Below are 72,089 nucleotides of genomic sequence, written 5' to 3' on the forward strand. Positions count from 1 at the left end.
GATGGCTATGTGAACAGTCTCATATGACTGACCACACTGTGCATAGTATGATAATTCTGGGGCCTTCTTAAGTCAATACATGTTCCTTAAAATGCAATACACATCAGACAGTACACCAGCTTGTTTGTCCTCTTTATCATTTTCCTTACATGTGACCAGTGCACTGTGCATGAACAATGATCATTCAAGGCCAGTAAAGGCTCATAAATGATGTATTACCTTTTTTTGTGAGGTACACATATGTGTGACCATCATGGGGTATAAACCAAACACGCTGTGTGTGCACCCTGTCACATGATGACATGTAAGTGTGCTCCCCTGCAACATACATGGTGGGTGCCCTCCACAGTTTCGAGTGAGTAAATACCTAGCAGGCCAATGACAATGCTACCCGCACAGTGTCGGGTGGGTCCCACAGCACCTATGGACCTCCCCTGCACTGCATACACATCACGGGGACACGCCGGGAGGCGTCACCAGGCGCTTTACAAACCCCTTTAATGGTATTTTAAGCTATTGTAATGGCCCTGTGAACAGTCCCCTGAGGCAAGTTATGTTTATTTATCTGAATTAGCCCGTATGATGCCATACTAACCAATATACATGTCTTGGCCTTCCAGAAGAAAAACTATTTAAAGATGTGTGCAAAAGCCACACAGTACAAGATCATGGCATATAGGAACTTATAGGTAGGTCCACTAACTTCAATCCCCAGGTGATCGAGAAGATCTGCCTCCCTTCTGACAACATTGACCAATCTGTGCTACAGTTGGTGTATCGTCCACTGGACATTGAAGATCCAACTCATTTGGAAGTGCACCTTCTCCCAACACTCTTGATTCTCATGTGTAGGGTAGCCTTGGCTCACCCTGCCTCCCCTGCCAATCATGTTTGGCAGGTACTGCACCAACAGCAGCAGAAGGCTCCTAAACTCATATCCCCACAGGTTCTTCGATGTTGCCCTGCCTGACATCTCATTACCCACACTTGCCACCCTAAACTCAAAAAACACAAAAACGATTTCTTCTCCCTACTCCTAACATTACTAACACCTAAATGGGCAAACAACCGACAATACAATGGACAAAACTTTCCAAAATACAATAACAAAACAAAGATGACAGTTTACGTACACAACAGGGACAGTAGAGACACCAACACGGCCATATAACACACCAAATCACAAGAGCTAATGACAAACACATCCACCAGCCAGCACAGATAAAAAGTCTGTACGTGAAAGTGAGAGAAACTTCTCACTTCCTGGTTTGCTGCATGTCTGAGCCACTCCATCATTTCCGGGCTGGATGCATCACCTTTCCTACTACAGCATCACATTTCCATATAAAGCATTACATTGCCTACTAACGCGCCACCGTTACTACTAAAGCAGCACCTCACTACTAAAAAGTCTTGTTTTCAGAAGCGTCTCCTTCCCTACCAAAGCGTCACCTTTAATACTAAAACGTCTCATTTCCTAAAACTTCACCTTTCATACTGAAGCATCACCTTTCCCCCTAAAGCATCTAGTTTCCTAAAGGGTCACCTTTTCTTTGAAAGCATCTCATTCAATACTAAAGTGTCACTTTTCCTTCTAAAGTGTTGCGTTTCCTTTTGAACATCCTCTTTACTACTAAAGAGTCACATTTCCTAAAGCATCACTTTTACTACTATAGCGTCACCTTTACTAATAAAGTGTATAATGTCCTAAGGGGTCACATTTCCTACTAAAGCATTACCTTTCCTACTAAAGCGACACCTTTACTACTAAATATAGTTGTTTCCTAAAGTGTCACATTTCGTACTAACTGTCATGCTTCCTACTAAAGCACCATTTCTGTCCGGTGCATCTTCAGAAAAATGGACAATGTTTTTTTTCCATTGATGCAACTAGCCCTTTGTGTGTGATACAGTGCATTTATTGTGGTGAAAGCTCCCAGGGATCACTTTTCATGCTCAAAATAACATTGCTGACATACTTGTAGACTTGGGATGTGTCACATGTATGTTAAAAGTGCGCATATCTGTGAGTCCTTGCATTCATGATGCCAACACTAGGACAGATAATATATGGCAGGGAAATACACAGCTATATTGACAAATGTGCATATCTTGACATAGTCAAACTGCAGTGCAGTTTCTAATATGTTTGCCTTGATGTAGGTATTTTGGAAGTAGGAATTTTTGGCCTGCCATAGCAAACAGCAGTGTCCCGGGGAGGGCACCCGGGACACTGCAGTAGGCAGCCCTGGGGGGTGGTGGTCCTCACGGCCATGGAGGGAATTAGGAGGGGGGCCGCATGCCCCCCCTCCAAATGTGATTGAAGCCCCAGGGAGGTGGAGGTCCCTGGGGCTCAGGGGTCCCTAACAGACCCCGCATTTGCATTTTAGTGCCCCGGGGAGGTGGCAGTCCCTTGGGAGTGTGGGGGGGGGGGCTCAAGCACCCCACAAAGGTTTTTGTAAAAAAAACCCTGGGGTGGCGGTCTCCGGGGCAACAGGGGCCCTGTGCCCCCACGAATAAATATTAAAAGCACCGGGTGGAAGTTCCTGGGGCTTGGGGGGCCTTGGAGGCCCCCCACATAAAAAAAAGCCCCGGGGTGGCGGTCCCTGTTGCTGCAGGAGGACCGAGTGCCCTCCTGCACATAATTTCAAGCAAGTCCCGTGGGATGTCGGTATATTTGCTGGAAATGTCCCCAGACCTGGCCCACACGGGGGTCTCAATTAAATGAATTGCGGGAGCTTACGCTTCATTAAAAAAAAATGCTTCATGAGTCCAGCGTGAATTTCAACGTTTTTTTTAATGCTTTTTTTGGCCCTGGGGGTCAGTGTGATTCTACCATGCCCCCTTTTCTTTTTTTTCACCTTTGTTTTACTGTTTTCTTGTGATTCGGTTCTTCCGAGTCACAAGATGGCTGCCAGCACTTCCTGGTTTTGAGTGTTGACAGCCAAATAGAATAAAGCTCGTGTTCGGGAGGGTTCACGAACCCTCCTCGGCCATAGATATCAAAACTTTTATTTTTTGATTTTCTCAGCAACTATTGAACGGATTTACACCATTTAATGAAAAGGTCGCTTTCTGAACCAAACACTACCGTTTTGCCGATTTTGGGGATATTGTGTTCAGATGTTCGGGCTGTAGCCTTGCTGTAGCCTTTCTATTGGAAATTGATTTTTTGACTGTTATCTTTTGAATTTCTCAGCAACTACTGAACGAATTTACACCATTTAAAAAAAAGGTCGCTTTCTGAACCAAGCACTACCTTCTTGCCAGATTTGGCGTAATTCCTGTCTCAACATTTTCTATGGAAGATAACATGGGGAAAACCAGTTTTGGGACACCCCCTTTTTTCTCATCCCCTGCTTGACGAATCACCCCCAAACTTTCAGGATAGAAGCTGACCTGGATAGACTATTTTTTTAGAATTTCTCGAAGATTCGTCCAACAACTCCAAAGTTATTAGTAAATAAAAAATGCTTTTCCTATTGCATTTGCACACTTGCTATGTCCGGACCTGCCCCCTCCCTGCACTACTATGCAAACACATCCCCTGGCGTGTTTTAAGTTGGGGGATTAATTCCCCTTGAGTCCTGATGGTGCCTGGGGGCAAACTAACCCACCAGATACCTCCAGTAAGTGCCATAGAGCTGCGTTGCAGAGAGGTGTAAAAGGGGCGTGGCCTCTGAACACCTCTCTGCAACGCAGCTCCCTGGAGCATACTTGAAATCAGGTTTCCCTGCTCTCGCTTCCAAAATCCAAAGCAAGTGTGCTATGACAGGGCGGGAGATGCACTTCTCCCGCCCTGCCATAGCAAACAGCAGTGTCCTGGGGTGGGCACCCAGAACACTGCAGTAGCCAGCCCTGGGGGGTGGTGGTCCTCAGGGCCATGGAGGGAATTAGGAGGGGGGCCGCATGGCCCCCCTCCCAATGTGGAAGAAGCCCCAGGGAGGTGGAAGTCCCAGGGGCTCAGGGGTTCCTAACAGACCCCGCATTTGCATTTTTGTGCCCCGGGGAGGTGGCAGCCCCTTGGGAGTGTGGGGGCGCTTGAGCACCCCACACAGGTTTTTGTAAAAAGCCCTGGGGTGGTGGTCTCCAGGGCAGCAGGGGGCCGTTTGCCCCCACAAATAATTAATAAAAGCACTGGGTGGCAGTTCCTGTGGCTTGGGGGGCCTTGGAGGCCCCCCACATAAAAAAAGCCCCGTGGTGGCGGTCCCTGTTGCTGCAGGAGGACCGAGTGCCCTCCTGCACATAATTTCAAGCACGCCCCGTGGGATGGTGGTATATTTGCTGGAAATGGCCCACCCGGCGGTCTCAATTAAATGAAGTGCTGGAGCTTGCGCTTCATTTTAAAAAAATGTTGGTGGGATTCACAAGTCCAGAGTGAATTTCGAAGTTTTTTTAATGCTTTTTTTGGCCGTGAGCAGGCCTAGGGGGTCAGGGTGTTTCTACCATGTCCCCTTTTATTTTTTTCACCTTTGTTTTAGTGTTTTCTTGTGACTCGGTTCTTCCGAGTCAGAAGATGGCTGCCAGCACTTCCTGGTTTTGAGTGTTGACAGCCAAATAGAATAAAGCTCGTGTTCGGGAAGGTTCACGAATCCTTCTCGGCCATAGATATCGAAACTTTTATTTTTTTATTTTCTCAGCAACTATTGAACGGACTTAAACCATTTAATGAAAAGGTCACTTTCTGAACCAAACACTAACTTTTTGCCAAATTTGGGGATATTCCGTTCAGCAGTTCTGGCTGTAGCCTTGCCTAAAGTTTTCTATGGGAAATTGATTTTTTGAATGTTATTTTTTTAATTTCTCAGCAACTACTGAACGGATTTACACCATTTTAAAAAAAAGGTTGCTTTCTGAACCAAGCACTACCTTCTTGCCAGATTTGGCGTAATTCCTGTCTCAACATTTTCTATGGAAGATAACATGGGGAAAACCAGTTTTGGGACACCCCCTTTTTTCTCATCCCCCGCTTGACGAATCACCGCCAAACTTTCAGGATAGAAGCTGACCTGGATAGACTTTTTTTGGAGAATTTCTCGAAGATTTGTGAAACGACTCCAAAGTTATTAGTAAATCAAAAATGCTTTTCCTATGGAAACTAGGTTCTAACTATAACTACCTACTGGTTACCGCCATTAGGTAATATATGTTTTCTGCAGTTCACCCATACCACCGCTGGCTTGTTGACAGGTGCTGCTACCTCGTGGAGGCGAAACCGCGTCCAATGTAACAAACAAAACCTTGCAATCGCAAAGTGAGTAACACACTCAGGAGTCCATGCAAATGTTTTTATTTTATTGTATACCCATTGCTGACAAATGCTTTTCGCCATGACAGCCTTTGATAATGTCAGCGTACACTACAAAACCATTTGTTTTTAAAAGTACACATTCCACAAGAAAAACAATTTGACCATCTTGGAATAGTTATTCTTATAAAGATCTCTATTGTTCATGAATGATTAAGCCTTAGCATGGGCCTTCGTATATTTCATCAAATACAAATTATTACAGTACTGTTGAAGATCATGATAATTGGGCACTTCACTTTACATCATTGTACTTTGCATGGCTGACATAACATCCACAATAGGTGTACATGTACTTCACATGCTTATTCTGTATATTTAAGGTGGTAAAACCCTGTATGGGCTGAACTGGCTTCCACCATATCAGCCGATATAATTCCTGTATAGGGACCTACTGGTGGAATTACAAAGTGTCTGTTATTGCACTGACTCCCACAATTTGACTGTTTAGGCTGGACATACTATTTAATTAAGCCCTGTGTGGGCGACGCTCAGTAGTTCTTATATGCTGAAATTCCGGAACATATCTACTCCTTTTTTAAACAAGACAAAAGTTACCACTATTTTTTTGTATTGTGAAAATTCTGCAGGGATCTATTCTAAAGTGCGCATGCTTAGTATTTTGACCAATTGCCATTTGATATTTCAGGTTAGTAAGACTTCTTAACAATGATTATAAGATCTTTTCATCAATTTTGGCTGCTCGTTTGGGAATTAAGATTGGGGATATCATACATCAGGATCAAAAGGGATTTATAAGAGGCCGACAACTGTACGACTTAACATACGATCTAGTCGGAGCTATAGATACTGCCTCAACTTTTGCTCTTACAATCATGACTCTCGATGCAACAAAAGCATTCGATAGAGTAAACTGTTCTTACTTAAATGCTGCTATGGTAAAGTTTAAAATAGGTCCTAAATTCCGTAGAACGGTAGGCTTACTATATAAAACCCCGAAGGCAAGTTTGTTAATTAACGGCACACGCACAAATCCATTCCAAATTACAAGAGGAACAAGACAGGGGTGTCCTCTTTCCCCCCTACTATTTAACATTTATCTAGAACCATTTGCTCACTCCATAAGAGAAGAACCCAATATTCCCCCCTTTTCGTTCTCTGGGTGGGAAAAGAAAGTCGGGCTGTATGCCGATGACATCCTTATTTACACTACAGACCCGACACAGGCTTTCCCTATTGTCATCAAAAGCGCGGAGGAATTTGGGAAGCACTCAGGTTATGAAATAAACGCAGGGAAGACAGAGATAATGGTCTGGAACATCACCAATCTTCAGCTCCCTTTAAGAACCTCAATGCGCTACTTGGGCATAAGAATCACCAAAGACCCTGATCTTCTGGCCCAGAATAATCTAGATCGCATCTCACGCAAAGCTAAATCATTAATGAAGTCTTGGTCTTTTTTACCTCTCACCATCTACTGGAGAACCAGCCTAATAAAAATGTCCATTCTCCACAAATACACATTTCCCTTCAACACAATTCCTTTATTATTCGACACAAACCAATTAATAAAATGCCAACAAAATATACATTCATTTGTTTGGTGCTATAAGTCAACCAGGCTGGCGTGGAAGAAACTGAGAAGGAGAAGGGAAAAAGGAGGTCTTGCTTTGCCAGACCTGGAGTACTACGCTTGGGCCTTCCACCTGACCCACTCCAGGATGCTACTAAAGTCCCCACTAGACAACTCGAATGGCCATATGTTCAAAGCTATGCTATTGGGCTCAGACCTTCCACTGGACGGATTCCTATTCAAATTTGGGCATCAGAGGTTTTTCAAAAAAGTCAGACTAAAGACACTATATTGTCCCATAAAAGAATGGTCTCAAATCAAATCCAAGGCGGAGATTGCATACTTTTCCAACTATGCGCCGATCTGGGACTTCCCTGGGCTCTCACTGCATTACACTCAGACGGGTAAAACAGTCTTACAAGAAGCAGGAATCATACAATGGGGAGAATTAGTAGTAGATGGCTCTCTTATCGAATGGGAAATATTCTCAGACAGGGTAACCTCACCGGTATCTTGGTTCGTTTATAGACAGCTTTCTAGTTGGTTGCGCTCTCAAACAATTAAAAAGATCAAATTTGGAGGAGACAGCTCCTTAGAAAGGAATCTAATCGAAAAAACATAGAAAGGTAAGGAGGTTGCCTCACATTATTGGAGCATCATGGAAGAAAGGGAGGGTGAGTTTAATCTTTCGACAAAGCTATGGGGGGGGGAGAGGGAGAACCCCAGGCAGAAGTGAAATGGATAGAGTCCTTTACACTCCTCTATAAGATCATAAAACCAGCTTGGCTGAGGCGAAACCAACTATTTACATTACATCGGGCGTATTATTCCCCTAAAAGACTTTCCAAGTTTCAACCGGGGAAGTGCTGCGGTAAATGTTCTTTGCTAGCTGCCTCAGATCTGCATATGTTCTGGGAATGCCCGAATGTTACGACCTTTTTGCAAGAAGTCAAGACATCACTTGAGTCAATCCTTAAAATCTCCATCCCTTTTTCTTGGTCGCTAGTAATATTTGGACTGAGTGATAACATCAAAGGATTAGAAAGAGAGTTCCTATACTACGCCATACTACTAGCAAGAAGACAAATCTGCAAAAACTGGGTCAACATCAATCCACCAACCCATGCAGAGTGGTTGTCCTCACTTTACATGACGTCAAAAGTAGATTTGGCCAGAACATGCAGTCCCCGTACAGTGAGATTTTGGAATTTCCCAATTGAGTGGAGTCGGAACAGTTAGGACCCCGGGGTTTTTTGTTGTTGGTTTTTTGGGGGTTTTTTCCCTGGGTCCGATGATTAAGCCTGAGTCTTCATGTCCAATGGGAGGCACCCCAAGCCATAGTAATATTGGACTATCAGCCCATACTGGGCTTGTACTGGAGGCAGCTCGTGTGGGGTTCTATTTCTCAGCTTCGACACCAGACCAGCCTTTCAGGAAAATTTGACGGTACCTTAAAGGCACAGAGGCTACTGGGTCTTGCGGTTGGAAAGCCCCTGGATCAATTAAGTGGCTAATGAGGACAAAAAAAAAGAAAAAAAAAGTTTAAAAAAAAGACTTCCAAGAAGGCCACAATAAAATTGTTCCAAAAGGATTGAAACAAATTCAATTATCTAACAAAAAGTGCCACTTTAACCAAATATTGTGTATTAATCCCTAACCTCCTATCTATTGTTGCAAAAAAATCAGAAAAATACTTTTTTCAGATGAAACTCATTCATGATAAAAAGGAAATGATAGCGAGCAAACAAACAAATGGAATACAGGTTTGATTCCTTAACCTATATGAACCCATATTTCTTCCTCACTGTTCAACCCATAAGGGGCGAGAGTCCTCAGCTCTATAACATATTTAGATTCAGGTTGGCGTAGACTCCTCACCCTATCTCCTCCTCTTTTGGGAATGGAGACTTTGATCAACACAGTAGAAACTTAAGAGATTGCTGTTACTGTTGTGGAAAGACGCCACATTTATTGCTACTGGATAACTGCTATCTGTTTAGTAATTGCCCACATATGCCCTAACACTCTCTTTTTTGCTTGATGTACTCTGCCACCAACATATCTTAGGTTACATGGGCAGAGTAGGCAATAGATAACAAAGTTTGTATTAAAGTTAAGCAACAAAGTAATGGGTTTTCTGGTCTCTTTACCCTGGACTGGATAGTCCTTGATTTTAACACTTATCCTGCACGTTTTACATTGCATGCATGGGGAAAAAAACTGTTACTCCCCATTTTTCCTGTGATTTTGTTGTGGAAATGGCTGTGTACAAGTAGATTGTTCAATGATGTATTCTTCCTGTCAGTCAAACTTGGATATGGAGAAACTAGATGGTTGATATCTTCGTCTATTTGTAGAATATTCAAATGTCTTACTAAAATCTTGCGATTCTCAGTGGAATCTGTTGAAAATGTGAGGATTAGCCAAGTTACTTCATCCTCATCTTTTCTAGTTCTTTGCATCAGCATCTGATGCCTGTCCTGTTGATCAACTGTGTCAATGGCTGTTTGTAATATCTTTTTCGGATACCTTCTTACTCGGAACTTAGATAATGCCTCATTTTTTTGATTCTTCGTAGCTGTCACAGGTGGAGCTGTTGCACTTAATGTGCAGCATTTCTCCGTAAGGGATGCTATTGATTAAGCAGTGTTGGTGTTGGCTAGCGAAGTGCAAGGTTGCTTTGCCTGCTGTAGGTTTTAGTCAACAGTTATTCACCATCTACATAAATGAAGAGATCTTAAAATGCAACTTTGAAATTACTGATGTTGCTGGTGAATTGTAGATTGTAATTTTTAGCATTTAGGACGTTGATATCTTCTTCCTCAGACAATGAAAATATCATCAATATATTGGGCCCATACTGCCACTTTATTGGTCCACCGTTCATTGGTCTCAGCCCAGGCCACGTGGTTCTCCCAGCAACCTATGGAAAGATTTGCATAACCGGTGGTGAAACAGCACTACTCCTTAAAAAACCATAGAAATGAATTGAAACAAAAGAAGGTTACAGGGACATTATAGGTAGAAATTCAAAATTAAAAATTCTTAGAAATTCACGGAGAAAACCAAATGGTTCAGTTTTAGTTAGACTCAGGTTTCACTCGTATAAAACCAGTGAAATTCAGTGGTTATAATTAACTGAGGTAACTGTAACTTGTGTGCCCCGCAATGCACTGCTTATGACCTCACATTTTACATCAGCCATGGATACCCCTTAACACCCATGGACCATGCACCTAACCTCAGCATAATCCTGGACTCCATGCTCTCTATAAACCACCAAATCAATGCCTCCTGTTTCCACATGCTTCATCTGCTTCAGAAGATTTTCAAGTGGATCCCCACTGAGTCCAGGAAAATGGTCACGTATGCACTTATCAGCAGCAGACTGGACTATGGCAACACACTCTATGCCGTACCACCAAAAACTCCTAAATAAACTATAAAACACCTCAGCCAGACTCATCCTGAACATCTCTTGCCACAGCCTCATCACCGGTCACTTGAGAGAACTCTACTAGCTCCCAATCAACAAAAGAATTTCTTTCAAACTCTGCACACAAGCATAAAAAGCCCTCGTCAATGCTAGACCTGCATACCTTAGCTGCCGCCTTTCCTTCTACACACCCACCAGATATCTCTGTTCTGCATAACTGGACCTGGCCACCATCCCATGGATCTGCAAGACCACAGCTAGAGGAAGATCCTTCGCCTATCTCGCTGAGAAGACCTGGAACTTCCTGCCTCTACATTTCAAGCACTCACTGTCTCTGCCTCAATTCAGGAAGGACCTTAATACCTGGCTCTTCAAATAAACCGCTGATCTTCCCCCCCACTCAGCACCTTGAGTCCGCTAATGTGTGAAATGTCAAGTTTTACAAGAACCCTGATTGATGAAGAGTGAATGTAAAGATGTATATATATGTATGCATTTTTTTCAGCCACGCTAACTACGTGGATCCCCTTCAGAGTTACACAGTAGCCATGCTGGGCCCCACAAAGGATCTGCAGATTGCTTGAGAAAATTTCACATTACCCCTTAGGATACATATTTAACACTCATATTTTTTTTAAAACACTCACAGTCACTGAATGATGTCATCAGTGATGTCGTTTGAGATTTCATGAGTGATGTGATCAGGGATGTCACTGACCATGTCATGAGTGATAGAATATTTGATGCCATATGCAGTGCATTGCTGGGGTGTAAGTTATAGTTAGCTCAGCTAACTATATAAGCTTAATGTCTCTGGTTTTATAGGAGTAACATGTGGTGAATGTTTTTTATTCTGTTTTATATATGTATAAACACTGCAAACCTTGGTTTTTGAAGTAAATTTCTAGTCATTTAAATGTTATTTCTTAATTGTAATGTACCCTGTAACCTTTGGTTCTGTGAGTGGGTGCATGAGTGGGTTTGTCAGGTGGTGTCAAAGCATCTGCGAGAGGGTGTATGAATGTCTGTGTGGGTTCATGAATATATATGAGATCGCTAAGTAGATCTGTGAGTGGATGTATGAGTGAATCTGTGAGTGGGTATGTGGGTGTCTGAATGGCTCTGTGAGTGTGAGTATCAGTGTCTGAGTGAGTCTCTTAGTGTGTGAGTGGCTGTCAAATTTTCTTTATGGGTGTCTCAGCATCTGTGTCAGTGACTGACCCATAACGGAAGAGCAGCAGCCAAATTATCAGAAAATTCTACCGTTTTGCATTATTATTATTATTATTATTATATTTCTTATATAGCGCCAGAATCGACCCCCGAAGGGGTATCTCCGCGCTTGACTTGGTAACCCGTCCTGGTTTTTCCCTGTGAGATAGCCCCTACAGGGCATCCCCAAGGTGAAAGCCAGGCATCCCGCCGCGGGGGGCCGTTGTGGAGATTAAGCAAGCTTAATGCCCAGAGTTGCAGAGTGTGAACCCATGATTAGGTCAGGCACCGAAGCGAGAATTATCGAGTCCGTGGACATTTGAGCTCAACACCCTGCCGCGTCGGGAATTGAACCCTGGTCCCGGGTCTGACCTCTGCTTCAGGGTCTGCCTGCTCTAACCAGTGAGCCACACTTCTCCATCCAGTGAGCCACACTTCTCCATAACATAACATAACATATCTACATAAGTGGAGTACTTTCTAGTGGTTAATTACTCAGTGGTAGCTACTTGGGTAAATATCCAGTATGTATTCTGCACTACAACTGTGTAATGCAGCTCGAAATAATGTTACAAATGATGCAATGTGATTGTTCTTCATGCAGCTATATCCAGAAATGTGTGCTAACATATGTTGAGAATACAGAGGTAAATCTGCAGAATACAAGGGTCATACTTCTTAACTAAATAAAGTAATGGCATTTTTGTTTGGTGGAAATGTCCTCATATTGCTCATTATCACAACGTGTCACCAAAATCAGTGAGAAAAGCACTGGGGACCTTTTTGGAAAGATATACATCTTCCTGGCAAAATGCGGAAAGCCCTTTGCATAGTACTAAGGTGGAGGGGCAGGGCTAAATGGGTGGAGCTCGCGAGTGATTTGCAAATTTGGATACTTGTGGTAATTCAAAGGGAGAAGCATGGACTCTGCTCTGATCAAGAAAGGACAAGAAAGAACTCACTCATCACAGTCACTATAGATTGCACTCCAATAGGTCTGTCATGCAATCACCCCTATGAAGGATGTCAGATCATTTAAATATGGAATACCCAAGAAAACACACTTGCTTTGCTTTCGTCAAGCCCACGAGTCACAATCATTTGTCCTTTGCAGAAGTAGTGCTTCAACTAAGGTACCTGCTATATTTACATTTGTAAGTGCTTCCTGTTGAGGTTTAATTTCTGTAAAATGTGCATCAGGCTCAGAAAGGAAACTCATCTGTCTGTTTTTTTTAACCAATTGTGCACACTTTTGCACAAAATGTCTATCCAGCTCAAGTACTTTCTACTGATTATTTAGTAAGTTGTATCTTGTGCATGAATGTGCAGTGTGTATTCTATACTATAACTACGTAATGGACCATGAGAAAAGGTCTCCTGTGATGTTGTGTGCATTTGGCAAAGTGACTGTTCGTGCAGAAATCTGTTATAATATGAATCATCTTACAGAGAGGACAACAAGACTACAAAGAAGTGAATCTCCATCAGACAAGGGAACATCCTCTTAACTATGTGCCATATGTATCATCATCCAGTTTTGCGATTCTGAAATAGCGATTTTCGATATTTCTGAATCGCAAATTGGGATGCATGTAGAAAATCGCAATTTTTTTGCGAATCCTTAGTATTCCTTAATTGCGATTAGCAAATTGTGAATTGCAATTAAGGAATAATTTAGCATTTGCACCCCTGAAATAAGCATGGGCGCACATGTGACGCACATACATGCCCTAATGGCATGTATGTGTGTCACATGGTACTTTGAAAAATTCAAAAATGTGCATTTTTCAAGGAATTTGCAAATTACCACCAACTTGAAGTTGGTGGTAATTTGCAATTCCTTAAGGACAATTTGCATTTTGTTTGGCTTCATACATTGCATTTAAGGAATCACAAAATTTGCGATTCCTTAAATGCAATTGCAAAATAAGGAATCACAATTTTTGCAATTCCTTGTTTTGCTCCAGCTTTTCTTTGATACATTCCATTTAGCAAATTTGCATTCGCAAACGGCGAAATTCTGCGAATTCCAGCGTTTGCGAATGCGAATTTGCTTGATACATATGGCCCTGTGTGAGGTAACTGCTTCTTTGTTTGGTGGAGATGTCGTCTTATTCATCAGCATCAGGAACATACCACAAAAATTGGTGGAATCCGCCTTAGGTGCTTTTGGTGAGCTGACCAGGATCCTGGTTTAAGATGGCCAGACCATTGCATGCAAGATTTCTTTACTGTGATTGTGAGGTGTGTACAGTAATATATTGCTTTTCTTAACAGTATTTAACTTTCAAAAAACATTTCTGAGGCATGCACCTGTCGCGACCAGTTGTGGTGGACTAAAGACTCTGGCAGGGTTTTGACAGAACTGAAACAGATATATTGACACTTTTAACGTTTTGTTTAATGTAAGTGAAATACTAATAAAGCCATACAATTCGCGTAATGTAAAGAAAAACACTTTAAAGGTCATTTGAATACTTTTTAGGGAGTCTCAACGTCTTCGTACACCATACCAGAACATTTTTCCAGATCTGCACTGGTAACGCAACTTTGGCGTAATTATTGCAGTAGTAATGCACATATGTAGACACTTTTAAAGTTGTTTTTGAATTAGGAGGTTTAAAAATACATAAATAAAAGGAGTATCATTATAGTGCAAATACATTTTAAAGTTCTTTTAATGTATTTTGTGGAGTCATGTTGGTACATCGATGTAAGTGCGATGGTCTTGTGTATCCCATGTGTCACAGAAACAAATGGACTTGATTGGCTAAACACCTTTGCATGAATAAATAATAGAAGAAGCCCCACTCATGTTTCTTATCATTTTGGGAGTGTGTATGTGTTTTTCACAGCGCTCTTGTATTTTTAAATTCTGTTTCTTAGGTGTTTTTCATTTACAAATATGGCATCTGCTGCCCTACCACCTGGAGACATTGACGGCAATTCCACCCTTGAAAATGAGCCATGACCACCTAAAAGCAGAGCATCATGTGGGAATTCTTCAGCATCCTAGGTGGAGAGAAACAAGTGAATGCCCAAAAGGTGACTCTTTTGAGGGTCCGAGTGAAAATACATTCTACTCGGATGTCATGAGAACTGATAGAAGGAGAAACACATGAGACAACCCACCATCTTCTTCGGACGGTGCTGAACCAGGCACCACATCTGGTTCGGTTCTCACAACTGCTCCTCCAGCCAGTGTCAATTAACTTGTGGCTGTGGGACAATTTTGTTTGAAATGCCGCACAATACTAACTATGGGGGAGCAACCTATTGCAACACTGATTTCATCAATAAACACTCACACTTGTTAGTGTTATAAAAAAACAAAATGTTATTGCAAGTGTTGTGCTTTATCTTGCAAAAGCATTATGTTTTTCTTTCTGTTCTTAATATAGAACAACATCCCAAAATATCGCAAATTATTTATAAAAACACAAAAAATGTTTTTAAAAATGTACAAAAAGGAAATGTTTCTTGTTAAAATTACCTCTTCTGGTTTACAAAACAATATTTGCATTTTATTTACATATTTGTTACATGGTGAATACATCTTGTTATCTGTGTTGGTGTGTGTGAGTTAGTGTATAGATGATTGACTTAGTATGTGAGTAACTATATGGGTAAAGAAAAGTGTGATGGAGTGGCTGTATGTGTGACTGGGTGGATACGTGAGTCATTTATGGGTCAGGAAGTGAGTGCGTGAGTAGTTGTATGAGTGAGTGAGTGGGGGTGAGTATCTGTAAAGGTGAGTGAATGGATCTGTGAGGGTTTACAATTTACATGGCTCTATCATTGTCTGTGTGTGTGAATGAATGCATGTGTGAGTGAGTGTTTGGATGTGTGAAAGAATGTTTAAGTGTCTGTATGGGAGAGTGACTGGGTGTATGAGTGGCTCCATGAGTGAATAACTGGTTGTCTTGGTGACTATATAGGTGAATGGGTACATGTATGAGTAAGTGAGTGGGTGTCTGAGTACTGTACTGGTGACTGAGTGAGGATGTGGGTGGCTGTATGAATGAGTGAGAGAGTGCATGTCTGGCTCCATGGGTGAGTGAGCAGTGGCAGCTGGCCGAATTTGAAATTAGCAGGGCATAAAATCAAATTTCAAATTTAGCCATGCGAACAAGCTCGATGTTTCTTAGGGTGGGATTGGTTGTTTCACTCCACAAGAACATTTGTAACAATTGGTATATCTTGCTGAAATTTCCCCCACACTATTGCTATGATAAAAGGACTAAAAATGCAGGTCCAATTTTTGGTTTGCCAAACAATGCACGCAGTGCTATTTACTTCACTAGCACTAGCACAAATGAGGGTGCTTTTAAACACATTAGCTCAAGTTGAGCACTACATAAAAATGTTTTCCTAATTTGAAAAGTGCACATTTTCAGGTATCGTATTTCAAGGATCTCTCATATGTTCTAAAGACCATCAGCACATATGAGAACATCTGGAAACAATTGAGCTCAGGATGCGCGCTGTACAAAAAAAGAAGTAAATACATTGCTCAATGTCACCGAGTTGTGTTCTTGGCTCACTGAACTAATGCTGTGTTAGTCGACTCCTACCACAAACAGCATAGCAATCTGACCACATACGTTAGTTAAAATATAGAATTAGCTGTAATATCCCTCTAAAATGTTGTAAATATCGACTCAACAAATAATCCTGTGCACCACATAAATGAAACAATGCCCATCAGGGAGCTCCGTTTGGAATCCCGCAAAGAATGTGACTCACTAATTGTGTTCACACAAAAAATAACAGCAAGTATTCTGGGAAACTTACCTTTAAAAGCTTGATGAAATGCTATTTAGTGTACTGAGATACAAAGGTTATCAAAGAGCACATGGAACATTTCAGTTTGAAAGAAAAATGTGTGTCCCAGCACTCTGAGAATTTTGTTTTTCTGTAGTTTATATAGTCCAAAGGTGTGGAACCCTTTACATGAGCACTAGTTTTACTATACAAGGACAAATTCACTTTTTCTTATAAGCATAGGTAGACAAAGTGATTTGCCCAGTATCACAGAATGTTGAGCGAAGCTGAGATTCAAACACAGTTTCACAGTTATAAAGTCAGCAGCGCTGGCCATTAGGCCACATCCTCTCAAGTTTACAACTGAAACTCACAGTGTAGTTCTGAAATTAATGCAAAATATGCTGCATATAAATGTCGGAAAGTTTAATATAAAAAGCAATGAGCGCGTTCACATTTCCATTACTGCCTTGAAAAGGGAATTAATAATCCCGTGCTTGGAGAGACCTTAAAGAGGCCACTGGCTAAAGTGTTCAATAAAGCATTTATTAAAGCAGCATGCAAGGTTAAAGAAAGATCACATAAACCATTTTATCTTTGAAATATGGAGTAAATAGGATGCCAGTTGTAAGTTGAGTGTGAATTAATAAGTGGAACTAAGCGCATTGAGGATCTTTTGAAATTAAACTTGACATATTAAAAAAAGACTGAATAATCTGTGCCATCAGTGCGACTTTCAGTTAGAGCATCACTTGAAAAATGCAAATGAAATATCCGTGGATTGAAAGTGCAATGCTTTAAATAGCCAAATGAGACAAACGAGATAGTTAAAAATGGCAATGATATCAAGGCTATAAATCGTAAAAAAAATATTCTTAGAAATACTTGCTCTGAAGCATCTTTGGTAACTCCACCCTTTCTCAACTTACTTCATTGCTTGTTGACCCCACCCTGCCACTACTCATTAAAGGATGGGTTTGCTTACAGCCTGTGGCTGGCACCCAGCCTCAGGAAACACAGTCCTAGAAGCCCAGAGCTGTGCAAAAACCTTGCGCTGTTGCACATAATTAGAGGGTGGTCTCCTAAGGCCCTCCAAAAATAGCAGGCAAGGACTGGCACTAGATCAGCCCACCTGCTGAAATTAAAACACATAAATAAACCTGAGTACACTTAGCATATGACATTCCCTTCATGTGTCTCAATGGACAGTGCTAGTCTGTCTGTTGTGACTCTCATGACGTTGAAGAATCGGTCGGATGAGAGAAAGAAAAGGCAGCCAGGCACTGACAGTGTCACCCAGTGCAGAGTTAGATTTATCAGCAATTTGAAAGTTAAGTGGATGGTAATTACTTTGAGCAATTACTATTTTGCTCTAAGCAATTACCATCTGCATATCTTACAAAGCTGCCAGCTGTGTGGGACGAGCCCCAGCACTCTCAAACAGGAGCTGGTGCTGCAAATGGGTGGATGTCTGTGTGTATGTATTGGTGAGTGTGCTGATATGTGAATGACTGTATGAGTAAGTGATTGGGTGTATGAGAGGTTGTATGAGTAAGTGAGAAGGTAGATGAGTGGCTGTATGTGTGAGTGAGTGGGTGTGTGAGTGGCTGTATGGGTGCGTGAGGATGTGTATCAGTGGCTGTATGGGTAAAGGAGTGCTTGTGTGACTGGCGATATGGATAAGTGAGAGGATCAGTGAGTGGGTGAGTGAGTGTGTAAGTAACGGAATAGGTGTGTAAGTGGTTGCATGTGTGAGTGAGTGGGTAAATGAGTGACTATATGGGTGAGTGAGAGGGTGCCTGAGTGGCTGTATGGGTAATTGAGTGTGTGTGTGTGTGAGTAGCTCTATGGGTGAGTGAGTGACTATATAAGTGGCTGTATGGGTGAGTGAGTGAGTGGATGTCTGAGTGGCTATTTGACTGAGAGAGTGATTGTGTGAGCAGCCATATGAGTGAGTGGGTGTGTGAGTGCCTGTATGAGTGAGTGAGAGCATGTATGAGTGGCTTAATGGATAAGTGAGTGGACGCATGATTGCCTGTATTGGTTATTGAGTGGGTGTGTGAGTGAAAGTATGGGCTGGTGAGTGGGTGTGTAAGTCATTGCTTAAGTGAGTGAGAGGGTGTATGAGTGGCTGCATATGTGAGTAAGTGTGTGTGGGAGTAGCTCAATATGTGAGTGAGTAGCTGGTTGGGTGGTTATATAAGTGAGTAAGTAGGGGCGTGAGTGATTGTATGGGTGAATGAGTAGGTGTCGGACTGACTATGTGACTGAGTGAGTGGGTTTGTTAGTGGTTGTATGACTAGGTGACAGGGTGTATGAGTAGCTTCTTGGGGGAGTGAGTATTTAAGAAAGTACATGTATCAATGAGTGAGTGCATCTGTGAGTGACTGTGTAGGTGAGTGAGTGGCTGTGTGAGTGGTGTATGAGTAGGTAAAAGGGTGCATGAGGGGCTATATGGGTGAGTGAATGGCTATGTAAATGGCTGTTTGAGTGAGTGAGTGGGTGTGCAAAAGTTGGACGAGTGAATAAAAGAGTGCCTAAATGGCTGTGTTGGTGTGTGAGAGGCTGAACAGTTGAGTGAGTGGCTGTGTAGGAGGCTGTATGAATAATTGAATGGGTGCATGAATTGCTGCATGGGTGACTCAGTAGGTGTGTCAGTGGCTGTATGGATAAGTGAGTTGATATTTGAGTAGATGTATGGATCAGTTCCCAGAGCTAAGGAAAGCAACAATCAATTTCATTTGAGTTTTCCAGCATTACAACTTGATAAAAGAAACTGGTGTGAAAGGATATCAGTTTCCTTTATACACGAAGATCCTCTTTACAAGTATGTTATAGAAATATTTCTGAGGCACTAGATTTATCTTGATACATATAAACACATATCACTCCAAAACCTGTTGTAAAAGAAAATTAATAGAAATATAAGTTAGTATTTGGTTTACAAAATTTAAGGAATGTAACTGTACACATTGCTAATGCCATAACAGTATATCGCAATAAGGTAAAACATTTCATTTTCTCTTTCTACTATTCTCAGCTTTCATACGTGTACACCATAAACAATGTACTATATGGAGCTTCATCCTTGAAGAGTAGGGAAAAACAATTTATGGATTATAGAAGAAAAACATAGCTGCACAGTACATCACTGTAAATAAGTGACACTATGCATTTCACTCACTACTGTTTGTTAAACAGTTGTTTTGCCTACACTTACTACACAAATGTGAACAAAACTACCTAAAACGTTTCTCTTTATTATCATACTTGGTACAGTACTACTAATCAATGTAGACCACACTTGAATTTTGGACATCCTTTTGAAAACCTCACCCCTAGAAGGCAGAGTGATGTCTAAAATGCTGTTGATTCATGTAGACAAAATACAATACATTACTTTTTTCCCCTAAAAATACTTCAAAGAAGTTTGGGTGAAGAAACAAAAGTTGACAATTTTGTAATTTGAACAGTAGTTTTGGTTTCAATGGAAGGTTACTGTTGCTCCATTGTTTCCATCCCTTTTTAGTCTTTAAATAGAGAGTGTAGCATCCACATGCTGTATTAACTCCTTTGTGGAAGACAAAGAGAAATTTTTCAAGCCATCACCACTGATAGGCCGAAGGATTTTTAAAACCTTGACGATCCACATGCAAGAAGCGACATACATTACTTTTTCTGACAAATACTCCATAGAACTTTAGTTGAAGAAAGAAGAGGTAAGAATTTGGTAGTTTGAAAGGTCGTTTTTGTTTAAATTTAAGTTTTCTGTCATTGCATTGCGTCCATCCAGTTTCACTCTTTAAACACACAATAAATATAGTGTCAATTTTTTACATTAACTTCTTCATGAAAAAAATAGCTAAAGTACTATAAGTTCTTCAGAAATTGATGTTTGTCCAGCTTTGAAGTTTATACATTCTGTTTGCAGTGTAATCTGTACCTGACTGCTCTGGACAAAGCTATCAGAGAGTTGGGCAAAGTTTAATTTGGGGTTTGCTTGTGGCTTCAACCTTACAAGGATTGTGGTTGCTTTTTGAGGAGGGTTTCACCCCCTCAACCAGTAACTCAATTTCATTCAGATACTTTTCATGTTTGATGCTTTATCCATCGTTAGAAATATTACATTTGTTGCATTTAATGTAAAGGCTTAAACATCGACCTTATGTAAGATGTAATTCCGAAATAAAACTTCCATCTCCATCCAGATATTGTACAGTTCTCTGAATCGCAAGTTCTGTATAGTGATAAGGACATATAAATAAAAAAGAATTACCTTTCAGCAAGATGATTGCAGCACAAGCATCAAATACAATAATGTATTCCACTGATTCGTGTCACTATGGATGCAACATACCAACTAGGCACAGGGGCGTAACACAGGCCCCCGCAGAACCTGCAGTGCGGGGGGGCCAAATCTCCAGGGGCCCCTACACATGCCTTGCAGGGAGGCCCCCTCAAGTTTCATTATGCCAGCGACAAGGCAGTCGAGTCTTACGTCTTCAACGTGTGATTGGCAATAGAATGTTTGCTCTATGTTCAATTATCCGGCAAATTGTTTTTCTCAGAGACCTACCTACAGTCTGGTGAATATGTCCATATGTTTCCTGTATCTCGATGCGTCCTAGGCACAATCTGCACCTCAGTGTTGAGGCCAACAGGTGGTGAAACGTAGTATCGGTTGCTTGTATTCATTTCAGATGAACATGATCTAGCAGTTTCATGTGGACTGTTACATTTACAGTGTGTCTAGACTGATTTGGATGTGATTTGTTCATTCCTGTTCTGGCACAATGAGTAGAAACAAGGATGTATTGGAATGCATCCCTTAGTAGTTAACAGGGGTTGTGATTAGTTCAAGCATTTCAATCTTCACTTTTTGCCTTTCTCATTTAGTACTTCTCAGTGAGCCAGGTAGGCACACATGTGGCTCCTGTAGCTAGGTGTGTGATAGATTGTAAGCTACCCTTCACCAAGGAAGGTCAATGGGGATTGATTGACAGTGTAGATGTGGTGTAAGAGTCTGGAAAGTAAGGTTTCATGTCCTGCCTGTAGTAGCACTGTCATTTAACAAGGAAGGGAGGTAGAGTACAAAAATAGGATTCCTACTCCACGGGCGCTGATAAATAAACAAGAAGAATCCTACTACCAGTGTGTACCACAGGGAAGGGGAACACTCAGTGTTGTGTAAAATACCCCTCACACACCAACAGGCCCCTTGGTGTCATGCTTCATCATCGGGGTCTTCGCATCCCGCTAAGGGGATGCGGCACGCTACGACCTGCGACTACGCGGGAGCGTTGACAAGTTGGACTATGTGTGGTGTGTGTTGAGTGCAAGTGAAGGGATTAATGTGAGTGAAGGGTATGGTGAAAAGTTAAAAAGTACCTGGCTAGTGGGTGATGTGAAAAAACTTTATTTCGTACCCCTAGCTGGTGCTATTAAAAAGGTGTGCAAAAGAGAGAGGTTAATTGTCTTAATTAGGGACAGAACCTCTGGTGTGCGTCGACATGTTTCGGTACTGGTGTACCTTCTTCAGGACGGGGCACAACTTCCCAACCCTACTCACGTTTTTCTATAAAAAAGTGTTATCTTAATTCTCTAAAAAGTGATAACAATTTAAAGAAGGCTACAGTGTGCCTACAGCGGTTCTTTTGGATCATGCAATTGCATGCCCTGAAAAAAAGAAAAAATCCATAAGGTTTGGTTGCCATATAGGATTGGCTCAGACAGGTGCAGTCACCTGGAGCCCCAAACAGTTAAATAAACCTGTAAAAAAGAGACACACAAGACACACAACATATAAGACACACTTAAGGCTTTTGTTTATACTCATTTTCTCTGGACATACTCATGGTCATTGTAGTATATTGCATCATGAGCAAATCCTAGGCATCAAGGTAGGTAGGTGGATCCATAATCTATGGAGGTAGAGAAGTGGTTTCAGTGTTGTTGTTCCTTTTACTCACTGTTTAACTCCACGCTACATCTGGACAAATTGGAGTTGCGTTTGTTGTAATATACTCACGAAATCCGCCTAAATTGGCCTCCTTCTACCACCCTGTGCTGCTCCGCTGTGAATACATAGGTAAGCAGCTAGGCGGTATATATAGAGGATGTAGGTGTGATCTCATTCGTTAATTGGCGGAAATTGAAGGCGACCTTGTAAGGAACATCCGTGTTGCCGCCTATCGTGTACATGTGTTCTGACCACATGTAACATGTATCCCTCTCTCATTCGTTAATTACCGGGTTTTAGGTTGTCCAAATATGGACTATCCGCTCCCCAGCCACTCATGGGCTCGGGCCCCGACTCCCGTTGCCAACGGTCCCTTCTGCGCAGGTTCGGCTCATGTGTATTTCTGGCACGCATGCGCACAAGCGTATTTACCTCGCCTCCCTCAACTTATTTTCGGCGCATGCGTGATCCTGTCTATGGGTAGCGCTGATCACTGGAGCTGTATAGTATTTCCCTGAGGGATTGCTTTGTTGTTTGATCGTCACTCAGAGTATGCCTTGGTGCGAATTACTAATCCGTTTTTCTTATAAACAGAGGCACGAAGGGAAATGTTAAATGCACAATATCCTCATCCTTTTCAGTGTGTGTTTTGTCTATAAGGATTTCATACATTTCACTTAAATTGCTGTTTGGAGAAAAGACCATTAGGATGTTTTCAGTTCGACGGCCTCTTTTTGCTGACATTTACATAAGGGAATTTTTGTTGTTGACGTTCTCATATCCCAAGCATGGTCAGGTGATTTGGCTCCATGGGATATCGTCGTTGAGACCTGTGACATGGGTTCCTAAGCGGAACACCCATCGTTGTTCCTTCTGGAACAGGCCTGTTTCAGAGGGTAGACGTTCGATGACCGTCCAGCGTAAATCATTGATGCAATGCTGGTGTTCCAAAAAATGTGATGCCATCTTGGTCGTCGTTTTCTTGCAGCGTATATTGCTTTTATGCTCCCCTATCCTTACTTTGGCGGGTCGGGTGGTCATACCTATATATTCCAGTCCACACGGGCATGTTATCATATAGACCACTTTTTTTGTATTACAATTGGAAAATTGGCGTTGTTCCCATGATGTGCCATTTCTAAAGGTTAGGGTTTTGCTTTTTTGAGTTTGGTGACAGCAGCTGCAATCCCCACAGGGGAAGTGTCCTTGGACACCCGTCATATTTTGTCTTACAGTGGGGTTTTCCCGTGGTCTAGTGTGTACCACAAAGTCCTTAATGTTTTTGCCCCTCCGATGTGCATGCATTGGTTTCTCAAAATCAAGGTCTCCACAATTCAATATTCCCCAGTGCTTGTTGATGACTTTTGATACCTGGTTTGATATGGAAGTGTAAGTTGTCACACAGATTGGTCTTTTGTTTGCTCCTTTATCTTGTGGGTTGTTCTCTATGAGTGCCTCCCTGTGATTGTTTTTTGCGCGTTTCATCGCTTTGTCGATGGTTTTGACAGGATATTGTCTTTGTATAAGTTTGGATTTTAAGTCTTTTGCCTGTTTGTTGAATTCGTTCAGTTCTGTACAGTTCCTTCTTAGTCTTAAAAATTGTCCATACGGTAGGTTCTCCCTTAGGTGCCTGGGATGAAAACTATCGTAACGCAACAGACAGTTCCTGCAGGTGGGTTTGAAGTGGGTAGTGCTTTTTAGCCTTCCATCCTCAGTGTATATGTTCAGATCCAAAAAAACCCTTGATGTGTTTGAAATGGTGCTGGTAAATTTTAGGTACTCATTCTGGTTGTTTAGCCAAGCTACAAAATTCGTGGCGCTGTTGACATCCCCGTTCCATATGATGAAAATGTCATCTATGTACCGTTTCCAGGTGTTAATCTGGGAACGATATGGATTACTTTCATGTAGGATTTTGTGTTCTTCCAAATGGTGGACGTATAGTCCCGCTAGACTTGGGGCAAAAGTACTACCCATGCTCGTTCCGTGGGTCTGTAGGTATAGTGTCTCTTTGTATTTGAAGAAGTTGTCTTTCAAGGCCATGGTGATGCATTCAAGGACCAGGTTCCTTGGTGTCTGATACTTCCATGCATTACTGAAGAGCACTTCCTCTATGATCTGTAGCGTCTCTTCATGAGGCAGGCTCGTATATAAGCTCTCCACGTCGAGGCTTACTAGGAGCTGTGCAGCTGGATCAAATACCTTCTCTTCCAAAAGTTGTAGGACCGATTTGGTGTCTTTCAAGTATGTGCTTGTTGCTTGTACCATTGGTCTGAGGAATGCATCTGAGAATTTCGACAAAGGCTCCAAAATCGAACCAATCCCTGAAACTATGGGTCTTCCCGGCGGATTTTCGATGTTCTTATGTATCTTCGGGATACAGTAGAAGTATGGTATTTTCGGAGTGGGTTGTTGTAGGAAATCCGCTTGTTTTTTTACTGAGCCAGTCATGGGCTAGGCCTTCCTCAACCATGCCGCCGATCCGGGTCCGAAGTCCTTCCGTTGGGTCTCTCTCCAGCACTTTGTAGTTCCGTTCATCCGACAATAGACGTTGGCACTCTTTGTCATATGCCTCAAGGGTTTGTAACACTATTGCCCCCCCTTTGTCTGCTGGTTTTATAACGAGCTCGCTGTTGGCCGTCAGTTCTCGTAGGGCTTGTTGTTCATCACCACTTGTGTTATAGAAGACGTTTCTCCCTTGTGTATTCAGCTTGTTGACCTCTGTGATCACTGCCTTTTCAAAGGTTAGGATTTCTACGGGAATAGTAGAGTCGGGTGGAGTAAAGGTTGATTTCTGTGACTGGGTGACTAAACGTTCTGGATTTCCCCTGGACGGTCTCTCTTCTCTAAACCTTTGGCAAGAAACACCCTGTTACATTTTGACAGTTTCCACCCCTGATGTCAGAAGCAAGGAATCCCTTCAGTCAGTTGCTACGATTGCGCAGGAACTGCATAAACATGCATGGTTTTCTCATTAATGCAATTGAAGAACAAACTATTATCCAGAGGATGCCGTGGGCGCCTTGTTTGAGATTCTTCTAAATTAGCAAGGTGTTTTGACAGAGATACTGGGGCATATTATCAAGGGGGTTTATCTCCGCTTTTTTTGGCTTTAAAAGCCAAGAAAGCGGAGATAAAATTATCTCCCTATTACCTAGCTGTCGCTAACACCAGTTGGCGACAGCTAGTAGGAGATAGCGACTATCTTGGGCCCCACTTTGCATGTCAGTGATATTTATCACTAATGACATGCAAAGTGGGCGTGCCAAGATGTTAGCGACTGAAAACAGTCGCTAACATCGCTATCTCCTATTACCAACTTTTGGAAATATTCGCGCTAAGCGCGAATATCTCCAAAAACTAACAGCTGCCCTGAGCAGTTCTTAGCCATGTTATCCAATGGGAAGTGGATAACATGGCTAAGAGCATTAGCTCGGTAATGCATGAATATCGCTGACTTTTCAGCCATATTCATGCATTGCGGCGATTTTTATCGCATTTGCGATAAACCTTGGTAATACCAAGGTTTATTTGCGGTAAAAATCGCCGCAGCTCAGCGGTAAATTTTTCACGCTAACCAAGCAATAGCGATTATTATCGCTATTGCTTGGTAATATGCCCCACTATGTTTCAGAATAGAACTAGAAATAACAGAGAAAAACTAGTATGTGTTCAGCGACACTCCAATCTGGACATTAAGATCAGACATATAGTCAATGTGCAATGGCACATTCTCAATATGGATTCCACAGCAAGAAGGCTACCCAAACCTAATTTTGTAATTAAATGCAGGCGTATCCTGATGAACATCCCGGTGAAATACCAGGTACACAAAAGGAATAAAGTCTGCCAAAAATCAATAACAGGACAAAGACCATTTAATGGAAACCAGAAATGTGGTTCTTGCCACTGATGTGAAGGAGCTATGGTTACCAACATTTAAAAATAGGGACAAAGAAGAATTACCCTGTTTGACATGACGAACTGCAGAACAGTGAATGTCCTATATCTTCTTCAATGTTCTTGCTAGTTGGGATATGTTGGTGAAACCAGTCGCAAAATTAGAGTCGGATACAGCAAACATAAATCTGCCATTTGCAATGAAAGACCCAGAGCACCTTTGGTAGAATTTGGACCACGAAGAATTGTTCCGAAAGAGATCTCACCTGGATCATCTTGGAAAAGATTAAGTCAGTGAGAGGGACAGATGACAATCAGCAGTGTGAGAAAAGGGAATTATTTTGAATTTCTTTCCTGGGGACCCGTGAGCATGGACTGAATTAAATAATCTCATGAGCAAATGCCATTATTGAAATCCCAGTTTTCCAGTCATCCCACCCTGTCAACATCTGGTTTCATATATCCCACCGTGACTCTTTCCACCTCGTTTCATATATCTTGCTGTATCTTTTTTATTTGCTCGCAGGTGGGGAGAGGGCTTTGCCTGTGACTGGTTTGTCCGAATCTATTGCATACTTGGAAAGTACTATTATTTTTCTTGATATAGACCTTAATCTGGAATATTGTACCTCTTCATATCATGTACCCGGGCGATCCTGCTTTGATCTAGGAGGATCTCATTCCACCTAAGAGATACATCTTCCCTTTCATACATGACGCCGAACTTACTGTTATCCTCTGATGCTGAGGACTCCCTCTCCCTAGGATGATGCCTGAACTTCAACATTCCAGCTGCTCCATAACTCATACATGTGAGCCCCATTAGCACCACCCTCCCAGCATGTCTATTCAACGTGAGAGTTTTTTTGCCACACTATGCGAAGAGTATTGCTGAGTGGCTTGTATCCTGACGCCCAAATTATTATAGGAGAGCGGCTCTGTCCACATAGGGAAGCGATATATGCGGGAAGCTCTGGTGTAATATCTTATTTATATGTTAAGGCCGTTTCTCTAGCTCATTAGCTAATGTCCTCGGACTCATTCAGAGGTAGGGCGGTCACTCTGGGACTTTGCGGCCTTCAATTACAAAATGTTGACACACAGCAGCACAGCAAGCCTTCCTGCTGCAGTGCAGTGTGTCAAAATAAAAGGGCAGGAATGCACTGTATCTGCAAGATAAAGCACATTCTTCTCCTTCTCCCTTACGCTGGTGCACAAAAGGCATCCATGCACCAATGCAGCCAGCCTTGAGTCATGTTGCGAGGGGGCCTGCATTGTGGGCATGATTGTTTTTGAGCAGGAAGGTTTCCCAATTGTTGATTGCTTTTTCCTCTTTCTATGTGTGCTGCAGAAAGAATACAGAAAGAGGAAAACATGAGGAGAAATACAAATATTTTTCCTCTTTGCACCACTCCCACACCTCCGCTGGGGAAGCATAGGATTCAGACGCATTTCCAGCTTTACAAAACATTATAAATTTGGGAATGTGTCAGGTTTCATGGATGTTGTGTGGAAAACACACTGCAACACTTGCAGAGTAATACATGAAAGGGACTGAGTCAAAAGTCCTTTATTCAGTTAATTAACACCATAAAAGCATTCTATACACAAAATTTAAATTGATAAAACAATAATTAGCAGCAAAGATATTACACTAATTATAATTATTGAATAATCAGGGACAGACAATCTAAAATGTGACATTAAAAAAAACCTCAATGTGTTAAAATTGATTGATATAAGCTAGATCGTAAAAATCACTCTCATTTTTACCTCCGTATTCTAACTGCTGCTGTAGGAAAAACTTGCTATACTAAAAATCTGCCAGACATTGGATAGCAACTGCAAATACATAAGTGCTGGTTTTTTACTTGTAGAAAGCCTTTGTCCTTTAAAATTTGGAGGTTAAAGCGCTTCCGAATGTGCAAAAAATGGTCACAAAAGAAAATAAAGTGCAATGTATTCGGGGTGGAAAAGTTATCGCATGAGCATACACCCAGGTCCTCCACCCTTCCTCATCCCGGAGGGTCAGCAAGAAGGAAATGTAGCTGATTCAGCCTAACTCTTACCAGGAGAAAACGGTGGTTAGGATTAGATACTACAATCAAATAAGGTTCAATTGCACAGGTCGTTTTTAGTAATTGGTGAGCACGTACAGTTGATATTACCAACTCCCTTTCTTCTCTTGCCATAGAAGCCATATATAAGTAGGATTTCTTCACCCATTACATATCACCCTTTACTAATTTATCTGGTGAATTAAATAGCTCTGGTCATCCCAGTTTCACAGCCAGCCTTTGGACGTGGAAGGGACCCAAATTTACAAGGCCATCAAAAGTCAAGCAGGGTGACTTTGACGTGGCCTTGTAAATATATGCAAGCCCATTATGCTGCCAGTGCATCAAAACAAGTGATGCACTGGCGGTGCATTGGGCTTATAAATGAGGCTCTGCATGTTTACTTTTTTCCTGTACCACTTGCCACCCAACATGTTCCTACCCATTCTGTCTGGTCTCCTCAGTGAAATAAACAGTGGAAAATCAAATTGTATTGTGAATTGCTTATTTTGAGAGTCCTTCTTTAGCAAGACTTCTAGCCCCCTAGAAGCCTTTTTCTACTGAGTACTTATTTGATACTGCAACAAGGGCTGTGACTTTCAGCTGCCCAGGAGTGCGCGCAGCATACAAATATTTCCTAGCAGACTTGTGTTATTGGTCTGCGTCACTGCCTTGGCCATTCTATTACTGAGGGATGTGGCAAGCTGAGGATTCCTGACTCTTGGCTTTCCTCCTATCCACCTGTGGACGAGTTTCTCACCTCCCACTTAGCTTATAATATGTCCTCAGACTCTAGTCTTGCGCTGTTGTTTAGCTCTCGAAACTGAGTGATGTCTGTTCTTCTTTTGAAGAAATGTTCTGGCTCTTTTTGTCTTCAGTTACATTCTTTATCTGCCTGCAAAGGACCACAGATCCCATTTGAAGCCATAGAGTAGTCCCCACCATCAGAGCTTCTCCCATGGGCTCCTGTGGCCCCAGTCAGGAGACATAAGGCTACGAGTCTGACCATTTTGGCCTCCCCGTAGGTAAGTATTGTCCCCTGGATACTGATTACTGCAGGTCCACTCTCAAATACCTCTTTATTTCTAATGGGTTTTTCAACTTTTACTGGTTATTAGAAAGGGGTATTTTGTGAAAATATCTTCTCTGGGCATCCTTAAGTCTTCTAGTACTGTTTGGGACACCATCAGTAACACCCTTGTTTCAGATTTCTGTCTTGTGTAATGTATCATAAGTAGAACTATGTTATTTTATTTATGTAACAGCAAATGTTTTGTTGGTGTAATGGTACTATCTTTCGCTGTGACTGTTTGCATGCATATATCTTCATTTATGGTCTGTTTGCTTGCTGATGTGTTCCCCCTCCCCCCTAGATCACTATTTATTTTCTGTGTACTATAGACACCTTTTGTATTAGATACTTTCTCATGATGCCTTGAAAGTCCCAGGAAGGTATCTCCGCCTTGGTTCTAGCAGCATGCTGCTGGTGTCTTCCACAGAGTTTTTGTGATCACAATACACATTCTTTAAAAATGCAAGCTTTGATTATTGTTTACTTGAGCCCTTTCTAAATTTCAGACCTTGCCTATAGATTGTAGACAGCCCGTCTTCCACCTACCTGTGATATTTATTTCTGTTTGGTTTATTCTGTATCACCTTGAAAAGGTGGTCTATATTTCAGTGTTATACCGAAACATGCATCTGCGTCACTACAAACATAATGCGAACCAGAAGAAAGGATCATTATCCCTGTGATGAAAAAAATTGTTCTGAAGAAATAACTGGAAAGGCTAATATTATACTGTATAGTTTCATTTTGAATTGTTTCCCATGAAAACTAAGATTACATCTGCGTATGAAAAAGGTAATGTGGTAAATCCACCCGCATCTAAGGGTATGTTCTGGATTCACAGGATCACTGAAATAATATCTACTACCAAAATATCGAGTTCCCATAATATCGATGAAAAAATATCGAGGGACATAATATCGACTTTCTATCTTCACTAAGGTAAGTACAAAAATATCGAGTTTAAAATATCGAGTGTTAAAAATATAGACTGTCAAAATATCGTTTTTTTTATGTCTTTAAAATAAGTTAAAACTATTATAATATTAAATATATTTAATATAAACATTGTTAAAATTATTAAATAAATGTAACATTATTACATAATTAATGTAACTTTAAAAATTAATAATAATAATACATATATATATTTAAATACATGTTATTAATAAAACATATAGAATATATTTACCGTAGCATAGCAAAAGGTTTCAATTAAATGTAACCACTCCAGTGGGTGCTACATTAAAGAGATCGTTGGATAGCGTAGGGGTAAAAATTACTATTCCCACTTCAGTGGGTACAAGAGTAGGGAAAGCGTTGGATAGCGTAGGGGTAAAATTTACTATTCCCACTCCAGTGGGTGCAACAGTAGGGAAAGCGTTGGATAGCGTAGGGGTGAAAATTACTATTCCCACTCCAGTGGGTACAACAGTAGGGAAAGCGTTGGATAGCGTAGGGGTAAAAATTACTATTCCCACTCCAGTGGGTGCAACAGTAGGGAAAGCGTTGGATAGCGTAGGGGTAAAAATTACTATTCCCACTCTAAAGAGTGCAACAGTAGGGAAAGCGCTGGATAGCGTAGGGGTAACAATTACTATTCCCACTCCAGTGGGTGCTACAGTAGGGAAAGCGTTGGATAGCGTAGGGGTAAAAATTACTATTTCCACTCCAGTGGGTGCTACAGTGTGGAAAGCGTTGGATAGCGTAGGGGTAAAAATTACTATTCCCACTCCAGTGGGTGCAACAGTAGGGAAAGCATTGGATAGCGTAGGGGTAAAAATTACTATTCCCACTCCAGTGGGTGCTACAGTAGGGAAAGCGTTGGATAGCGTAGAGGTTAAAATTACTATTCCCACTCCAGTGGGTGCAACAGTAGGGAAAGCGTTGGATAGCGTAGGGGTAAAAATTACTATTCCCACTCCAGTGGGTGCTACAGTAGGGAAAGCGTTGGATAGCGTAGGGGTAAAAATTACTATTCCCACTCCAGTGGGTGCTACAGTAGGGAAAGCGTTGGATAGCGTTGGGGTAAAAATTACTATTCCAACTCCAGTGGGTGCAACAGTAGGGAAAGCGTTGGATAGCGTAGGGGTGGAAATTACTATTCCCAATTAATTATTTTAAATTAATTACCAATTATATTTTAATTATTTACCAATTAATAATTAATTTAAAAATATAATTAATTTACATAATTATTTAATTACAATTAAATTACTTCCCACCCTATTCCCCTATAAACACACAACCCGCTACAGAAAATAAATTACTAAAATTTAATTATTTATCAATTATTTCTTTATAATTATTTACCAATTATATTTTAATTAATTACCAATTAATATTTAATTAACAATTAGATAAAATTTACATAATTAATTAATTATAATTAAATTACTTCCCACCCTATTCCCCTGTAAACACACAACCCGCCATAGAAAATAAATTACTAAAAATTAATTATTTATCAATTATTCATTTATAATTAATTACCAATTATATTTTAATTAATTACCAATTATTATTTAATTAACAATTAGATTAAATTTACATAATTAATTATTTATAATTAAATTACTTCCCACCCTATTCCCCTATAAACCCACAACCCGCTACAGATTTATATTACACAAATATTATTAAATATTAATAACTTACCTTATTTTCGATTTTTTTGTTGTCTATATTTTATCTAGTCTATATTATGTCTAGTCTATATTTTTGATTCAATATTTTGGCTATTCTAGTCGATATTACTCGATATTTTTGTTGTCTATATTTTGTCTAGTCTATATTTTGTCCAGTCTATATTTTTTACTCGATATTTTGTACAATCGATATTTTGGAATCAATATTATGTCTATTTACCGGATTCACAAGTCATTTTGGGACTTTTTATGAATTTGGCGGAATCACTTCCACCCGACACCAACTCAGTCCTGGGATCGACCGACACCTGGTTGGCGGTCTCGACTGCCTCATTAGGATGCGACTGAACACTGTTCAGTCACATTCCTAATTTTCACCATGGGAGCATGCACTACGGTCGTAAACCGGTCGTAATGCATGCTTCTATAGTGCTCCTGTAGTGAAATGTGAGGTGCAGTTCATCCCTGCACCTTATGACAGGAACCTCAAGGTGTAGGAATCAACAGGCGGGCACCATAGGTGCTCCCTCAGCCACCATGAAGAAAACCGTAATTGTAATCTCAAGGTCTAAAAGACCTGCCCTTGAGTTTACTTGCCGGCTTCCGACTGGCGAACAGAAGTCAGCCGGAATAAACAACCAACATAATGAGGTGGTTGGAAAGGAAACTGAGTGTCCCACTCTGATGCTGCCCTAAAGGTTTTTTTATGGGCGGTATTGAAATCGACCCCTTTGTTTTTAATAGTTTCTGGTTTGAATGGGATAGAATGAATGAAGCATGGCTGATTGCAATATGAATGTGGAGGTCGTATTTCAGTTTGATTGGTTGGTTAAAAGTTATATATTTGTCTTGTACATCTTATTTTATGTTCTATGAAACTTAATTGCGATTTGAATTCTGAAGAATAACGCAATATTATAAAATTATACAGTATGAGATATTACATTGAGAGTTATACAAAGACAAATTCAATTTAGTAATACATGAGTGTACTGTGAATGTTTTGGCTCAAGAGTATATTATTATATTAAGTACTGATATTCATTCCAAGGTTTTGATGTGGAGTTGATAGATTTGTTTGTGTTTATAGTTCTTCTCCCCTGGTACTGCCTCTCCCATATTCAGTTTACAGAGGCCCCCTTTTGTTTGGCAGAATATTCTTTAAAACCCAGCTATATTACTTGCAAAATGTACAAGTCTGTAAGTATTGAGGTTAAATATTGACGCAAGAGAAGCATGATAACCCTAAGAGCTGAATAGCTAATACATGAACATTTTAAAGGTTAGCTTGAACAGCATGGCAACAGAAAAGGCTCTACATGCACTATTGATAGGAATATTATATATACATTAAGTAGTACTCTAAAGAGTTGTGTACTTAGTCCCTTTGGTTAATGTTTGCACAGTTAGCGTTTTAAAAATGCACTTAAAAGTCAAAGGTTAGATTTTTCTTTAGTTTTTCCATCAGCTCCTGTAGCATGTGCCTTGTGTACCAGGTAGCTGTGGAGCCTGAGGAGTAGTTCTTTATGGGTGATGCAGAACATTTTAAAGTCAATTCAGCACTTAAAGGGAGCCATTGAAGTTCTTTTAGGATCCATACTATTTGGCGTAGTCATTTTAGACATTTGAAAAGGCAAGCTGCTGCCTGTGGAATGGCTTTCAGGGAAACCAGAATACATGTTGGATTACCTGGAGGGGGTGATAGCTCAGTCAAAGTGAGTGAATACTATGCCCTGCAGTGATTTTCGACAGATAAAGCAAGGGTTATGCAATTTAATTTTCATTCGTTGTCTTAGGTTAATACTGGCTCACTTATTTGCTTATAGTCAAGGTGTTAAAGATAGTGGCATTTTCTCTCAAGGGAACATGAGCATTGTGACAGAGTAACCAATTTATCAAGAATGATTTGCCTTCAGCCTCCAGTAGAACACATTAATCATTAGATCCATAATGCTAACGAGATCCTAAGGGAAATTCAGAGATATCAAGCAGCAGCAAAAGTCTGCAGATATCTGAGAGACAGGGGGCACAACTACACCAGGCCAAAGACTGCTAACGAATGGGGCTGCCTACCTGGAATGTATATCTAGCTGCAATATGGAAGTTTGGGGGAGGGTCAAGGTGACAAACAGGCCACCACATGTGAATCTGAGGAGCAATTCAGCAGAGCCACTGACAGCACAAGCCTGACAGAGAGAGGAACAAACCCCTAAGAGGGTGGTGACAACAACAGAAAAAACTAAAAAAAAAAATAATATTGGGCTGCACGGATACCGGCCATCAGCAAAGGAAGAGATAAACTGGAAAAGATCATTGTAATACCAATTTCTTTTTATGGCTATTGCTTTTATCCTTATTTAACATTCTCCATGACTAATAGCCTAAAAGATGGTGAATCCGAGAAGTCAGCGCAGTGGCAAAACGAAACTTGAAAGGGCCCTCCTGCAAAGGGCATGGAGGAAGTGCTCTGGACCCAGTCAAGAGCTCTGAGGATCACACGTGCACAGTTCCAGAAGGGACCCCCTTGAGATCGTGCCCCTCACACAGCAAGGGCTATTGCAACACCACTTCCTCGGCAGGAAATGTTTTTTTTGAAGGAGGAATATCCATCCTCAAAACAGTGTGGCTTGATTTGTACATCCAGAGTTACACTTTAGTGCAAGTTTGGCCAAATATAATAATACATTTCAAGACAGAACAGGAACTTTTAAAATAAGAATCACAAGTGGAAAAGGGTAGATTTGTAGGCCAGAGGTAGTATGAGTGTGCCTTCGGGCCTCTTGTACGAACAGTACTTAGAACCACCTTTAAGGATGAAAGTTATAACTTGTGTGAGCAGGCATTTCTAAAGTTTCTGAGTCTAGGTGGAATAGGAAGCAAGTTTGATATCACTTTCTGAATCTAAGGAGGACAAGCAGCTCACTTACTGTACCGAGCCAGAGGGCCTGAGTGGACACAGCGCCAACAGCGCCAGCAGCGCCAGAGGAAAGGACGCCAAACACCGCCACCAGCCGCGCCGCCGCCTCGGGACTCCAAATCCCGATAGGCTCAGCGGCGGCGCGTTCCCCGACGCGTCATACGCGCCGGGAGGGGCTGCATAAAGCAGGTAGCCCTCGGTGGAGCGGGGGGAGCCCTTTCTGAATCTAAGGAGGACAAGCAGCTCACTTACTGTACCGAGCCAGAGGGCCTGAGTGGACACAGCGCCAACAGCGCCAGCAGCGCCAGAGGAAAGGACGCCAAACACCGCCACCAGCCGCGCCGCCGCCTCGGGACTCCAAATCCCGATAGGCTCAGCGGCGGCGCGTTCCCCGACGCGTCATACGCGCCGGGAGGGGCTGCATAAAGCAGGTAGCCCTCGGTGGAGCGGGGGGAGCCCTTTCTGAATCTAAGGAGGACAAGCAGCTCACTTACTGTACCGAGCCAGAGGGCCTGAGTGGACACAGCGCCAACAGCGCCAGCAGCGCCAGAGGAAAGGACGCCAAACACCGCCACCAGCCGCGCCGCCGCCTCGGGACTCCAAATCCCGATAGGCTCAGCGGCGGCGCGTTCCCCGACGCGTCATACGCGCCGGGAGGGGCTGCATAAAGCAGGTAGCCCTCGGTGGAGCGGGGGGAGCCCTTTCTGAATCTAAGGAGGACAAGCAGCTCACTTACTGTACCGAGCCAGAGGGCCTGAGTGGACACAGCGCCAACAGCGCCAGCAGCGCCAGAGGAAAGGACGCCAAACACCGCCACCAGCCGCGCCGCCGCCTCGGGACTCCAAATCCCGATAGGCTCAGCGGCGGCGCGTTCCCCGACGCGTCATACGCGCCGGGAGGGGCTGCATAAAGCAGGTAGCCCTCAGCGTCGCGGGACGCGAGCGGGACGCCCTGGGCTAAGCCCGGGCAAAGGGCGGGCCCTCTACGGCCCTCCAAGGCCTGAATAGGCCGGGCCGGGACACCCCCCATAACCTTGTGTCCCATTCCTAAGACTTGTAACTATGGCCAATTCAGGATTCGAAGCTCCATGCATGGGAGAAGAGAGCTCAAATTCCGGCCCTTTGGATAAATATTTCACCAAAGTAAAACGCGACATTGATAGAGACCTCGCCTTGGCAGAGAGGCGCATGTTAAGACGCCAATCTATTGAGCTACTTAAAAACAATGTGCTCATACCACTTCCGACACCTATTCCCGAGCTCAGCCCACTTAATTCTACCATAAAAAACACGCTAGAGGATTTAATGAATACAGATAATGTGCCCTCGCTCTTCCAATCCTATTTCCCCCCAAACAATGGATCTCCGCCTCCATCCCCTCTAAAAACAGATAATTTTACAACTAAGGAGTCTGCTGACTTAATAGATTTGGTCACGCCACACCTCCCAAAAACAGCGGAGTTTGTGGGGCCTGATATAATAGACATTCCTTCCTCCCAGGCTACTCCAAAGATCTCTATGTTTCACCCCTCCCCAGTGGTAGTAAAGTCTGATAAAGTCTCTAAAGGGAAACATAAACCAAAGAAGAACCAGGTTATCATACGATCCCCACCAAATAAACGACGGAAAAAAATGCTAACAAAAAATAACACCAAATCTCAACCCTTGGCTAAGGACACACTCACAAAAGAACTACTACAAATTGTAGAAGGATTACCAAAACCACCACGGGAAAAATTAACATCGTGCGTCCCTCCCACAATTAAAGACTTTGTGGAAGCCATGGAACATCTTGTAAAAGCATTATTAACACCAATACTCGAGAGAGTGAAAAGAATAGCTACGGAATTGCACACTCTCTCTGAGACTCTGACCCAACCCCAAGAAATAAAGTCTAACCCTATGTTAAAAACTGGGGAAACATCTAAGCAAGAAGCAAAAACTATAAAGAATACAGAAAATCACAATACCACCAAAACTGGGGGTGGGAAACCCACTGGTGAAAAATCAATCAAAGATCAGACCCCAAAGAAGCCAACTCCGGCACTAAATCAAAATAATGCCCAAACGTCAGGTCCCACAAAGAAGTCACTAACAATTCAAGGAACAGCCCCTTCTTCTAAAGCGCCTCCTCACACGCAGCCAAATGTGACACAAATTAATTCTCTTATTGCCTCAGCAAAAATGGGTAACACCACTCCTACTCGGGAAAAAACCCATTCTTTTGTGTCACAGGATAAATGGCCAGGTAAAAGACATGTCGATCTTCCTCCGGCTGCATCGCAAAATGTTATCATACTAACGGGGGTCGCACCACTATCAAGTACAGGAGGATATGAAAATCACCATAGCCTAAAAAATAAGGTGATTTTCTGGCTCAGGGAAAATAGGCCCCTACCCCCTCATATAAATGGGGACATAATCATGGTGAGAAGAACCAACTGGGTTGGCATCCGCCCGAAAGATATAGATGGGGATGTGGTCATTATCACCTTTAAAGATCCTAGGGTCATTCCCCATATTACAGATTGGTTCTCGGGTCTCCATAAGGGACCGATTTTGCCAAAATCCTTAGCTTACTTCTACCCAGAACCTTTAATGGCTTCGAGGACACACAAATCCTACAACTCTAAACACTCTTTTGCACAGCATGGAAAAAACTACCCTATCCAGCAAGCAAGAAACCAGATATTTTTCCCCTCAAACGATCCTTTTTTACAGCCTACTCCACAGTTCTTCCCACAGGGAAATGTCAATCGTCCCTTTTTTTTCCATTCAAATTGGAATTTACCCTGTTATAACTTCTTTGAGCCACTTTGTGGTATGGAGGATGTAGAATGACTCGCTCAAGAGAAGCAAGCAAAGGACGGCTGTAAGAGACCTGAGAGTATTATCGTTGACCCCAATCATACGCAGGTTAATTACCAAAGGGCTCTAAATAAAAATTCCCCTCCAAATTGGGTAATAAGTGGTTCCCAACCCACTGAAAGGGGCAAAAAGAAAAGTCCAACTTCTAGTCCCATCAGTACCAATCTCAATTCATATTTGAACAATAATGCAGGCAGGAAAAAAACCTCTAACTTACAGTTCCTTTCTTGGAACCTAGCAGGACTCCATTCTAAAACTAGTTTACCGGATTGGATAAAGCTAGTAAATGAATTTTCAATCCTTTGTTTTCAGGAAACTTGGGCGACCTCTCCCATCCACCTTCAAGGGTTTAAGACTTTCCACTCACCGGCCGCAGCGACCAAACAAGGCAGACACAAGGGGGGTTTATGTACCTACATTAGTACAGCAACCGGCCACAGGGTTAGAAAAATACTATTGAGAGATTCCTTCCAAATAATAGTACTGAACATCGCCCCGTCATTGTCATTGATAATTATCAATTTTTATAATAACCTGCCTGTAGATCAACTGGAGAAAGTTATGCAAAATTTACATCACGCTTTACTTAGGGTCAAAGAAAACATGGGTGGAGAGTCTGCCATTCTTTTTGCGGGCGATCTAAACTGCCATATCTGCCCAAACACAGAAAGAGATGCCTGTGATATTTATGATACCGATGCATCAGACCCAGGACCTTCTACCTTTAGCCATTTCATGCATACAAAATCAGGAGATCTTATCAATACTTTCTTGACCTCTTTTAATCTACACCTGGTAAATGAGCTCCTCCAGACCCCATGCCTTCCTAAACCAACTTTTCATGGGAGAGGCAGGAACACAATCATAGACTTTTATTCTTCTCAAAAGCACATGCGTTGCTAATACGAGATTGGAAAACACTTGACCATCTATATAGCGACCACTACCCCTTGACCATGATTATGGACCTATTGGGATCACCGGTGAGTCCCAACTCATACAAAGATACCTACGAACAACCAATCATGCTGGGAGCCAAAAACGGTTACTGTGTTAAATGGGATAAAATCAACCCAAATAACCTCCTCAAGAATCTAGTCAACAAAAGGAGGGAGGAGATTGACACCTGTCTCTCAATTAAGGAGAATTCCGAAAAAGTCTGTAAAGCTTTTATCACAATTCAGGGCACCCTCAAAGAACTTTTAACAAGACAGTACAAAACAACTACTTTCGTTCAAAATGGGTGGTTTGATTCAAAGTGTACAAAGGCGTTGAATTCCTTAAAGAACTTGCTGCGTCTTCATCCCAAACCACTTCTAGAAGTACGCCAGGCAAGAAAACAATATCACCTAGCCATTAAACAAAGAAAAAGGGAATTGAGACAGGAAGCATGGCATAAATTGGTGGAAACATCAAAGTTAGGGGACATGTCAGCTTTTTGGAGATTCATTAATTCCCCTTTGCCATGGGTAAAAATGCCAGAAAGGAATCTGGACATGGCAATAGATGGAGAGATGTGGGCAGATCATTTTCAGAACCTTTACACTAAACCTGCATTTTTAAATAACCCTAACCTTGATCCATTTCCTATAATCTTAACTCAGGACATTCCGTCCCAAATCTGTTTCTCACTAGAGGAGGTGGAATCAGCTATTAAGGAAAGTCCCCCAGGGAAGGCTCCTGGACCAGATGCAATCCCTGCGGATGTGTATAGGGCAGAGTTGGAGTTCTGGGCCCCCCTGTTGACCACCGTACTTAACTCTATAAATACCACAAAGCTCCTGCCAACCTGGAGAGAGGCCATAGTAATACCTATCTTTAAGAAAGGAGATAGGAACCTGCCATCGTGCTATAGGCCTATATCCCTTCTCGACACCTTAATGAAAATTGTTGGTCGCATAATCCTCAAAAGATTAACAACCTGGATAGAGGACCAAGACGTACTTTCGAAACTACAATACGGCTTCCGGTCAGGCAGAGGTACAATTGAACAGGTCCTCAATTTACATCTAATCAAGACAAAATATATTGACAATAAAAGGAATAGTCTGTATATAACATATATAGATCTTACCTCTGCATTTGACTGTGTCATGCACGACCAACTATGGGACACTCTAACCCAGCTTGGGATGGATCCTTCAATCCTTCTTTTCATTAAGGCCTTGTACCAGGAGGCAGGAGCTAGAGTGAGATACGGACTGAGGGGAGAGTGCTCGCCACGTTTCAATATTAATAGAGGGGTTAGACAGGGGTGCATTTTGGCCCCTCTGCTTTTTTCCCTCTATATAAACGCAATTGGCGAGCATCTCAAAACCCTTGAGTGCGACTTCCCCAAAATAGGGGGCCAACCAATTCCAATTCTGCTCTATGCAGATGATGCTGCAATTCTATCACAGACCAGAATGGGCCTACAAAAGGCAGTAACAGCCTTCACGACTTTTATGAAAGACAGGGGCCTTAGAGTGAACATAGCAAAATCGTACACTATGCTATGCAATAAAAGACAAAAAGCCCAATGCCCCATTTATATTGAGGACCAAAAACTGGGGACAGTAGAGGCTTTTACATATTTGGGAATCTGTCTACATAGAAAGTTAACGTGGAAGGCTGCAATAGAGAAGAGAAAACTGGCCTTTGTAAGAGCGACTGGAGCCCTCCGGGACTTTGCTGCCAAGATAGGGGGCAGACCTGTTAAACAACTACTAATCATATACAGAGCGAAATGTGTATCCACTGCTGTCTACGGGGCTGGCCTGTGGGGCGTGGATAAAAACATCTCATCAATACAAACTTTGGAAAACCAATTTCTAAGGTATCTCCTTGCTGCCTCAAAGGGAACATCTGTATATAAAATGCACATCGAGCTAGATCTTCCGTATATAACAGACATAATCAAAACGGAACCCCTCCTTCTCTGGCACAAAATTTGGACTACTCATGAAACTGCCTTTAATAGAGAGGTGTTACAAGACATTTTTAAATTGGAAGGGGCTAAACTTTTTAAACAAACCAATTGGCTGAACTATGTGAGAAACTTCTTTTTTGAAATCGGACGCCAAGAGTGGTTCTTAAATCCACCTTTACTAGAAAACATCTCGCGAAAACATCTGAGAAAGATTTTAATGGACCACTTGGAAACAGTCAGATGGAACAAACAAAAAATTTTTGACACGATCCTGGCATACCAACGGGTGACACCTATCAAGGGGCTTCAATTATACCTATCATCAGACATTCCATGCTATTCAAGGATGTTACTCACGAGATTTAGAATGGGCTCCTTTTTTCGTTACGTAACATTCCCAAAATCTAATGATTGGTCACGGATCACTTGTCTTTGCCCCTGCGACCTTAGTTCACAACAGTCAAATATTCATACCATCCTGTTTTGCAAGTACTATGGAGCTTTGAGAAAAGCCCTTTTATTACCCTTACTAAAGAGATGGAATATTCGCACATGTAAAACTGCTTTTGAGCGTTTAAAGGAACTTGAGGATAAGGAGGTGATAGCCAAAATGGAACAGTTTTTAAAATTAGTGATAAAATTTAGGAAAACTTTGGATTGAGACTGGTGACATTGACCAACGCCTTCCTGCCTTTTAATTGACTTGTCCAACGTACATGTTTTTTAATTCTCCCAGAAGTTTTCAATGGAATTTTAAACTGAAAGATTTTTAACTAATTCTTATATAAGTGTACTCTTATTTTTTAATTATGTATATGAGGCATGCTTATATGATATTTTGTCTAAATATCGAATAAAGCTTATTTTGAACCTTGAACCTTTGATATCACTTTGTTTTAAGTTCTTTCTATGCTCTGCCCATTGCCCAACTGCTGAACATGCACCGCCTCTATTTTGGGCTTTCGAGCTAATGTCTCAAATCATTGGCTGCAATGTGTCCAATGGAAAGGAGTTTAAACCTCCTACATTGAAACAACTTCTAATAAAATATTATAACGTTTGCTCTCCTTCCAGGTTTCCCTCTGTATTGTTATCTTCTGGTTAGGCTTGAAGGGGTACTAATATAAAGGAAGCCTACAATGGAAATACAGAGCTCCCCAGGGATATCATTGGGGATCAGTGGGGTAAGGAAAACCCTGAACTAGTTTAAATATCCCATTGATTGGGATTACCGCTCTAATCCTGTTGCTTAGGACTTTGGTGGTGACAGTATAATGTAGTTTTGAGACAGCGTGGCTTCACCCAGGTTGTGCCCCTACTGCCCACTGTTTAATAAAAGTCCAATAGCTTCTATAATAAAGGACAAATGGGTTCATTTTTTAGGAAGTTGATGTGTGCGATTTACATCTGGGCTTTAATCGCTGTAGTGAATGTGGACATTGAGAATTATGTCAGTGGAAAAAATGATTTTTATTATCCATGGGACACCTGCTCTTAGGGAACCCTTGGAAGATGAAAAACTATTTTATGTAAATCGAAAGGGCAAAATTTAGGATGGATGTTATGCAAGGAAACTACACAGACTTCTTATTTAATCTTTCTACTCCCTGGAGCGATTTTGGAAGGAATAAAGAGCCAGGGCTTTAATTCTGAGTCTACCGCACTGTTGAATTTCGGATCATTGACAGAATATAGAATACAAGAATATCGACTTACCAGAATATCGAAGTAAAAATATAGAATGACAGAATATCAACTCCTCAGCTACAAACAGGTAAATGCAAAAATATAGAATATAAAATATCGATGTTAAAAATATAGAATGCTAAAATATAGAATGTTTTAAATGTCTTAAAAATAATATAACATTATTTAAATAATAAATATAACTAAGTAAAATATATGTAAAATTAAGTAAAAAAGGTAAAAATTAATAAATAAAAAATGTAATAAAAAAATAAACATGCATTTAAATTGTTATATATATATATATATTAATTTTAAAATATTAAAAAGTTATTATTTATCATTTTAAAATGTTAAAACCATATTTTAAATATAATTATATACAAAGGAGGAAACATAGTGCTGTGGCCACTGGAGATGTACGACAGGGAAGCCATGATGCAACTACAGGACAGACAATGCTATATCAGGACAAGCAGTACCAACATAACGAATATCAAAGAAAGATATCATCTATGCCTGTATGATTGGAGGGGCAAGGGCCTAATCACCAAACCAGAACTGGACTTCCTAAAGAAGGACTATCCGATCACCCCCCAATTATACCTAATCCCCAAGGTCCACAAGAAAATCAGCTGCCCACCAGGCAGACCAATAATCTCGGCTAGAGGAAGCCTATTTGAGAACACCAGCAAATATATAGACCATTTTCTCCAGCCGTTAGTAAAAACACTACTTGCCTTCCTACAAGGCACTGGGATCTTTTTGACTCATGTTTCAGACCTTGTTTGGCATTATGATTTTGTTTTTGTCACATTAGATGTACAAAGCCTGTACATTAGCATCAGGCATGCGGATGGGCTAAATGCAATGAGACACTACTTGGGCACCAGGGACATCACTCTACACCAACACACCATGATGCTCCTACAGACGACAGAGTGGTGCCTAGACAACAACACATTTTCCTACAACAAACTGCTTTACAAACAGACACAGGGCACGGCCATGGGTACTTGGTTTGCCCCCAGCTATGTAAATCTGCATATGGGCTGGTGGGAGGAGCAAGTACTCATGGTCCAACACCATTACATACAATATAGTGATGTACAAGCACTACATAGACAACATTTTCATGTTATGGCGAGGCTTAGGGGAAAGCGCCTTGGAATTTGCGACAGCCATTAATAGCAACAGTCCCATTCTCAAATTCACCTGCACCACCAGCACAGAGAAAATAGTGTTCTTAGATCTAGAGGTCTTTCATGTGGGGGGCAAGGTAAAAACACAAACACACATGAAGGAGACCGGAGGGAATGCCATCTTACACGCCCTAAGCTTCCATCCGACCAGCCTGAAAGAAAGCATACCATATGCCGAGTGTCCTAGGATGAAAAGAAATTGCAGCCTAGACAAGGATTTGAAAGCCAGTACAGACAGCCTTTTCGAGAGACTCAGTGCTAGAGGTTACCATCAAAAGACACTCAGTAAGGCCAAAGAAAAATGCACCGGTCTAAACAGATCGGATCTGCTCCACAAGAACAAACAACCAAACACCCAACACACAACCACTAAATCCACCATGGCTCCCAGGCTAATAACGGGTTATAACAAATATCATACTAACCTTCGTAAAATCTTATACAGACACTGGCCACTCATTAGAAATGACTCAACCCTTGGCCCAACTTGTGCGAAATTACCTCAGTTGACTTTCCGTAGGGCCACGTCAATGAGGCAGTAATTAGTCAAGAACGCACCAAATTTGCAGAAAAACAAGACTTAGCTTCAAGCTCAAACAGGATTCTTGAAATGCACAAAATGCAAGGCCTGTAAGCACGGGGAGAACACCAAGACAGTACATTTACCGTTCAGGAAATCACCTTACAAAATCAGAGAGCATTACACATGCAAAACTGATTTTCCATACTACGTGCTCAATTGCCCCTGCAATAAACTACACGTAGACGGCACCATTCATCCAGTGCACCTCAGGATCCTGCAACATCTCAGAGCCATTTCCAGTGATGATCCCTCATATCCAGTGTCCAGACACGTAAACTCCCATCACAATGGCAAAGCTGAAGATCTTACATACTTTGTGATTGACAGTGTTGCGCAAAACCCCAGGTGGGGAAACAGACAACAATCATTAAGAAGACTAGAATCGAAATACATGATCCAACTTGATTGCAAAATCTCCAATGGGCACAACGCAGATGAAGCACTTAGCGTACATCTGTAGCTGAACTCACTCCCTAACATATCTGACAAGCCTCCTTCGCGCCGGTTAAGCAACCCATTCATTTGAGAACTTCTTGCTTCACCATCTTTATTAATTCTTTTTTTAAATATTTGTTTTAACACTTGGCACTATAGATAGTAACCACTCACTCAACACACTTCACTAGCACTCCATCCAGGTTAAGCTACATGGTCACAAACATTGTCACAAGCACGCACTAAACAAGAAACAACGTGTGAGACCCCCGAACCATGCAATCAAGACTGTAGACTGGACACATATTAGTGAAAATAGGCACTACCCATCCACAAGTAACCCAGACACAGACTGGGTAGGTTAAGATTGAGCACATGGGAAGAACCGCCCAAGCACCAAGGTTTGCATGCCCACTGGGGCTGCATCCCAAACTTCAAGCACCTATGAGCCAGTTTGCTTTAAAGGAGACAGCTTCTTACCGCACCTAGCGTAGAGTATCTTCTCCCGAACTAGGTGGGAAAAGGCAGAGGACAAGGCCCATACCACACGAACCACAAAGACGGCCTGCGGCCACTAGCCGCCAATGTCTCGCTCCACGCTCAGATCCCGGACGGACCCACCCACGAAGTCTGTGGATCCCACTCACACAGTGCTGTGCGTGACCCACATATCCGCTGAACTATACCAACCCCAGCTCCCACGAACATCCCACTGACATAGTTGTGCCTGACACAGATGCACAGCGGAGATTACCTTCCACACAGGAAAGCCCAGGAAAGCCCAGCTGGTTTCAAAACACACTTGTGCCAAGACGCATCAGTAAACACGCATTCCAACCACACGGAGAGCTTACCTGCCATCACAGGCGTTAAAGAAATCACGCGAACAGGACTCTTTCAAGCCGCATCGATTGGTCTTCTATGTCAACTACAGCACGTACCTACACATGCAACCAACGTAGAGCAGTGGTACACACCAGTCATGAAAACGACACTACAATTTTATTAAAGGCAGAAACCACTCAGTGATCATATGTAGTACACAGCAAGCAGTATTTAAACCTAAAATGTAAAGAGTTATTTACATGTCTTTTAACCACATCGCTGCAGCGGCTATTCCGCCGCAGCGCTAAGAGGGCGGGGCAGCCGCACGGCGGCCGCATGCTGGTGACAGAACCGCTCCGTCACCAGCCGCGGTTGGGCTGTGCTTGTGACGGAGCGGTTCCGTCATGGCCCCGCCCGCTCAATAGAACGCGCCGCGCAGGCGCAAAATCAGCGCCGCGCAGGCGCAAAATCAGCGCCGCGCAGGCGCGGCGGCAGGGCCATGACGGAACCGCTCCGTCATCAGCACAGCCCAACCGCAGCTGATGACGGAGCGGTTCCGTCATCAGCACGGAAAGGGTTAATGTTTAAACCATGACTTGCACTTTTTACTGACACAAACTTTTCCGTTTCTATGTCTATGTCACATGTTACCTGGGCTAATCACCTGACCTCCTCTTGGTTACTTTGCACCACTATAAATAAGCTCACTTCAATGGTGATAACAGATGTAGTGAACAAGGTGGACTTGTCCGCCGAAATGAGTCTGGTAGTTTTTTGAATAAATTCCTTTGATCTTCAAAAAAATGGTTGTTTTTTGGATACATTCCTTTGATCTTCAAACCCACGGAGTCGGTGCCTGTTTTCAAGGATTGCAGAACCAGGATTGGATCCATATATATTTATTTTTTTATTTTTCGGTATCTTTATTGGCAACTTGATCACCATAAAAGAATACATATAAAATACATTTCCAATACACAGTAAAATATTTAAAATACAAGTAAAAGAATAAGGTGCAACACAGTCACTAATTTGTTACCAGCAGATATGGCATCAGACCGTTGGGCCCCCCGACAGCAATTTCAGTAAGCGGGATCGCGTCATCCATGCACTTCCCAAGAACTTTGCTACCCCACAAATCATAAAGGAAGATGAAGAGTCCGTAGAGAGTACACGAAGAGCCTGACTATGGCACCTCAACCCCAGTTCCCTGCAGACAGGTTTCAGCCAAAATTTCCGCGCCCCTTTGTAAGCTGGGCAGGCAAAAAATAGATGGGCCACAGACTCTGTTGGTGCTACACAGCCAGGGCATGAACGCAGGGGGGCACCAGAGTTTGACCACCTCACCTTGAAGTCATGCACCGGAAGCGTCCCATATTGCAGTTTTAAATATAGTGCGCGATCAAAGGGTTTAGTTATCAGGTTGAGGAAGGGCTCCAATTTCCTCACACATTTAAATAACAAAAATTGGTCCGTGAGTGAGCCCCCATCCGTAGCCCTCAACACGTTACTCTGAACCCAGTCCCAGTATAACTTTTTGATCACATCCTTTGGTGGCGGCGATTGTGACTCCCAAGCATCTCTTAGCCCTAACTTAAGAACCAGGACTTTCAATTTATTCAACCATCCAATTTTTTTTCCCGTGTCCAGTAGAAGAAGATCGTCCAACCCCTCAGCATATTTTGCAAGCTCCTCCGTTCTTCTTAAACGGGTCCAAAAGAGCAACGGGCGTAGCCTTACCAAGTCCTTTAATGCTCTTCTGCCCAGATCTAGTCTCAGGGGAATTAGTGGGGTGGAAGCAGGAAGAGCCACCACCTTCCTTAGAAAATTATTTTCCGCTGTCGATAGATCTGAAACATTTTCGAACCCCCAAAGTTCAGAGCCATATAATGCAGCTGGGAGAATCTGACCCTCGTATATGGCCATGGCCGGGGAGACAGGTTTACTACATGATTCACGGATTTCCCTCAGAATCACCCCCGATACTCTTTGATGGCTGAGTAACATTTTGGCCAAGTGATCCTTCCAGGTCATTCGACTGTTTATCCGGACACCAAGGTAGTCAAAAGACTCAACCAGCTCCAAAGGAACACCATTAAGCAGGAAGTTATTTTTGAATCTTTTAGAGGGGTAGAGTGCCATCAATTTGGTTTTTGAGGTATTGATGGTTAAGCCTCGGGTGGTACAGAAGGAGCTAAACCGGTTCAAGAGTTTTTGTAGACCCACTGGGGATTTGGAGATTAATATGGTGTCGTCGGCGAAGAGTAAAGTGGGGATTCTTTCCCCCGCCAGGGTTGGGGCATCCGTCTCCTCCCCCTTCAGATGGTCCACCACGCCATTCACGAATAGGGAGAAGAGGGTCGGAGCCATAACACATCCCTGGCGTACTCCTCTCCGCACAGGGATCCTATCTGTCAATTGTCCCTGGGATCCCCATCTAACCCTCGCGTAATTCCCCTCGTGGAGCTTTACGATAAGTTCAGGAGACCACTTGGGAAACCCATCTCTCCTAGAATCTCCCATAATTTTGCACGGGGGACCAGGTCGAATGCCGTCTTGAGATCTATGAAGGCCATATATAAACTGCCTTTCTTGATGGTAACTGCCTTCCAATAGATAACAAAAAAGCGAAAGACCTGGTCCATCGTGCCTACCTTTCTTCTGAACCCCGCCTGTAGGTGAGAGAGAATACTGGCCTCCTCCATCCAGTCACCTACTCTTGAGATGATGACCCTGCCGACCACTTTCTGAATTATGTCTATCAGACTGATAGGTCGGTAGTTCGCAGGGTCATCTCTTACACCCTTCTTGAACACGGTTACTACCTCTGCCCCTTTCCAAGAGTCTGGCACCTGGTGACCCCTGGTGATCAAATTCATTATTGTGGCGATTAATTTAGCCCAAGCCTGCGGCTCCGCTATCAACAGGTCTCCAGGAATCCCGTCCTGTCCAGCTGCTTTCTTTGGGGTTAGGTGTCTGATCGCCATCACTACTTCTATGGTCGTAAATGGAGGGTCGTCCACCCCAGAGAAATCTCCATCTCTCAAACTATCTGCCCCAGGGCTGGTTGTTTCCTCATTACCTCCATAAAGGGATGAGAAATGATCAAACCATTGCTGGCTGGTTATATGTGCAGCCAATGGTTGCGATTTCCTCTGCCTAGTTCTATTGATCAGGTCCCAAAAAAGGTTCGGGTTCCTACTACTTACAGCATTGGATAAGTCCTGCCAATGCTGTTCCTCCCACTCACGCTTGGCCCGTGATAATACATTTAGGTATTCCTTCCTGGCCGCTCTAACCAGCAAAGGATCCCCAGAAATCAGGGCTTTTGTCAGATTTTTCCTTTTGCCCTTACACAGGACTGTATACCAAGGTTTATTAGAAGAGGGGGGATTAACAGTATCCCTATTGCTTTTCCCTTTCGAGATAAAAAATTTGCCAACATGATCAATTGTAGCTTTATAGGCTGAGTCAAGGGAGGGGTATGGGACCCTGCTGGTCTGATTTTCACCAACCCAATCTTCCAGATCAGAAGACAAGCCCTCAACCAATAATTTTATCGCCCCTAGATCTTCCTCCTTGAGTTTAGCCTTATCCCATTTTAATCTACGGTTGTTATTATAGGGGATAATCTCTTTAGATGTTTTTAAGGTGACATTCATCCTCCTATCTTTAAGGGTGCCCCAATAAAACTTGCAACACAAGGGATTGTGATCGCTATCCTGGCTTGGGAGGACTTCCATGTCAATAAGCTCTGCCCAAAAACTAATATCCATTAGGGTATAGTCAATTCGGGACGGCCCAGTAAGCCTATTAAAGGTCAATGCCCCTGCCTGGTCGGATATAGTCCTGCCATTGAGGGCTCTTAACTTGTGAACCCTTGTCAATGTATTGATTTGAATTGCCCTAGCCGACCACCTCCTAATGGGGGGCAAGGATAAACTTGGGATGGACCATTTTGAATCCTCCTCTTCAATACCCAAGGGGTCATCTCCGAGGAGGGGTTCAAACGTACAATTAAAATCACCCCCCACAATGATTTTTGCTGATGAAGGGCAATTAGCTAAGGCGGAGTCCAGGGCTGTTAAAGTCAGAGAGGCAGAGTCCCCAGGTGTCCCTCTAGCATAGACATTGAAAATGTCAAACCTACTACCCTCTAACTTTCCTCTAGAGGAGAGATGGAGTTTATCATTACACTCCAAATTGTGGCATGTGACCACCCAATCCAGTTCTACTTTAATCCAGACCATGAGTCCACCCGCTGGTCTACCCTTTCCCTTACTTACTGCAGACAGAAAGTGGGTTGTATACCCTGATTTGTGTAATGGTGATAGGCTCCAAGTTTCCAGAAACAGGCAAACATCGAACCTCTCAATGAATGTATGCCACTCTGGAATTTCTAACTTCCTTTTTAGCCCTGCAATGTTCCAAGAAAGGAGATTTATTACCCGCCGTCCATTAGGCACTATGGTGGACCCCCCCCATTCACACCCTCCTTATCCACCCTGGTCTTACATCTCCCCCCCTCCTGTGCCGGGGGAATAGGTGTTACGGGGCAACCAACCATGCTAGTCATAAGCCCGACAGAGGAAGGAACCTCTGTAATATTATTAATAATGACAGTTTGAGCTGGAAAAGTACTACCTTCCCCTGTACCTATGCTACCACAGGGTCTTGTTGGGGCCTCCCCACCCAGAAGTTCACTTGCCTCCCCCCCAGGCGCTGAACTTCAATCGCAGTCTTCCAGCCCAGAAAGCTGGGAAAACCGATTGTAAGTGTCCAGTGGGGTAAAAGGCCTCAAATGATTCATCCTGGTGCCATGGTTCATCGTGTGTCTATAAGGGACAGTAGACCAGGCAGAGAACTGTTCAGGCACCAAGGGAAAGTGTTGCCCAAAATGGGTATAATTATTATTGTAGGGCAAAGTAAGGGGTGGTCTATAAGAATGAGGTTTATTTGGATATTTAAATGGGGTATCCTCTGGCCTAGGATAGAAGTATGTTAGGGCCCGAGGCATGATGCAAGTTCCCCCGTTTCCTGGTGGCCAGTTTAGGATATAATCAACGGCCCAAGGGTCTCTAAAATTGACCACCACTAGATCCCCCTCCATATTTTTAGTTCTACTCCCCAGCCAGTTAATCCGTCTAACATGGACTATATCTCCATCTATATTGGGCGCTAACGGCCTATACGTCCTTAACCAATGAATAATTTTATTCTTAAGGTCAACATATCCCTCCTTCTTATTTTCTGCTAGCTGAGGGACCCCTGTTAGGACCACCACAAAGGGCACTGCTTCAGGGGGAATCTCCACTTGTGGCACCTTTTTGCGTGGTATTCTATTATTACTAATTTCCCCTTGGGCATCCTGGTTGTTGCTTGCCGGGACCTTTGGAATAGATTTATTTGAGGCGCCACCCGATTCAACTACTGGTGTCTTTACATGTTTTGAAGGCTGTGGGTTTTCGGAAGGAAGGTCAGCTCTACCCTGGGGCTGAATAGTTTGCTTGGCCGACTGAGCTGGGGCAGGTGGGTTCTTTTGGACAGAGGTAGGGGGGGCCTTATCGGGGGTGTAGGATGCACCACCCCACTCCCCTGGGTTTTTGACAGAGTGGCCATACTAGTTATGGCTGCTTCCAATATGGTGAGTCTGATTTCCACCTTTTTGATAGACTCATTGATTGGTACAAGGAGAGATCTCAACAAAAACTCCAAGTTTCCTATCAATGTGGGGGGAGGTGTAATATCAGCTGCTGTATCTCTAATATTACTGTCAGGAGCCACCGCCTGTATGGCTACTTCAGGTAAACTACAAATCAATGATGGTACTACTGCTGGTGTAGAATCCCGAACCTCTGCTGGGGTAATCTCAATTGAAATGGGGGTTTTTGCCCTTTTACCAAACTCAGTATGCGGGGTTTTAGCTTTACCTGGGGCCTCCCTATGTTTTCTCCTTTTTTTACTAGGTGGTGGGCGGTGAATCTGAGCAGCGAGTAGAAGCTTAGGTTTCTGTTTCCTAGGTTTAGATGTGGCCATAATGCGGCTTGGACTAGGGGTAGGAGAAACTATTGTAATATTATCCACAGGCAGGCAAGGTGTGGATACAAAATCACGGAACAATAGTGGAACGCCTTCTAGACTAGCATTGTCCTCACTCAAGTCAACAGAACCTCCTTCCCGGGTCAAAACAAGCAAGGAACTATCCGTGAGGGGTCTATGCTTCATGCTCTCGACTGAGCGACGGCGCTCTGCCCTACGCTCTGCTAGAATAGAGTCCTTTTCACCCTCACTCTTCTTCTGAAAATAGTTCTCCAATGACCCATTGCGTAATCTTCCTTTTTTTCCAGGGGTATCCTCCTCTATCATCATATCCAACGTATAGCAGGTCAGGGGCCACTGGATAGCAGATGTTAGGGAGGTGGCCCAGCCCGGCCTCCTCTGGCCTACGAGGGCCTTAGAGGGCCCGCCCTTGTCCCGGGCTTCTCCCGGGACGCTCCCGCGTGCGCTCCCGCGCAGCGGGATTAACAGATGATAAAATAGAGGCTCTCGTTAGTGGGGGCGGGGCAGGCAGGGAGAGCGGCCCAGATGCTTGTAATTAGGGCTGGCGGGGACTCCTGGGAGAGGTAGTCCCGGTCCCGCAGCTCGCAGCCCTGCCCACACGCACACACACCCACTGCAGGCTCCGCTTTGGCAAGAAACAACTTCAGGGGTCCAAAGGTCCAGGACAGCACACCCCTCGAAGCGGGACCCGCGAAGCGGGTTCCGCAAGGCGCTGCACGGAAAAGCAGCAATCAGGGCAGCAGTTCTCCTCACGCACCAACAGGTCAGCCAGCGGCGGCAGGGCCATGACGGAACCGCTCCGTCATCAGCACAGCCCAACTGCAGCTGATGACAGAGCGGTTCCGTCATCAGCACGGAAAGGGTTAATGTTTAAACCATGACTTGCACTTTTTACTGACACAAACTTTTCCGTTTCTATGTCTATGTCACATGTTACCTGGGCTAATCACCTGACCTCCTCTTGGTTACTTTGCACCACTATAAATAAGCTCACTTCAATGGTGATAACAGATGTAGTGAACAAGGTGGACTTGTCCGCCGAAATGAGTCTGGTCGTTTTTTGAATAAATTCCTTTGATCTTCAAAAAAATGGTTGTTTTTTGGATACATTCCTTTGATCTTCAAACCCACGGAGTCGGTGCCTGTTTTCAAGGATTGCAGAACCAGGATTGGATCCATATATATATATATATATATATATATATAAAGCGTCAGATTTGATGAACTTGCCTTTCTATTAAACATTGCCAAATGAAGATTGGGACTTGCGTGGTTTTTCTGCTCAGCTGGCTTGCCGGTGGTTTGTGGTGAAAAATTGCTCTATATATATATATATATATATATATATATATATGTATATATATATATATATATATATATTACCTACTGGCGGTCGCCAGTAGGTAGTTATAGTTAGGATTTTTTTCAATGTTAAATCTCAAAATTCTATTTGGAATAACTTTGGCACCGGTTGACGAATCTGCCTGAAAATTTCCTGAAAATGGCCTCGTCGAGCTCCGGTCCTTCCTTGAAAGTTTGGGGGGGATTCGTCAAGCGGGGGCCGAGATAAAAGGGGGGTCCCAAAACGCGTTTTCCCCATGTTAATTTCCATAGGGCGGTCGATTTCACTTTTAGCCCGAACGGCTGAATGGATTTACACCAAACTTGGCAAAATTGTAGGGACTGGTAGCCCGATGTGCCTTTGCTATGTCTCAAGATATGTGCTCCAGTGGATTTTGAGTAATTTAGGTTCAAAAAAATATATATATCTATAGCAGCGCACCGGTGCGCGCACCGGGGAGCGCTCCGGGCGCGTGACGCGAGGTGTGCACGGAAAGCTGATTGGCTCTCGGGTGTCTGTAAACATTCGAAACAGTCCAGAGCAGCCGCCATCTTGTGTCTCGGTAAAATCGAGACATAAGAGGTGGCTAAAACAAAGTGGGAACTGACCATAAGGCGTCAGGGATAGACCCCTTTGACCCCCTAGGTTTGATGTGGGGGTTATAAAAGGGCCCCGCGGGGCATTTAAATTTTTTTTTTTTTTTTCGTTTTGCGCGGGGGAAGCGCACGGTGCGCGCACCGGGGAGCGGCCCTGGGAGCGCACTATGATGAAAAAAGGTGACAGAGTGTTTAAAAAATGAAGTTTTGATTTAGAAATTGGAGGTAGTTCTAAAAAGAACTTTTTTTTTTCTTCTTTTTGTTGTTTTATATTTTTTTTGTGTTTTTTGAACTTTTTGTACTTTTTTTGGCTTTTCAAAACAGTTTTATATATTTTTTTGTATTTTTTTGGGGGAGAAACAAAAAAAGGGAATTGAAACTGGCTCAACTGGAGCAAAAAAACAAAAAACCCAAAAAATTACTTCTTTTTGGGGCACTTGTGATTATCACCTGCAAGGACGATGAGTTTCACACTTTTTTCCCCATAGGAGATAAGTTTGCCACAAGCAGTGCAAGTAATTTTAAAATCAGCAAATCTCGGCTGAATGCAAGGCATCACCTCAGATGTTTCTGGTTGCGAGGAAGTGGGTTGGTTTCTTTGGGAGGGGGTCCTTGATGACTGGGGGAGGTTACTGGCCATTTCCCGGAACTCTGCACGAGAGTAGTTGTTTGGATGCTTTCTTGTCATGTGCCGAATCATGGTATAGTTACCAAAAGAATATTTCTTATTTGGGTTGCCCCGTGAAAGTTCATCATTGCAGATGAGGCAAGTGACTTTGGGCGCATTCACCTTTTTTTTCCCCTCTGGAATTGAAAAAAACTGCCAAATGAAGTGTGGTTTGGGTTTATAAGGTGTGTTTTCTTCAGGCAGCCATCTTCTTCTCCCCTCCTCCTCTTCCTCTTCCTCTTCCTCCTCCTGTTCTTGACCACCAATATAATTTGGAGCTGGTCCTCTTGGTGGTTGTGGTGGTGGTGGTGGGGCAGATGCACCAGCTGATGCTACTAATGAAGCCATTTTATAGTACAAAATATTACTCAAAGAGCAAAAAAGTAGACAGAGCAACAAACAGGTCTTCCTCAGTCAAAGGACAAAGTCAGAATAAGGAAAAAAGGTGGGGTCTTTCATCATTTAGAAAAAAAAACTGTCCTGAACCAATGAGAAGTGTTATTTTCAGGTCACAAGACCAGGGGCTTCATCATTATGAAACCAAAACTGTTATGAACCAATGAAAAGTGTTATTTTCTGCTCACATGACCCGACGCGCTTACGCTACGCGCCCGGGGCGCGCCCGGGGGCGCGCCCCGGGTCGCGCAGCGTAAGCGCGTCGGAAGTTTACGTTGTGCGATCGTATTCGCTCGAGTACTTCCGGGTGCGCTTACGCCGTGCGTATCACGCGGTCGCGGCTACGCGATACGTCACGATCATGTTTTTGTTTGCGATATTGGCGCTCACGGGGCGCTCCCCGGAGCGCGCCCCGCGGCGCTTTGTAAAAATACGCTTTTCGGGGCGCTCCCCGGGGCGCGCTCCGGGAGCGCTCCCCAAAATAATTTTTAAAAAAAAAATTGGGAAAATTGTAGGGACAGGTAGCTCTATTCTGAAGTGGTTTGTAAAAAACATTAACTTTAGAAAAATATGTATTGTGCTACATTGGGCTTAATATATGTTAGAGCCAAAATGTAGCCCAAATGTAGCCCAAAGTAGCCCAATGTAGCCCAAAGATGGCCACCAGAGATCAAAAATTGAAAATGTAGCCCAAAATTCAACTAGATGTAGCCCAACTGTAGCCCAATGAGAAAATGTACCAGAGTGTTAAAAAGAACAACTAGAGTGCTAACAGTCTTATTTATAAAGTGAAACTTATAGTTAGGAATTAGCATTAAAAAAACCTTTGAAATTCACTGAAAAAACCATAGGTTTCACACCAGTTATAGTTAGGAATTAGCATTTAAAAAACCTATTAAATTCACTGAAAAAACCATAGGTTTCACACCAGTTATAGTTAGCTGGAAATTTTACTGATATAAAACCATTGAAATTCCCACGTTATAGTTAGTCGGACTCACTATAACTTGCGCGTGCAATGCACTGCTGATGACATCACATATTACATCACTCATGACATGGTCAGTGACATCACTCATGACACCATCCTTGTGACATAGTGACAGACCTCCTTTCACTATAATGTAACCCTTGAGACACATATTCAAAAATAGAAACTGAAATTTTTAAAAAAATGGAGATACCTATATCAGTTACAACAAGCAATTCAGTAATTCCACTATCTATATACACATCCACTCTTTCACCAACAGTTCTATATAGTCACTCATACATATACTCACTCATCATATGAAGTGATACACCTATACATCCTGTTACACACCGACATTCATCCAAAAGTTACTCACACACATATTCACACGTGCAAATAAACTATTGAACATCCATTTATTTGAATATAGAGTTATACACACACTTCCACCTTACTTCTATTTAAAATTACACATATTTATTCTCTTAAACAATCACTTATAGAAACACATACTTATTTAAACAGGAACTCTTACAATCTCTTACTCTCACATATACTCACTTATATACATCAATATTCATATATACTAGATTAAAACATATGTAGGTACTGATAAAGACACTAGTGAGACAGTCATTCACTCACTAACAAACACATATAGACACTCATCCACCCATACAGTCCTGTACATATGCTGTCTTCAAAACACATACAAACAAAGAGTCAGTCACTCATGCATCTATGTGCTAAGTAATACCCCCACTAAACCATATAGACAGTCATACTGATACTAATAAAAATATCTAATAACCCATATACATACGCATGTAGCTACTTACCAACACATGTAGCCACTTATACACAAAGTGAAACACTAATATATATATTTAAATATTTAAACATAACTCACTAATATTTATTTTTCAGAAAGACACATATTCACTGGATGGTGTCATCAGTGATGTCATGAGTGATGTCACTGACCATGTCATGAGTGATGTAATATGTGATGTCATCAGCAGTGCATTGCACGCGCAAGTTATAGTGAGTCCGACTAACTATAACGTGGGAATTTCAATGGTTTTATATCAGTAAAATTTCCAGCTAACTATAACTGGTGTGAAACCTATGGTTTTTTCAGTGAATTTAATAGGTTTTTTAAATGCTAATTCCTAACTATAACTGGTGTGAAACCTATGGTTTTTTCAGTGAATATATATATATATATATATATATATATATATATATATATATATATATATATATATATATATATATATATATATATATATATATATATATATGTATATATATATATATATATATATATATATATATATATATATATATATATATATATATATATATATATATATATATATATACATATATATATATATATATATATATATATATATATATTACCTACTGGCTATCGCCAGTAGGTATATATAGTTAGGATTAATTCCCTATGGGATTTCTGAAAATTCTATGTCTAATAACTTTGGCGTTTGTGGACGGAATGGGCTGAAATTTTCAGGAAAATGGCACATTTTGTTTCTGAGCGGCCCCTGAAAATTTGGTGGGGTTTCGTCAAGGGGGGGCCGAGAAAAAAGGGGGGTCCCAAAACGCGTTTTTCCCATTCATTTTTCCATAGGGCCTTTGGCCTCACTTTTAGCTCGAACGGCTGAATGGATTTGCACGAAACTTGGCAAAATTGTAGGGACTGTTAGCCCGATGTGCCTTTGCTAGGTCTCAATATATGTGCTTCAGTGGATTTTGAGAAATTAACGTTTAAATCAAGATATATATCTGTAACAGCGCTCCGGGCAGCGATCCGGTCCGCTTACTTTTCGCTTATCGGAACTTTGCGCGCAGAAAGCTGATTGGCTCTCCGGTGTATGTCAACATTCTAAACAGTCCGGAGCGGCCGCCATCTTGTCTCTCGGTAGGATCGAGAGAGAAGAAGAGGTGAAAAACGAAAGGGGAATTTAATGAAAGGGGGCAAGGTATCCCCCTCTTGACCCCCTAGGAATGTTGTTGGGGTTATTAAAGGGTCCCGTGGGGAAAATAAAAAAAAATGATTTTTCACGGTAGAAGCGCTTCACGGGCCGCGAACTGGTAGCGAAACGGGAATTCGCCATTTTGTGCTTCGTTAATTAAATTACTAGGTATAAGTGGGTGCGGGAGACGTATCCTAATCCCCTATGTTTCCTGAGGGTGGCTGAGGAGGCTGATATATGTTGATACATCTCTTCCAGCGGCTGTGCGTGAGCTTTTTTTTTTTTTTGCTGCGTGACAGTCCGGAGCGGCCGCCATCTTGTCTCTCGGTAGGATCGAGAGAGAAGAAAAGGTGAAAAACTAAGGGGGAATTTAATGAAAGGGGGCAAGGTATCCCCCTCTTGACCCCCTAGGAATGTTGTTGGGGTTATTAAAGGGTCCCGTGGGGAAAATAAAAAAAAAAATGATTTTTCACGGTAGAAGCGCTTCACGGGCCGCGAACTGGGCCGCAAACTGGTAGCGAAACGGGAATTCGCCATTTTGTGCTTCGTTAATTAAAGTACTAGGTATAAGGGGGTGCGGGAGACGTATCCTAATCCCCTATGTTTCCTGAGGGTGGCTGAGGAGGCTGATATATGTTGATACATCTCTTCCAGCGGCTGCGCCATCTTGCCTTTTTTCTAATGCCACAATTTTGTCGTGCACGGCAGCCATTTTAGATGCCAGGCTGGTCCCAGGCTATCACCTAACCCTGCGGATGTAGTTTATGGCCCCAGCTGTAGAGAATTCAGACATGCCAATCCTCCTGATTCAGGCGTGTGACTACTGTTTCAGTGCTAGTCTCCCGCCTCCCGATTTCTGCAAGCAAAAACCCGGGGGCATATTACGAACAACTAGCGATAATTTTTGTCTCTAACTTGTTTAGAGACAAAAATTATCGCCGCACATCGGCGATTTTTATCGCAGATAAACCTTGGTATTATCGCAGAAAAGTCAGCGATATTCATGTATTATCGACCTAATGCTCTTAGCCATGTTATCCACCTCCCATTGGATAACATGGCTAAGAACTGCTCAGGGCAGGTGTTAGATTTTGGAGATATTCGCGCTTAGCGCGAATATCTCCAAAAGTTGGTAATAGAAGGTAGCGATGTTTGGGACTGTTTCTAGTCGCTAACATCTTGGCACGCCACTTTGCATGTCATTAGTGATAAGTATCACTGACATGCAAAGCGGGGCCCAAGATGGTCGCAATCTCCTTTTAGCTGTCACTAACTGGTGTTAGCGACAGCTTGGTAATAGGGAGATAATTTTATCTCCGCTTTCAAGGCTTTTAAAGCCAAAAAAGCGGAGATAAACCCCCTTGATAATATGCCCCACGATTCCGTGTCCTAATCCCCTATGTTTCCTGAGGGTGGCTGAGGAGGCTGATATATGTTGATACATCTCTTCCAGCGGCTGCGCCATCTTGCCTTTTTTCGAATGCCACAATTTTGTCGTGCACGGCAGCCATTTTAGATGCCAGGCTGGTCCCAGGCTATCACCTAACCCTGCGGATGTAGTTTATGGCCCCAGCTGTAGAGAATTCAGACATGCCAATCCTCCTGATTCAGGCGTGTGACTACTGTTTCAGTGCTAGTCTCCCGCCTCCCGATTTCTGCAAGCAAAAACCCGGGGGCATATTACGAATAACTAGCGATAATTTTTGTCTCTAACTTGTTTAGAGACAAAAATTATCGCCGCACATCGGCGATTTTTATCGCAGATAAACCTTGCTATTATCGCAGAAAAGTCAGCGATATTCATGTATTATCGACCTAATGCTCTTAGCCATGTTATCCACCTCCCATTGGATAACATGGCTAAGAACTGCTCAGGGCAGGTGTTAGATTTTGGAGATATTCGCGCTTAGCGCGAATATCTCCAAAAGTTGGTAATAGAAGGTAGCGATGTTAGGGACTGTTTCTAGTCGCTAACATCTTGGCACGCCACTTTGCATGTCATTAGTGATAAGTATCACTGACATGCAAAGCGGGGCCCAAGATGGTCGCAATCTCCTTTTAGCTGTCACTAACTGGTGTTAGCGACAGCTTGGTAATAGGGAGATAATTTTATCTCCGCTTTCAAGGCTTTTAAAGCCAAAAAAGCGGAGATAAACCCCCTTGATAATATGCCCCACGATTCCTTGGGGGTTTCAGCTGACAGGGCTTGGTATTGGGTTACATGGTAATTTTTCCAGGAAACGTCAGAGGGTCGATGCAGGGGTTCTAGAAGAGGTGATAAACCATTTAAGCCTCATGAACAAGCGCATGGTCTTTTAAAGATTTGTGAAGTACTCGGAGCGGCGGTGTGTGTGTGTGCCCTCTTTCAGGAGCGGGCGGGGGGGCACTGCCAGCAACTTGCCAGGTCAGGTAGTGTTCAACACGTGCATCACCCTTTCTCTGCTTGCTATTGCGCTCCATGCTTCGGAAAGGTAAGAAAAAGAACGTGCATTTGAGTTTGAAATGTCCGATCCTGCAGAAGCACACTTCCAAAGCCCACACATGACAATAACCCGATTCAAGGCCCCATTCACCCGTTTTTAAAAAAATAGATAACACTCCAACAAAGTAAGGTTATAAAACTTTATTAACTACTAACTTTAACGAACGGAACAAAAACTAAAAACATTTAAACATTTCTCAACACAAAAAGCAACAATGGTTAGAAGCTGTCTTTTGTGCGAATAGTCCCAAGGCAGCACAACGTGCAGAGTTCTGGACGGCACCCAGGTGATGTCGCCTGGGTGCCGCACTGGTTTAGGGATCCTACAATGCAGCACAGAAAAACAGCGTGGGGCGTCCCGGGTGGTGCGGGGGGAGGCCTCGTCAGTAGCGGTCTGTTGTGCGAATAGTCCCAAGGCAGCAGAACGCGCTGAGATGTGGATGGCACCCAGGTGATGTCCAGTAAACTGCTGCACTGGTTTTGGTATCCTACAATGCTGCTCCGAAAATTGGCGTGCGGCGGCCCGGGGGGGGGCGTGGGGGAGCCGGCGTGAACGGGCCTCCCCAGGTGGCGGCCATCTAGCTGAGTTGCGCCCGCTCTTGCGGCTACAGCGTCTCGCTCACCATGTTGTTGAGTTGCTCCCACTCTTGCAGTGCAGCGATAGGCGGCTGCCACATGGCTCTTAAAATGGCGGACGGCTCCTCGGTTTTAGGCCTGGTCCACTGAAATGGCCCTGGGACACTTTGGAACTCGGACGCTTGCCTGCTAGGGCTTGGGCTCCATTCTCGAAAAGCGTTCCCTCAGCCGTGAAGATTGTATAAAAGTCTTGGGGGCCCCCGACTCCCGCAGGCTTCCGGTGGGGAGCGGCTGCCATGATTGCTCGCGGAATGACCACGACGGAGCCACGAGATGGTGGTGCTCTCATGCTGACGCCAGCTTCAGTCTGAATGATCCAGAAACAAGGTGGGGCTTTCATCGTTTGGGAAAAAAAAATGTTCTAAACCAATGATAAGTGTTATTTTTAGGTCATATGACCAAGCCTTCCATCTTTAGGAAACCAAAAGTAAAATGAACCAATGAAAAGTTTTATAAACAAGTCACATGACCTGTTATGCGGCATAGGGCTACAAAAAGCGTAGAAAATCCGTTGGCACGTGAGGCGGCGTCAGTAGCGGACCGATGTGCGAATAGGCCGAAGGCAGCACAACGGGCCGAGATCCGGATGGTACCGAGGTGGTGTCCAGCAAATTGCCGCACTGGTGTGGCCATCCTACAATGCTGCGCCGAAAGACGGCGTGTCCAGCTGAGTTGCGGTCACTGTTGCGGTACAGTGACTCGAACGCGCCGAGATCCGGATGGCACCGAGGTGGTGTCCAGCAAATTGCCGCACTGGTGTGGCCATCCTACAATGCTGCGCCGAAAGACGGCGTGTCCAGCTGAATTGCGGTCACTGTTGCGGTACAGTGACTCGAACGCGCCGAGATCCGGATGGCACCGAGGTGGTGTCCAGGAAATTGCCGCACTGGTGTGGCCATCCTACAATGCTGCGCCGAAAGACGGCGTGTCCAGCTGAGTTGCGGTCACTGTTGCGGTACAGTGAGTCGAACGCGCCGAGATCTGGATGGCCCCGATGTTGTGTCCAGCAAGTTGCCGCACTGGTGTGGCCATCCTACAATGCTGCGCCGAAAGTCGGCGTGGGGTGCCCCGTTGGCTTATGAGGTGATGTCAGTAGTGGACCGATGTGTGAATAGGTCGGAACCAGCACAAGGCGCCAAGATCCGAATGGCAAGTCCTGGATGTTGAGTGCCTCAGTTGAGAGTTCTGAGCAGTGCTTGTAAGACTGTCTGAAGCTTATTTGCACCTGCTGCAGCTTCACTAGGTCCGGCGGAACTTTTTTCCTTTTCCTTTCTGCTTCTTTTCCTACAATGCGTTTCATCTGAAGACACGACCAGGTCCCTGAATGTGTGCAGGGGGACGCTATTGATTGAATGAAAATGGCGGCTTGACACAAAGCTGACTCAAGCGTTACTGTTGGTGCTATACAGAAAAAAATTGGTTTTCAGTTTGTACATTCTTCAGGTTTTTTTTTTCCATCCAAGTCTGATTGAGAGTTTGTAGAAAAATGGCTTCAGATTTTCCACATACTACTCTTCAACATTCTTCCTAAATGTAACAATGTGAAACTCACTAGGAGAACGGCTGTTTCTGTTTCCTTTCAAAATGCTGCCAACAATATTTTTTAAATGGAAGACACCATCTTGTAGCATAAAGGGCCGAAAGGGGTTCTGGTCTGGCCGATGGTTGGTGGAGACATTTTGACTATATCTTGGACCTGCCCGGCCTCGCCCAAAATGGCGCCGGTATAAATGGGACTCGTAACTCCTTGCCCGCAAATGTATATCTAGAAAATGTTATTGTAAGTGGCCCTGTTCTATTTTAATTACAAAATGTATGTCCACCGATTCCGCAACTGTTAGACACCTTAGTTCTTGCAACCTAATGGCCCGCTCGTTACGTTCCTCTACAGTGTAAATGTCTCCTCATCATATACGATTTCAGTTTGCTCCGTGGCCGGCCCACGTGGTTATAGGCCCGTATTTGTATACTGACATTTTCACAATAAAGGTTTTTAAAACAAAACACGGTAGTAGTATTTACATTGGTAAAGTTTTTACTTTTAGTGACTGTTTTCGAATCAGTAAAAGGCAAGTGAAATAAAGCAGTCCAATTACATGACGGATAAAAGGTATAATATGTAGGAACGCAGTAAAGATAAATGGTCAAGGGCAGTTGTGTTTTTCATGTCTGCAACATAAAGTGATCGATAAGAATCTGATAATCAGGCGTATCGGCGACTAAGACAGCAGGCCGAATCTCTTTTACTCAACGGCTCCGTCATGGAAGGAAGAAACGCCCTTTTTCTCGAAAAAGGAATATATTTTACTTGCAAGACAGTTGTAAATTTTCCGGGAAAGTACATTAGCCTGGAATATTATAACATATGTTTGAAAAAAAAATATTGTTCGAAAATAATAAAAAGCGTAATTTTTAGGTCATATGACCAAGCTTTTCATCATTAAATTAACAAAAGTAAAATGAACCAATGAAAAGTTTTATTAACAAGTCACATGACCTGTTATGCTTACGTTACGCGCTGCGCGCCGCGCCTCGGATCACTTCCGGGTGCGCTAACGCGGCGTGTCATAAAACGCATTACGCGACAACGTAGGTCAAGAATATAGTCTAAATGTCTCCACCAACCAGCATTCAGAACACAACCCCTTTCAGCAGTCCAAAAAGTTCTGTTAAATGACAACAGAGGGGACAGGCAACAAGAACCATCAGTCAAAGAGGGGAGGGCAAGTTCTTCTCTTCCGGGTCATGTTGGGGCGCTACCGGAACTGATCGAATTGGTAGTCTATAGTGTTTCTGGATGTTTCAGACTAAAGCTGGCGTCAGCATGAGACCACTACCATCTCGTAGCTCCGTCGTGGCCATTCCACGAGCAATCATGGCAGCCGCTCCCCACCAGAAGCCTGCGGGAGTCGGAGGCCCCCAAGACTTTTGTAGAATCTTCACGGCTGAGGGGACGCTTTTTGAGAATGGGACCCAAGCCCTAGCAGACAAGCGTCCGAGTTCCAAGGTGTCCCAGGGCCATTTTAGTGGACCAGGCCCAAAACCGAAGAGCCGGCCGCCATTTTGAGAGTCCTGTGGCAGCCGCCTATCGCTGCACCGCAAGAGCGGGCGCATCTCAACTACATGGTGAGCGAGACGCTGTAGTCGCAAGAGCGGGCGGTAAACAGCTGAATGGCGGAAGAGGCACAGTGTAGCAAAAGCGGGCGGAATGGCAACTAAAACGATAAAGGGGCGCCCCACTACAGCTTGTCTTCAGGTCAAACGGATTGTGGGACAAGGTCCAGAATTGAAGAGTCATCAAAAGGCAAAAAGTTCCGCCGGACCCCGGGAGCCGGCCGCCTATGTCGGGGGCGATCTCAGGCTACACCAGTGCTATAAGACTTGGGGAGGGTGTCGGAGCCAAGCGTCTTCTCCGAGTCCATGGCCATCACACCGCCCCTCAGGGGCCTCCGTCAAGCTGTTTAGGAAGGTAACATATCACATTGTTTTCTAATGCAGTCAGGTCCACAAACGACACTCACTTACTTTGAGAATAGTGAAGCTGCAGTAGGTGGAAATAAGCTTCAGACAGTGTTACAAGCACTGCTCAGAACTCTTAACTATGGCACCCAACATCCAGAACTTATGCTATTTGAGAATGGCAGTGACATCGAAGCATCTCAGGGACCAAAACCATTAACGTACTTTCACGTATGAAAATCTTACTTGGGGAGGGGGCAGGAGCGAAGCGCCCCCTCCCAGTCAGCGCCACCACACCGTATGTTGAAAATCTGAAGCCATCGTTCTACAAAGTCAACCAAACTTGGATTGAAAAATCTAGAAAAATGTACAAACTGAAAACCAGTTTTGGTCTGCATAGCATCAGTAGCAACGCTTGAGTCAGCTTTGTGTCAAGCCGCCATTTTGATTCAACAAAGCACAGGCATTGAAAAAGGCTGAAATTCAGAACTCTAAACTATGGCACCCAACATCCAGGAGCTTGCCATCCGGATCTTGGAGCCTTGTGCTGTTTTCGATCTATTCACACATCGGTCCACTACTGACATCATCTTATAAACCAACGTTATGTAAATAGTTTTTTAATAAAATGTTTTACCCTGTTTCTTTGCTGGTGTGTTGTCTATATTTTTAATATTTGCATAGGGTTTGTCGTTATTTTGGGCGGGATGGGTGACGGAGCCGAGCTGTCTTGCAGCCCTCATGGTGTGGAGCTCAGTTCATCTCACTATTTTCGTATTTCTCATGAAGGGTTGTTCCTAATATTTCTATTTTAGCGAGGTCAAAAAGAGATCCAATTAGTGGCCTACTGATTTTGCTCGATTTACACGATTTTTCACTATCTGCAAAGACTAAACAGAGTATTGCGACTTTGTGCTTGTTTGTAAATAGAGAATGATCCAAAGAGAACCAATTCTAAAACAGTAAATGCTTGGACAACAATCAATCAAATGGAGAGACAAGGAGGCACGATGGATTACAACGGGGGTAAAGGCCTGCGTTAACTACCCTTCAGTATCTGCAAAGAGAGAGTACTACTAAGACAAAAGAGGGGAGGGGGGGGTGCAGCGTTCAAAGCACATCAGCGTGCATAAATACGAAAATGTTTTTATCTATCACGTACTTGACATTTTAAAGCTTTTCATATTTGCTATTAAAAAACCAATGAAATTCACAGAAAAAACCATAGGTTATAGTGGATATATAGTTAGGAATTTGCATTTACAAAACCTTGAAAATTCAATGAAAAAACCATTGGTTTTAGGCCATATATAGTTAGGAATTAGCATTTACAAAACCTTATTTTACTCGCATAAAACCATTGAAATTCCATATATAGTTAGAAGCGCTAACTATATATCGCGCACCCGCAATCCACTGCTGATGATGTCACATATTACATCATTCATGACATGGTCAGTGACATCACTGATGACATCACTGATGACATCTCAAATGACATCACTGATGACAACTCAAATGACATCACTGATGACATCTCAAATGACATCACTGATGACAACTCAAATGACATCACTGATGACATCTCATTTGTCATCACTGATCACATCACTCATGTGATAATACAATGAACCTCTTCAGACTCTAATATAACCTTACATACACTCAGTATAAACAGACACTCACAGACTGTCACTCATCCATGGAGTTACTCACACACCTAGTCAGTCATGCAAAGAATCAATCACACCTCCATTTCCTCAACTATACAGTTATACACATCTTACTTATTCAAACATATAATAACACATATTTACTCTCTTATATAATCCCTGATACAAGCTCACAGTGATCGATACAGCCACTCACACATTCACTGGCTCTTATGTTCAGTTATTTATATATTTCAACTCTCACATGTATTGTGTTTTACATACGTACTTACTTGCACATGTAGCAATGAGAAATCCATTCACTCACCAACACACCCATGCACAGTCAACCGCCCATATAGCTGTTTCCACATGCACTCTTGAACTCATACTCCTAGTGAATCAACTGCTTACACATCTATGCACAGAGTCACGCACCTCCCAGCCACCCACACACACACTCAGCCTCCCATTCAAATACTTGGGCAACCAATCAATAACCCATATGGCCACTCTTATAGCTACTGATCAACACATGCAGCAGCTTACACAACAACAAACATACTGATGCACAAATTAAGACAGTTTAGTCACTAACCCATGCACTCAGTGAGACACATTTAATCACTCTTTCATACAGTCAGTGATGCACCTACTAAATTCTTCATCCAGACACTTATACATCCACTCATTCTTCAATATGTAAAACATATTTAAACTTTACAGACACATACAATCACTGGATGTTGTGATCAGTGATGTCATCAGTGATGTCAATTGAGATGTCATCAGTGATGTCATCAGTGATGACACTGACCATGTCATGAATGATGTAATATGTGACATCATCAGCAGTGGATTGCGGGTGCGCGATATATAGTTAGCGCTTCTAACTATATATGGAATTTCAATGGTTTTATGCGAGTAAAATAAGGTTTTGTAAATGCTAATTCCTAACTATATATGGCCTAAAACCAATGGTTTTTTCATTGAATATACATATACATATATACATATATATATATATATATATAAAATATAAAAATAAATTATATATAATAAGTTAAAACATTAAAAATATATATTTTTAATTGATATTTTTCAGTACATTAAATATAACAATAGTGAAAACATTGCATAACGTAGGGGATTAGGGGATACATTTATTATTCCCACTCCACCAAGGTCAACAGTAAGGAAAGTGTTGGATAGAGGGTGGTTAAAAATTAGTAGTCCCACTCCAGTGAGTGCAACTGTAGGGAAAGTGTTGGATAGCAGGTGGGTAAAAATTACTATTCCCACTCCAGTGAGTGCAAAAGTAGGAAAAGTGTTAGATATAGGGTGGGCAAAAAATTACTATTCCCACTCCAAACGGCGCAACAGTAGGTAAAGTGTTGGATAGCGGGTGGGTAAAAATTACTATTCCCACTCCAGTGAGTGCAACTGTAGGGAAAGTGTTGGATAGCAGGTGGGTAAAAACTACTATTTCCACTCCAGTGAGTGCAAAAGTAGGGAAAGTGTTGGATAGCGAGTGGGCAAAAAATTCCCACTCCAAACGGCACAACAGCAGGTAAAGTGTTGGATAGCGGGTGGGTAAAAATTACTGTTCCCACTCCAGTGAGTGCAACAGTAGGGAAAGTGTTGGATAGCAGGTGGTTAAAAATTACTATTGCCACTCCAAAGAGTGCAACAGAAGGGACAGTGTTGGATAGCGGGTGGGTAACAATCACTATTCCCACTCCAGTGAGTGCAACAATAGGGAAAGTGTTGGATAGTGTGTGGGTAAAAACTTACTAGTCACACTCCAAACAGTGCAACAATAGGGAAAGCGTTGGATAGCAGGTGGGTAGAAATTACTATTCCCACTCCAAACAGTGCAACAGTAGGAAAAGTGTTGGATAGCATAGGGGTTAAAAATAGCATACTTATAGATTTAAAACATTTTTGTAATTAAATAATGAGTTATCATAAATTAACAATAAATTAATTAAACATACCAATAAATAAATAATATTAACATATTTAATAACCTTAAAATACTTCCCACCCTATTCCCCAATAAACACACAACCCACTCCACATAAAACTTCACATAGTTTATATAATTATCAATTAATTAATTATTATAAATTAATTACCAATTATTAATTAGCTATAAATGAATTATCAATACCAATAAATAAAATGTCATAATTACTTAATTACAAATAAATTACTTCCCACCCAAAAGTACACTTTTAACATATTAACAAATTCATTATTATTTAATTTCAAATCAATAACTTTTATATATTGTTTTACACAATAAACATAATTCCGAATCAATTATTATTTATTAATAATCAAATTATACGTATTAATTAATTAAATATTTAACACGATTAACAATATAAATAATAAATACAAAATTATTAATTAAATAATGTATGAATTAATTAATTAAAATAAATTACTTCCGCTCCTATTCCCCTATAAACCCACAACTCACTATGGAATAAAATTACACAAAAATAATTAACATATAATCAATTAATTAAAATAAAATCTTAATAAATACATTATAATTAAATTACTTCCCACCCTATTGCCCTGTAATCCCACAACCTGCTACGGAACTAAAATACACAAAAATTATTTAACATAAAATTCATTACTTGAAAAAAATTCCAACATACATTACAAACACAACTATATTATGACTTTAGATATTACTAACTTCGATATTATTAAAAAACGATATTTCTTACCTCCATTTCGATATTCTGCACCACTATATTTATGTTAGCCGATATTTTTGCAATTCTATATTTAAAATTCGATATTTTGGCAACGCGATATTTAAATTTCGATATTTAGACTGTTCACCTAGAATTTCATATAGCTACAAGTACTGGAGCAGAGAAGGTCTACCTGCCTAGGACATAGGTGGTAAATGCTTATGCACCCACAAGTTTGAAATTTAAGAATTATCGTTTTGCCACAGGCTCAACTTCCCTAGATTGGTACATAAACGACAGGCTCCCGTTCACAAATTAAAGACTCTTACTTGATTTAGACCTACATGAACATTGTGCTAGTTTATTCCTAAATGTGAATCTGAAGTTACAAATTTCCTCTAGACTAGTACATAGCCTGGTTCGCCAATGAGTCTTGGATGGCCTTATGTGCTACTGTTAACTTTCCCTATTTAACTATCAACCCCCTGCACAAAGTTGGCCCGAACGGGAGGGACTTCTCTGGAAATCAAAGTAGGGCTGCTGAGGAATAGCGTACAAGTGTGCATGCGCTGAGAGGTGACTGTAAAGGGTGAATGCTCTCTCCTTCAACTTTTTTCAGCCTTGAACAAAAAGAACAGATGATAGACAGAATGCTAAACAAATAAAACATTCCCCCCTCAGTCACAGATCTGAGGTTACTTCATCGTTTTTTTGCTCAACACCCAACTCCAGTTTGGACACAGCCACATGCAAATCAGTCTTGCTCCTGCTGACCATGGGAACAGAGCAGCCTGAACTGCCAGGACAGGTCCTCCCTGGACCGGAACCAGGCATCTTGGGATCAGTTCCGGGGTATCACCCACCATCAATGAGGCTAACATGAATCTAGTGTACAGTGAGCACAGGACCTACAACTGGTCGTTTCCACCCAAACGTCAAGGCCTATATTTACAAACCTGTTACAAAACCCAGCTGTATTGCATGGCAGGTAGGGTGCAGGAAAGCACCATACCTACAGAGATAAGGCACTATTCTGCTCTCTCCCTAGCACTGGTGCTTAATCTGACTGCCGAGAGCCATGCAGACACTTATGCAGCATAGTTAAAAGGTGTTTGCCTGAGTCTAGAATAGTTTTTGTACTGGACATGTACCTTTACAGTACAAAATAAAATGCGAAGACTAACTTTAAAACTTTTCCCACTTTCCATGTATTCCTTTTTGTCACAAAACCATGTCTACTATTGTTAATAGAAAGGGTTTTGCATAAAAAATCCATGGGCAGTTGCATTGGAATGCCCATGTTCCACCCATCAGACGCCCTTGACTTACAGTAAGGCAAGTCAAAAACTGGGTTTTTCTTTGGATTTCTTCACACTCAAGCTCACTTTACTTTCTCACCTGTCATGTCATTCAAATAACAGATCAGCAATTAGAAAGGCCCAAATAGTATGCCAAAAGACACCACTCCAAAGTATAAATCCATACAAAATGTATTAAAAATATGCAACTGTCTTACAGTATCTACAGTGCCAATCAACTATCGAATTGTGTCAAAAAGTTGCATCAACGCGTTTTGATGGAACTGTAAAATTAATCCATCTTTATTAAGACTCTCATGTTCTCTCGATGTAATATTCTCAAATTGATATATATAAAATCCTGTTGTAGTGGAATGAGGATTATTAATTTTTCTCCAAAACTTTGTCTTTATAGTGTGGTTCTCCTCACTGGAAAGTCTTTATCACCACCACCTCCAGGGTGTTTTCCAAAAATGTTTCCCTTCAAATGGGATGCTTTATATGAATAATTGAAAGAGTCACCAGCACATCTATAATTTGGTGCCTGTAACAAAGAATTTATATATATATATATATATATATATATATATATATATATATATATACTAGTAACATCTCGTAGTCTCTTTTTTAGGGACGTCGGGGGACGGCGATTTTCTGTCTGATAGGTCTTGCCACATATGACTGACTCTTGAGTTCAGTTGTGAACCATGTGTGCTTATGGAATTTCCATCCCTTTTGTTTTGGGCTACACCTGCCGCTCATGAACAATTAAACTCTCTTTCCTTCCTTTACAGGTTCCAGATATGCTGTAACACAAGCGTTTTTATTATTGTGAGTTGTTGGGCCTTTATATACCTTCATAATCCTCTACGTAGTCCAGTGTTGGCTATTATTTATTGTAACTGGGATGATTGTGTTGTGCAGTACATAGACTCGCTCCACACCACTTACCTTGAGCTATGCGTTGACTGGTAGTTCACACCTAGCCAAATAGTAACAGAAGCATTGTGAGGTACATTTTCAGACGGAGATTTGGGTAAATATTTACAAGGGCATTGGGCCACTGGAGCATCATTTTTTTTTACCGCTCTGGTGACGTAAAGTCCTGCACCATATTTACAATGAGGGGCTAAACCACTTTCTGTGGCTTGAAGTCATATTGTAAATATACCCTTTCACACAGCTTTCTGCATCAAAGGGAGGTGCAATGGGTGTTCCTGTTGGCGTTCCACTGTAACCCCCATACATTTTTTACACTGCCACAGATTTACAAGGATCTGTAAATCTCAGGCAGCACAAAAAACTAATGCCATAGAAAAACAGGTGTTAGAGTGACGCATCGAGGAGAAATACGTTTATTTCTCCTCGTTTTTTGCTCTTTCTATTTGTGCTTCAGCATGAGCAAGTGCCTTTAACCCCTTGCATGTGGGGCAAATTTTTGCGCTCTGCGGGCTTTCTAATTAGTGGGCGGGGTTCGGACGGCCCTCGGCCATCTTGAGCACACGCCCACCGTGACTCATGATGGCCGGGGGCGTCATGAGTATGCAAGGGGTTAATGATTGTTTATGTGCAGGAAGGTGTCCCTTCCTGCACAAAAACAATCATCCCTGCAACGCAAGCATCCTTGCACTATGGCACAAGGGTGTCTCCATTGGCGCCAGGCAGCCTAATTAGCACTGGCGCAAGGGAAGACACAGCAGTGCGCCGTATTCTTGCAAATACTGTGCATTCCTGTATTTTTTAAATGGTGCGGTGCTGCTAAATCGCTTGCAGCACTATGTGCGTCATTTCTTTGCAATATGCCTATTTGTTTTGGAGCACTGATTGCTGGGGGCCACCAGCATACTTCATTTTGCATTGCTTAGGGGCCTCTACATCTTCATGTCTGAACACAGGCCTTTACTTCCACTCCTATATTTGACAAACTAAGTATCAAACAGCCTTCCAATGGTCAGGGTACCACAGATCCAAAACTAAGGGGCTCATTAGGATGGCGGATGGACCTGCGCCCATCCGCCACCCCAGAGGAGGAGGAACCGTCCGCAGGGGCAGCGGAGGTCCCTCCGTGCTAATTAGGATGTGACCGCCACCCTGGCGGTCACATCCTGTATTTTTAACATTGCGGCGGGTGCTGCTTGAAGCAGCACACACCGCAATGTTAAAAAAAACATGTTTTCCTTTGCGGGCACGAAGCTGCAGGCACCGCGTGGTGCCTGCCGCTTTGTGCACGCAAAGGCAGGGGAGTCCCATAGGTACCCCCCATGTGCACCCCCTACGCCCCCTTCACCACTGGGGGCCAAGTCTGTATGCCTTTCCATGGCGGATATGCCGCTGTGTAAAGGCATAGGACCGCTAACATCCTAATATGACTGGCGGTGTCTGATAGACACCGACAGCCATGTTAGAGCTTTTCCGCCGCGGTCGGAAGGCGACCGCGGCGAAAAAGCGGCAGACGGAAAAAAGATCCCCCAGCCATTCTAATCTGGCGGGGGGTC

This window comes from Lissotriton vulgaris, chromosome 4_1, assembly GCF_964263255.1.
Source record: "Lissotriton vulgaris chromosome 4_1, aLisVul1.2, whole genome shotgun sequence".
NCBI classification, from domain to species: domain Eukaryota; kingdom Metazoa; phylum Chordata; class Amphibia; order Caudata; family Salamandridae; genus Lissotriton; species Lissotriton vulgaris.